The following is a 57,450-nucleotide window of genomic DNA, read 5'->3' as shown; positions in this document are numbered from 1 at the left end:
CAACATGGGGCTTTGACCAGCTAGGGGCTTCTGCCCAACATGGGGCTTTGACCAACTAGGAGCTTCTGCCTAACATGGGGTTTTGCACAGCCAGGGGCTTCTGCACAAAATGGGGCTTTGTCTAGAAGGAGGGTTTTGCCCAGCCAAAGGCTTCTGTGAGACTTGAGGCTATTTGCAACCAGGGGTTTTGGCCTAACATTTTTCAATACATGTTGTGGCCAGCAAGGGGCTTCTAGTCAACATACAGCCTGTCTCTCATTGTGGGCCTTTGCTAAACCAAGGACTCTGTCTTTGGGGCTGCAACTGAACACATTTTTTTTTCTTTCGGTATCAACATTAATTTAGCACACTGATGATTCTGAAACCATTAAAATAAATAAAATGCTCAACTTAGGAAGAAATTCTTCAGTGAAAGTTATTGACATTCACTCATTTTAAAGAAAGGTGCCAATAATTTTGGAGATGACGTCAGTTCAGTGATGATGGTGGTCATGCGATTTCTAAACTCCATGATGGTCTGGTTACTTTGGTTGTGATGTCCTTGGGGTGTCGTAGCAGTCATGTAACTGCCCTGTTCGGTGGGAGGAGCAGGAGGTCATTGAGTCTGATGACAGTGTTGGCGAAGTCCACCAGGTCCACGAAGTCTGACGTGATGATGTTCACACCGTTCACACCTGGTTTCTGTGCCTCCACCCACGCCATGATGACTGGCAGGTTCCTGCACGTGACAGGAAACAGAACTCATCAGCCGTATGATGTAATGCGCATGCGCTTTATTTCCAAATGCTAAATATCATTCGTAAGAAGGTCCATGCCAAGGAACTGCACATTGAGAGACATTAACTGAAGTGTTTGTGGAGTTCATTTAAAAAGGAGAGACTTGCTAACAGTAAAACATTACACTGAGTGAATACGCTAAGGTCATACAGTTAATAGTAGATTATTATTATTAAATGTAGCTAGTGTTAGCTGCCTTGTTCTGTGCTTTCACTTCATTCATGCTAGTTATTATAATATTAGCACAGCGTGCTAGCTTAGACATCAGAATGAACAACAGACTGGAAAACCAGCCAAGATGACACCACTGAAGGTCTGTTAGAACACTTTATAGCAGAACAAGACACAACTTTGCTACTGAACTATCAAAGTTGCCAATGGTGTAAATCTACAAAGTTTTAAAGCTGTTAAATTAAACTTACTAGGCTATAATCTCATTAAAGGGTACCTGTAGTGAATTTTAATTACTAGCTATTTCAAAAGATCACGTATGATACCAGCCAGTGGTTCCGTCATGTAACGTTCATCATAAGCTCTTGTCAAGTATGCGCGAATTTTAAGTCACTGCTCCGCCAGTCAGGCATGGTCAGTGACATGTTGCCTCTTTCATAGGCTGTTCCAGCACTGGTAGTGACGGACAGTTATTAGTTTGTCCGATTGTCTGGGCTGCAGTGGACTGGTCACTGACCCCGTGTTGCAAACACCAATCTAAGATAACACATTATCAACTGATCTCCTCATAAGAAATAGAGGAAATATTACACTTACTCAAGCTGATCTTTGGCTGGATTGAGTTGAAGTAAAAAATAAAATAAAATAAATAAAACTCAAAACAAAAAAGGCATTGTTCATCATCAGTGTCACAGTTCTCAAGATTGAACCGAATCGCTGTTGTGAATCATAAAATGAATCATGAATTGAATTGCTGTCCTGAATCATTTAAAGTGCATAAAATCCACTTGCCATCTCGCAACAAGTTTTACCTCCAAATAGCCCAAACTATGTCAGACAGATTTTATCCTGTTTATAGTGGGCGTTCCCACCGCAAAAGAGAAACCAATCGAAACCGAAAGAGTGAAAGTGATTATCATGCCGTTACCATCCCTGTGTCCGAAATTGCTCACTTGTTCACTACTCCCTACTCACTATATAGGGAATTACTATATAGAGGACTATATAGTGAACTCATTGGTAAAATGAAAGAACCCTTTTGGACACTAGTCCATCACGCTGGTATTTACGTTATTACTGTCGCACAATTAAAACATGCCAGATCAATTGGCTGGTGGGTTTTCAAAATAATAAATACCTGCATGTATTTTTGTGATAAATTCATATTATACTGAGCATATTTCCCACATTAATAAATACAAAGTACTTTGTGTCTGCGACATCTTTCAGTTTTTTTAAATCAAGGCTGAATACTTTCTTCTTTGCCGCTGCCTTTTATTAAATCAAATTTCAGACTTTTAATTTGATTTCTTTCAGCGTGACCACAATGCATGATGGGATATATTGCTTGGTTAGTGACCATCGGTTGTACACTACTTTTCATGGTGGGTTCTTTGAGTGCACTATATAGGGTGTAATAATCCTCACTATCGTTTCGGACAGCACTACAAAATGGCGTCTACACTATATAGTGCCCTATATAGTGAGTAGCGAGCAATTTCGGACACAGGGCATGTGAATAGTCTTTTATGAATGTATAAGTGGGCACTCAGCCCTCCAACTCCGGTGTGACCGAGTAAGGTGACAAGTTTTATGTTTCATCTAATTTAGGTAATTTAAAAACTGTAATATTGTTTGGCAGTGGGCACATAGGAAAGTGTAAAGTATAAAGTTTGTGTCAATATGTTTATCATGCTTGTATAATGATAAACCCGCGAAGATATTTATCTCAATACATGACCTACTCATTCTAAACCTGTTGAGCTTCGCCGGTGAAGCTTTCGACCCCAAAGTACAACCAAATCTACTTGCACATAAGTTCAAGTTCAAATCAACTTTATTATCAATAATGCCATATGTGCAGGACATACAGATAATTGAAATTTAGTTTCCCTCTTATCCGCGGTGCAAACAGTAATAAACATGAAATATAAAATATAGGTAAAAGATATAAACTTTAAAAAAAAGGGGGGGGGGTATATTTACACACACAAGCTAAAGCTATTCTAAGAAAAGACAGTGGCAATCCAGAAAGTATAAATATGGCAAATGTGGCAGTGTGAACAGAATTAACGGTATAAATTTAAGTGTGACGAATGACAATATAAACAGAATGAACAATGTAAATGGGAACAGCAGTCTGACAGTATAGTAGGGCAATATAGCATGATATAAACAGAATTATCAGTATAAATATAAATAAATAAATAAATAAATATGGCAGTATGAGCAGAATTTAGAGTGTAAGTATAAATATGGCAGATATGACAGTATAAACAGCATAGCAGTGAAGTCTATCAAAGATAAAAGATGTATAAAGTGTAAACAGTGTTGTAAACAGTTTTTATATAGTGCAATTAACTTTAAAAAATTTACTTGTAAACAGTATTGTAAACAGTTTTTACATAGTGCAATTGAATTTCGTTACAGTTCGTTAAAGTGGCTGGTGACATTTGGTTTGTGTATTAAGGGAAGGGGGTACTGGCCTGGGAGGGAGTTCAGCATCCTGATGGCTTGGTGATTGAAGCTGTCTCTCAGTCTGCTGGTTCTCGCCCGGAGTCTTCTCATTCTCCTCCCAGAAGGCAGGAGGCTGAAGAAGTGGTGGTTGGGATGGGTGGAGTCGCCCGCAATGCTGAGTGCTCTGTGGGCCAGGCATGTGTTGTAAATATCCTGAAGGGAGGGTAGGGGGACACCGATGATCTTCTCAGCTGCTCTCACTATGCGCTGCAGGGTCTTCTGGCAGGATGTAGTACAGCCGCCGTACCACACAGTGATGCAGCTGGTCAGGATGCTCTCGATGGTTCCGCGGTAGAAGGTGTGCATGATAGGGACTGGTGATCTAGCTCTTTTCAGTCTGCGGAGGAAGCAGAGGCACTGCTGAGCTTTCCTGGCCAGCGATGCGGTGTTGCTGCTCCAGGAGAGATCCTTGGTGAGGTACCAGGGCTCGAAATTCATATATTTTTTCACCAGCCAGCCGGACTAGTTACCTTCCAAAGTAACTAGCCAAACAGAAAATCAACTAGCCAAAATTTGTTCATGTATGAATTTTAATTCTGTCAAAAATAACACAAAAGAGAGTAGTTACCATTGTTCATGACTAATGCGCATTTATTTCAAGACCCAAGTATTTTGATACTGTTGTTAAATACATAAATGAGAACACCACAGTGCACCATAATATAATCCAAAAAAATGCCAGATGACTGACCCCTTACTAGTTCTTTTAGGAACCAATTCGTCCGCTTCCATTTTTAATTTGTCGCTGAAATTGACAGAGCTTACACGGTAGCCTATGCAACACCAGCGATTGCACAAACTGACTCAGTGCTGTAAACCAAAACTAGAAAATCTTTCCACAAGTTCCTTTCAGCACCGAGATGTCACCCGGGATTGGTCGGTGAGTGCGTGACATTATTGTTTTTTTTTTTTTCCCTTAGGCAGCCTCTCACGTTACTGCCTGAGGGACAGGGAGAAAACCACCGGAAAATGTTTTAAACAAATGCAACAAACACGAAACAAACGCAAGTCAGCGGATGACCATAAAATACTCGATAGTTACAATATAAAAAATTTATGTATCTCACACAGAATTTTCGGAGATATATCGAGTATATTCGATATATCACACAGCCCTAGTCTGAATCTTCGCTTCATATATATTTTTTATTTTCAACTAGCCAGCCGGGCTGCCTAGTGACAGGAATTACCCGCCAAATGACAAATTAAGTCGCCTTGGGCCACCGGACCACTGCGAATTTCAAGCCCTAGGTACACACCCAGGAACTTGGTGCTGCTCACTCTCTCCACAGCGGCACCGTTGATGGTCAGTGGAGGATGCTGGGTGGAGGCTCTCCAGAAGTCAACAACCATCTCCTTCGTCTTCTCCACATTAAGAGAGAGATTGTTGTCTCTGCACCACGCGGCCAGTTGGCTCACCTCGTCCCTGTAGTATGACTCATCATTGTTGTTAATGAGTCCCACCACAGTCGTGTCATCCGCAAACTTGATGAAGAGGATTGCTGTTGTGTGTTGGTGTGCAGTCGTGGGTCAGCAGGGTGAAGAGAAGGGGGCTGAGCACACATCCTTGGGGGGCCCCGTGTTCAGTATGATGGTGCTGGATGTGTTGCTGCTGACCCGGACTGCCTGTGGTCTTCTGGTCAGGAAGTCCAGCAACCAGTTGCAGAGGGAGGTGTTAAGTCCTAGACAGTCCAGTTTCTGTATCAGCTGCTGCGGGATGATTGTGTTAAATGCTGAACTAAAGTCCAAGAACAGCATCCGCATGTAAGAGTCCTTAGTGTCCAGGTGAGTGAGAGCTGAGTGGAGAGCGGTGGAGATTGCATCATCAGTGGACCGATTGGCCCAATATGCAAATTGGTATGGGTCCATGGAGGGAGGGAGGATGGATTTGATGTCCTGCATGACTAACCGCTCGAAGCACTTCATAATGATGGGGGTCAGTGCCACAGGGCGGTAGTCGTTGAAGCAGGATGGAGAGGCCTTCTTTGGAACAGGGATGATGGTGGTGCTCTTGAAGCAGGTAGGGACAACAGCTTGGCTCAGGGAGGTGTTGAAGATGTCTGTGAGGACATCTGTGAGCTCCTCTGCACAGTCCTTTAGCACACGACCTGGAATGTTGTCAGGTCCTACAGCTTTGCGGGTGTTGATCCTGGAGAGGGATCTCCTCACACTGGCTGGAGACAGGGACAGCACCTGGTCATCCGGAAGGGGTGGTGTCTTCTGTGCAGGCATGCTGTTGTCGGCTTCAAACCGTCCAAAGAAGTTGTTTAGACTGTTCAGCAGAGTGATGTCCTTGTCAGAGGTCTGTGGTTGAGGTTTATAGTCCGTGATGGTCTGTATCCCCTGCCACAGGCTCCTTGTGTCTCTGCTGTCAGTGAAATGATGGGCTATCCTGCTGCTGTACTGCCTCTTTGCTAGTTGGCTCTTGCTGATCTCAGACCAGCCTCATCACCTGCTCTGAAAGCAGCGTTCCAGGCTTTCAGTAACTGATAGACTTCCCCCGTCAGCCATGGTTTCTGGTTGGCCCATACTGTGATGGTCTTAATGTCCATGACATCATCAATGCATTTACTAATGTTGGCTGTAACAGTGTCTGAATACTCCTGGATGTTGAGCTGGTGGTTGTAAGTGGCTGCCTGCTTAAACATGTCCCAGTCTGTGATGTTAAAGCAGTCCTGAAGTGCTGAGGAAGCACCCTCTGGCCACACCCGTACCTGCTTCTGGACCAGTCTAGTGACTTTGACCTTCGGCCTATATGCTGGCATTAGCATAACAGTGATGTGGTCTGAAGCACCGAGATGAGGGAGGGATGAGGCCTTGTATGCTCTTCTCAGTGTTGTGTAAACCAGGTCCAGTGTGTTGTTTCCCCGAGTTGCAAAGTCAATGTGCTGATGTAACTGAGGAAACACTGCTTTGAGATTTGCGTGGTTGAAATCTCCAGCTACTATGAGAAGTCCCTCTGGATGGGCTGTCTGTTGGTCACTGATGGTGCAGTACAGTTCACGCAGTGCCTTGTCCCTATCGTTGTTGTTGCAGCTGGGAGGAATGTAAACTGCAACAAGCAGGATGGCAGAAAACTCCCTCAGTAGATAGAAGGGCCGGCACTTGATGATCATAAACTCCACAAGGGGTGAAGAGTGTCTGCAAACTACCACAGCGTCCTGACACCAAGCATCCCTGATGTAAACACAGATCCCGCCGCTGTGGGTCTTACCTCCTTCAATGAGGGCTCTGTCTGCACGGTAACATGTTAGCCGGTCGAGCTGGATGGCGGAGTCCAGTATGCTGTCATTGAACCATGTTTCCATGAACACAAAAACACAGCCCTCTCTCACAGCCTGCTGGGTTGCTCTCAAAAGTTGTATATAGTCCAGTTTGTTATCCAAGGAGCATACATTGGCGAGTACGATGGACGGTATAGCCGGCTTGTGTGGATTAGCCATTAGCCTGGCCCGGATACCCCCGCGCTTTCCCCGCTTCTGCTTCCTCTCGCATCACCTACGGCGCTTCCTCTGTGGGTATGCAGCAGTAGTGGGGGTCGATGTCAAAGCGGGCCGCCGGAGTAGGCCGAGGTCATGTAGCTCCTTAGCGTGTGCCGGGTTTAACTTACAGAAAAAAGTGTTGCCAATGTCAAAAAGAGTCCCATGGCTGTATGTGTGCCTAGGGACGGACAAACACGACAAAAACATACAATCACTCGAGCACACCAACGAAGACAAACATGTAAACACCACATTATCGGGACAGAGAGAGGCCGCTGCGTCCACACGCGCTGCCATCTTGTATAATAATGCCATGAAATAATAGATATGTGCCATAAAATAAAGATCTATTACAAGTATTAGATCTATATTTATTCAATGTGTTATGAAGTTATTTGGCTGGGAACTGGAAATCTTGACCCACAGAACACTGCTTGTTTACTCGCACCCGATAACCCAGAATCAAGCACTGTATGCTATTTCCGGCCGGCAATGGCTGCTCCCCGTGGTTCTGCCCCCACGGGTAATTCACGGAATAAAATTGTCCACAAAAGTACTTTTACGGTGTTTTTTTTTTTTTGACTGAATGTGCGTGTCTTTTGTCTATAAGTAATACATAAAGCACGATTAATGTTGTAAGTATGACCAGTACCGCTACACTTTAAGAGCTTCAGGTCCATGTTGGAAAGCACATGCATGTTCATGAGGCCTGAGTATCATTTCTAACCCGACCCTAAACTGTCAATGACCTCATCAACCACGCAGAGATATTAAGATCAACTGAACATGTAAAAATGACCGACCACTGTTCCTGAAAAGAATTTGTGGAGCTGTAACTAAAAATGTATGTTAAGCTCCTTTCCCGTTCACTAGTATGGGAATGGGCAGGGTTTAAAAAAAATGTACTGCAGCCAGCCACTAGAGGGCCTCGGAGACATTTTGGCTTTAGTTTTGACTTTCTGTTATGATGTCTCCACATATATATATATATATATATATATATATAGTACAGGAGTGGTATGTGGTGTAGTGGTTAGCGCTGTTGCCTCACAGCAAGAAGGTCCGGGTTCGAGCCCCGTGGCCGACAAGGGCCTTTCTGTGCGGAGTTTGCATGTTCTCCCCGTGTCCGCGTGGGTTTCCTCCGGGTGCTCCGGTTTCCCCCACAGTCCAAAGACATGCAGGTTAGGTTAACTGGTGACTCTAAAGTGAATGTGAGTGTGAATGGAACTAGGACGTTTCTGACACTGCGCAGGCGCCGACATGGCTGCTACAAGTTTTTTAGCTCTCCCAATTTTTATCTATTTTAGCCTATATACCATAAATTTGAGTTCCCAAAATACCAAAAACATTATGATAACGTTAGGGAGCTCAAGTGGCCAGATTTGTACTAGCTCTGAAGTCTTTCTGTGCCTTAAATATCAAGTCTGTCTCGCTACGAGAACTTGACAGAGTCAAGTAAAGCGACCTATTGTGAAATGGACAAGGCGTGGAGTGACTTCTCTGGCCGTACCAGAAAATAGCATCGTTCTGGATATCACTATCTGCTGCTACATTGAGCCGAATCCAGGACCTGAACATACTGAACGGAGAACATCTGAAACTTCGCCTTTTACACGGCAGCCATCTTGTAACTTGACTTACTGGCTACACTACTCTAGGGGCTCATTACTTCATCTTCATCATCATTCGAAGTTGGACACTGACCCTCGCATCCTTTGCGATTTGAAAACCTTAGGGCTTTTGCAATATCGGGGAAAACGAGGAAGCGGCAAAAGCACTGCTAGGAATATTCCTAGTTTAATCACCTATAATCGCTCCGAGACGAACAACCGTGGAGTTAGGAATATCTCATCTCATCTCATTATCTCTAGCCGCTTTATCCTTCTACAGGGTCGCAGGCAAGCTGGAGCCTATCCCAGCTGACTATGGGCGAAAGGCGGGGTACACCCTGGACAAGTCGCCAGGTCATCACAGGGCTGAGTCAGGAATATCAACAACCTTATTGTTCCCAGTCGAACTCCTATTACACCTCCAAGGAGAATGATGTGCCTAGCCGCCAGTAAGTTTGCTGTCCCTAAATGTATGTTCCTGAATATCTGTAGTCTGGTAAAGTCAAAGAAGGGGATCCGTGCTAATGTTGCACTAGAGGCGGATTTGTTAGCGAACTATATTGACATCTGTGTCGTGTCTGAATCACACTTGAAAAAAGCTGCCCCGGACTCCCTCGTCGCTATATCGAACTACACCATTCACCGAAGAGATTGAAACTGGTTTGGCACTGACAAAAGAGAGAAAGGCGGTATTGCTGTCTACACAAGGAACAACATCAAGGTTAAGAGAGTGACGCGATCTGAGCTCTATGAGTCTGTAAGTTTAGAAATAGAATTGCCGTCTGGTCATCAAATGCTATTGTGCGGAGTTTATAATCTGCCAAAGCCCAAATACTCCCAGGACGATCTTATAGACAACATCATTGACACTGTAGATGACTTTCTCAAGTTACATCCTGATGGACTAGTTGTATGTGGTGGTGATATAAATTGGTTGGACCTAGATAAATTATCAACTTTGTCTGGTCTCAAAGTTCTGGTTGATTTCCCTACGAGAGGCGATGCGATCCTGGACAACTGTCTAACGAACAATGAATCTCTTTTCTCCAAGTGTTATCCCTTTGTTGCGCAAATGAAAACAGATCACAAGGGTTTCATACTTCCAGCGGGCGTTAAGCTTAAACCCTTGAGGATAAAACGAACAATGCGCGATTATCGGGAGCATCGAAAAATCGCATTCCATCGTAAGCTCTTAGAGCTTGATTGGTATTCTCTAACAAACAATGATGATTTCAAAACAGCAGTGGAATCCGTCCATTCTACCATCACAAACTTAATGGATGAATGCTTCCCCGCCAAAACTGTGTGTATGTCCTCGAGAGATCCCCCCTGGATGAGCCCGTTACTAAAATTTATTTTAAAGAAAAAGGCAAGATCGCAAAGAAATGGAGGAAGGGACTTGGAAAAATGGTCTAGGAAGGCTGCACAATTAATTGCAGAAAATCGCCGCGCTCTGGTCTCAGGCCCCCTTGGATCATGGGCTTGGTGGAGAAAGGTTGATTGTCTTAGCAGTAGAAAGGAAAACAACCACAGCTCAAGTCTAGATCAAGAGTTTGTAAGGGGACTGAATGACTACTTTGGAGAGCTCTGTTCAGATCAGAACTACATCACCCCGATTCCAGCTGAAACGGGTGATGCCTCGATCCCACAGCTTTCAACAAGGCAGGTTTTCCAGGCTCTGTCTAAGATAAAGCGCACAGCCACTGGCCCTGATGGCATCCCCTATTGGATGTGGCGGGATCATGCGGCAATATTTACACCTGTAGTTGAAGCGCTCTGGAACTCATCCCTTAGTCTGCACTCATGGCCCAAGATATGGAAAGAGGCGGATATTAGCCCTATTCCCAAGGTCGATATCCCAGAGGTAAAGGCGGACTTTAGAGGTATAAATGTTACACCTGCAATTGCTAGGTCTTTTGAAAGAACTGTTTACGAGGCTTTTAACAAGAAACATGTGGAGGAATTTTTAAGTGATTCTCAGTTTGCCTACCGTGAAGGTGGCAGTTGTGTAAATGCATTATTGAAGTTGCAACATGTAAGCTTAAAAGCCCTAGATAAGAGGGAAAATGCAGTGGTTAAGCTATTTACTATGGACTTTTCTAAGGTATTCGATAATGTGAGACATGACCTATTGGTTGAAAAACTTAAGCTTTGTCCGCTTAATCCTCACATGATTAATTGGTATATTAGCTTTTTAGCTAATAGGAAACAACGGGTTACCTATAATAATATAATATGCGAGTGGAAATCGGTAAATAAAGGCACAACACAAGGAAGTGTGAGTGGGCCTTCTCATCTCATCTCATTATCTCTAGCCGCTTTATCCTTCTACAGGGTCACAGGCAAGCTGGAGCCTATCCCAGCTGACTATGGGCGAAAGGCGGGGTACACCCTGGACAAGTCGCCAGGTCATCACAGGGCTGACACATAGACACAGACAACCATTCACACTCACATTCACACCTACGGTCAATTTAGAGTCACCAGTTAACCTAACCTGCATGTCTTTGGACTGTGGGGGAAACCGGAGCACCCGGAGGAAACCCACACGGACACGGGGAGAACATGCAAACTCCGCACAGAAAGGCCCTCGCCGGCCCCGGGGCTCGAACCCAGGACCTTCTTGCTGTGAGGCGACAGCGCTAACCACTACACCACCGTGCCGCCGTGAGTGGGCCTTATTTATTTAATTTATTTTTAAATGATTTAGATATAGAGCACCCGGCAATCACTTTAATTAAGTATGCGGACGATACCACAATTGTAGTAGAGGTCCCAAGAGACCAATCAGATAAATCGAATTTAGCTTTGGAACAGTTTTTTAATTGGACCGTAAATAATGGAATGAGCTGTAATACAACCAAATGCAAAGAGCTGGTTTTAAGGAAAAAAGGCAACAATAGAGATCATGCAGTCACGTGACCGGAAAGTACACAACCGCCATCGTGTCGGTCAAAAACACCGCTGAATACTGCTGCACTCGTGTACAGAATGGATCAATTTCAACCGACGGACTACACGGCTCATTTTTCTAATGAACAGATAACTAGATATATGTCTAAAATAAACGATCTACAGATTTGTGACCCTTATGGCTTTCCGGACGGAGTTTTCACGACCGGATTTTGAACTGCCAGCGGAATACCCGGACGTCTATAATTACCTCATTAACTTTCCCTCGCTGTTCAGTGGTGAAGCACTGCGTGCTTATAAATCTCTGGACAGTTATCTTTACAGAAATTCAGGATTTGTCAGCGACTCAGATGTGGCATCTTGTAAACAAGAAAATGATCCTCACTGGATGGGTAAATCACCTTAAGTATTGAGTATAGCACTGACCAGCCGATTATAGAATAAGGTAATTCCAAATCGTCCGTGTTGTTTACATGGATGTGGCGTTGGAGAGGTAGAGGCTTGGCAGTGGAGGTTTGAGTAGCTGTTTTCTGAGCTTAGTCAACAGGCCGGCTCTGCCTGTAGCCTCGCTTTTGCTTCAGCTCCCGGCGCCGCCTCCTTCGCTTTGCTTCCAATAACAATTCACGGAGACCCCGCTGGTCTCGCCATCTGGTCTCGTCCGGAATGTTTTTTTTTTTCTCGTCCGGAATGTTGTGCATGCGATGGAAATCGCTACAAACCGTCATTTTCTGCTGGAAACCAATGTCCAGTAACTCCATACGGTTGTAGTGGATATTGAAGTCCGGTACAGACGAACAACACGCAAAAATACACACAAAAAACATAAAAACCGTGCACAGGTAGGGAGAGCTTGTAGCCGCAGCCGTTGTAGTAGAATTGTATATAGTAGGGTTTTCCAGAAGTAAAAGCAGAAGTAGAACTAGAAGTAGAAGGCGGAATATGGCGTTTGACCGACACGATGGCGTCTGTCACAATCTGGATCGGCTGTGACGTCACATGCAAGATCTCTATAGTGTCTATCCAGCCATTAGCAACATAAAGCGGCATCAGAGTATAAAGCTTTTGGGTGTAACTTTTCAGGAAAATTCTAATTTTAGTGTACACATTGGGTCTAAGTTAAGTGAGGCTAATAAATGCCTGTATGTGATTAGAAGTCTCCGTAAAGAGGGTTACACTCAAGAGGAAGTGGACCATCTTTTTAAGGCCATTGTTATGCCTAAGATTATCTATGGCCTGCCTGTCTACGGAGCTAGTCCATCGGATCTTAATGTAGTACAGCAATTTTTGAGAAGGTGTTTCAAGAGGCGCTACACATCGATACCTTATAACATACATGAATTACTGCAACATCATGATCAGCGCCTCTTTGATAAGATAAGTGTAAATACGCATCCTCTTCATGGATTTCTTACACCTTACTCTATATATTCAACACAGCGCCTCCGCAGTAAACATATTGTAAGACCTATCACCAACACAGAACATTTTAAGAACTGCTATTTTAATAGGCTTATTTTTAGATATAACTTGGGAGTATGATATATGTAAATAGCCACTTGTATATTTTTTGCCTAGCGCAGACGTTTTTTGTCCTATTAATTTTTAACTGTTATTTGTAACGCTTGAAATGTATTTTTTATCTTGCGAATAAAGACACAATCAATCAATCAATGGTTGTCTGTGTCTATGTGTCAGCCCTGTGATGACCTGGCGACTTGTCCAGGGTGTACCCTGCCTTTCGCCCGTAGTCAGCTGGGATAGGCTCCAGCTTGCCTGCGACCCAGGATAAAGCGGCTACAGATAATGAGATGAGGAGTGGTATGTGGGAGAACTTGCACAGAATAAGGAGGTTAAACGTGATTAGTCTTGCACAAGAACATCAGATTGAAGCTACAAGCAGAAAGAAAAAGTTTTCCCTCCTCATGCAGAACAAAACAAGGAAGTTAGAAATGTGAGTGCAGTTTATCCTGGAATAATCTTGGAATAACAAACATTCCTGCTTCCTTGCGCACAGGCACAAATCCACATCATCTGACCGGGTCATCCACTTCTCTCTCTCTCTCTGCTGCCAATCCTATTCACCCCCAGAAGCTTTTCCACATATCGTAATATAAATAATTTTGAAGAGTATACAGATTTTTTGGACTATTTTGTGCATCTCAGTGACACCTAGCGGTTACTTTAAAAACTGCACCTTACAACACTGACATTTCTTCCAGCTAACAGCTTTTAATGTGGCCATATATAGGTTTCATGGGTTGCCATATGACATACTAACATAGCACAACATTAACATAACATTCTCACCTGCAAAAAACATGCCCTGGTTGCAAAAAAGATCCCACAATGTCTAGAAACATTTTTTATCAATGCACTTGATGCATTCTTTTCACAGTTAAACACTCAAGCAAAAATAAGATCTCGAGCAGCGGCTACAATTATCAACAGTCCATAATTATTGACACCTTTTCAGATTTACCAATAAAAAAAAAAACAATTCTACAAAGGTGAGTTTCAGTTCCAACAGTTATTATTGGTTAATTAATCAACCGGAAGACCCGCCTCACCATTTGATCTTAGAATAGAATATACTTTATTGTCATGTCCTACATGACAATTGTCTTTGGTCTCACTGACAAAAATGATATAAAACACATATAGAGGAAAAAGAAAAAAATCTTGTCGTCTGATGACACAGCTCGTTATCGGAGATTGAAATTTTTTTAGCACGATCAGCAATTTTTCGGAGAACCCGGACATTCTCATCGCAGGTAAGCATGGTGGAAAGATCATGGGCATGTTTTTACTGATCAAATTCACCGATATTTCATGATCTCCTTGTTGAAACCTACTTTGTTTCTTACTCTTTCATTTGACAGTCGCCATTTTGTATCTAAACGCGCGTTTGAGAAGTCACATGAGGTGTCGATAATAGTGATCACTTTCACCGGTGTCTACCATTATTGACACCCTGTGGAATTAAGGAACATTTACAACTGTTATGGATTGATCTTTGTGTAACATTGTTGAAGTAGATGAAGTACTTTAAAAAATAAAAGTGCTGTGATTTATAATAATTTTTTTCTGATTCATAATAGAATGGAATGTTTATAGAGTATTTGGATTCCTATTGCAATAAATAGAATTAGACCAGAATTAAATTCCAAGCATATAAAAAATTACACGCTTGAAATATTCAGATTTTTCTATTACATCCAGAATTTTTTTTTTTGCAGTTTGTTATATTCTATGTGTATATATGTAATATATATGTATTACAATATCAGGAGACATTTTATATTTTGGTTCGAGGAATGACATGCAACCTTTGATCTGGATTTTCATGTGGTTACAATCTCAATTGCCTTCTGAAATTTATTGGTAAACTACAAAACTTGAAATTAATACAAACAATGATGAATGATTAACGAAATGTGATCTGTGAAAATACTTAGAAAGTGGGTAGAAAGTGGAACAGAAAGATTTTCTGACACAGGTTAACCATTATCAGCTCATACTTACAAACATTAGAATTACTTCCTCATTTACGTAAACACCGACATCGATATATTCATATAAAAGATATTTTGTACTAAATATAAGTCTATGGAAAACAAATTTTAAATAAAAAAACATGTTTTGTTAACTTAATACCACATACCAAATATTTAAAAAAAAATCATCTGGATGTCGATAATTGTGGAACAGTGTCACGTGATCTGATACGCTAAGTAATCAGGAATCAATTTTTTTTTTCCAGTGGACGTTTGAGTAATTATTCATGCACAATTTACGTATTGAAAGTCTTTTCTACTTTTGCAACGGCCAAAAGATCATTAAGGTATCGATAATTGTAGCCGTCGCTCTAATACACAGATTATCATTAAAAAAAATGTATATCACCTCCTATCTTCTTCACCTTCAAGCTTCTTCCCATCACAGTGTCCCCATTTTACAGAAATCACAAAAGTTGACACATTCTTTAGTTATATGGACCCTTTTCACATGACGTCACGACAAACGCGGCCGCCATTTTGGACGTGTACTACCAGTAGTTTACCACAGCCAACATTGAGGAACGGCAGCAAAGAAAGTGTTTATTTTCAGCAAGATTTCCATCATGCCACTATATTGTTGTGCACCTGGATGTAGTAACCATCAACAAACAAGGCAAGGGTTATCATTTTATCGGATCCCGGTAGATGCTGACCGACGGAGAAGATGGATAGCGGCATACCAACGCTTGTGTAGTGACCACTTTGTTGGAGGTAAGACGAATAAAATTAGCCAGAAAAGGCATTACATTGCTGTTAACATTCTGTGGCGGCGAGTGTGTAACCAAATAGGCTAAAATAACCCATTGTAACCTCTGTTCTTCTGTAGTAGCTATTAGCTAACAGCATTAGCTAGTGTTGTGTTCCTTTGCTGTTGGTAGACTGTAGGACAGATCAGAGGCAGTGTCCTACAAACAGCGCTTAATTTGAGGAGAGCAAGCCGGAGCGCGCTCCGGAACCTCGGGCGTTGGCTCCGGCAGCTATTTACACTGGATCCGGTGATCCGACACCTCTTTTGACTATGTAACAAAAAAAAAGTAAATAATAATAATTAAATAAAAAAATGCAAGTTTATTTAGTGTTAATGTCTGATTTTGATATCTGTCTTGTTGGTGATTTCTCTCATGAAACGACATCCACAAAATATCTGCAGATGAACTTAATTTGCAGTGTTATTACAAAACATGCCCAGAAGCGCAGCGCCGCGCCCCTCTCCCCTCTCCTCTCCTCTTTTTTCCCGCTCCGGAGCCGCTCATCCTCTGCGCTCTGGGACCTCCCACTTTACAAATTAAGCACTGCCTACAAATAAGTGTTCAAAATAAGAGGAACATGTATTTGTCTCTTAAATCCAGGCCGTTCCCTGTAATCTGTCACAACGGTTGGAGAAAGTAATGGCAACTAGTGAGTGCACAAACCGTAGAAGGTAAACTGTACAAGCGCCAGGGCAGTGTGATGGTATGTCTACTTTTAGATTGTGTTAGCTTATCAATGAACACACTCGTCACTCGACGAGTTTCACGTCTTTACGACGGATACTTAAATGTGTGTTAGGTATTATTGTTGCAGTCTAAGCAGTCATTGTAGCAGCTAGATGAGCGAGAACCGAAAGGGTCTGTGCCATAAACCGTTATTTCTGTACGGCATTGCTAATGTGCCGTTACTGTTGTTATTTCTCCCTCTGCTCGCCCTGTAAATGCCCTACGTCGCTGGATAGCGAAGGTATTTTCTGCATCTCGCTCCTTTTTCTTGTATGTTCTCCGTTTGTCGCCTTCCTCGCATTCAAACCAATTCGAGCCGAAGTCCGCTACATGTCCAAAATGGTGGTCGCGTTTATGAAGGTCACGTGACTGAAAAGGGTCTATAGAAGCACAAATACTTGTGTAAAATAAATACTCTGGTAAAAGTAAGTACTGATTTAACTTCTTGACTTAAGTAAAATGCAAATGTACAGGCTGTCAAAGTAAAAAGTAAAAAGTAGCCCTTTGAAGGACATTTCTACTTGCTGTTTCTGTGCAAAGCTACTGAACTTCATGTATATAATATAATATAATATAATATAATATAATATAATATAATATAATATAATATAATATAATATAATTGTGGCAGCGGGGGCATGGTCAAGCGTCGGTCTGTGAATGGAGGGCGGAGTCAGGGAAGGTAAGTGGTGGAATCACTGCACCTGATGGGAATTAACCTATGTTTGTGTGTCTTCCCCAGTGACCGCACCCTATAAGAGGAGAGGGAGAGTGGAGGAAGGGAGCTTCTCCCCAATCTGGATGCTTGTGTCCGTGCATATAGTTTAAAGCTGAAAAGCTAATAAAAGAGTCTTTTGAGAACTGTGAGGGAAATTTAATGGACGAACATTATTATTCTCTGTGTTTCTGTATGTTGAGCTAAAGTGGCTTAGTTACTGAGAAGAGATGTTTTTCCACATGCTGTAATCGCTTTTCTGTGGCCTTGATGATAAGCAGGGTGCCTGAGTTCTCCATAACTACGCATCTGCCTGCGCATACCAGAGCACGCCAGGTGCACGCTTTAACAAAGTTTCAGAGAAAATCTTGAGCCAATCACGTGAAGATGCAAGCAGTAAGCGAATGCCTTTAGAGTATAATAGATAACAGCCAGTAAAACACAACTCAGAGTGCGCGTACTCTTGGCATCATCAGAAGTGGTGTCTTCTTCTATTCTTCTCTTTCCTTTCCTATTTTATATATCTGTGATATGATCTACTATAATAAATAACTGAAAAGACGACTGCTAAGCGTTTGTGGCAGTTCGTGTAAAGGGGTGGAGCACAGAAGGAAGGCAGGACAGAACTGAGCATACAAAACTCTCTTTATTCAGCTTTTCAGCTGTAAATACGCACACACAGACACACGCACACACATTAGCTGTCTGGTTATCGAGAGAGCCCCTCTGTTCTCACTCTCTCTCCTTAAGAAGGGCGCGGTCCCTGGGAAGACACACAAACATCAATTAACAACAGGTGAAATGATTCTGCCACTTAACTTCCCCGACTCCGCCCTCCTGTCACAGACCGATGCTAGACCACGCCCCCGCTGCCACAGCGTTCTGAAGTGTTTATTAGAAATTTCCATTACAATTTGGCGTCCCTGGGTGGGCCCTATGCATCTGATCCTCAGACGACAGAACACTCCCAAGGCTACGGTGCGGAGCTGAGAACTCAGACGAGAGACCAGGGCATCAGGGCTCACCGAACCAGTAAGTGATAACTTTGCATTCTTGTGTAAAGAAATTAGTGGAAACAGTATTTAAAGAATGATACGAGAAATGGACAGGGATTTGTCCTAGTATTTAAAGAATGATATAAGAGACGGACAGAGATTTGTCCTAGTCAAGGAAGACTGATATAAGAGATGGACAGAAGTTTGTCCGAGCCCAGGAGGACTGCTAAGCTGTGGTACCATCAATATGTTTGCAGACAACAGATAAAACACAATTTTGAGACAATAAACCGCAAGTAGTTTATTGGGTTGTGTAAGAGAATTATCCGCCTAAGTGACAACTGGGTAATCGCTCGCCTACTTGAGGAGGGGAAGTACAGGTGCGTGTTTTGACAGATTCACGTTCAGTGATTCGTAGGAATTGAATCTTGCTCCCTTTGTTCTGTGTGAACAACTGGCCCGTCGGGGGAACGGGATAGAGAGGTTCGATCGCGAAAACGCAAAGACACACCGGTGTGCACGCAAAATATTGATGAATTAACAGAGTACTGTCCTCCTCCAAATTCTGAAACAGAGAAATAGATTTTGTACACATGCGCAAGTTGTCTTTGAGGTTGTTGTGCTAAATGATACCTACTTTAGTTTAAGGCAAATGTCAGATAAATTGTTTACTAATAAGAACACACCTAAAGGATTATTGTGTTGCATTTTTGGACATAGTCCAACTTGTTCTTCTTGTGATCCTGAAAAAAACCTCAGCCATTGTTGTCATAACCTATTGATATAACAGTGTACAATGAGGAACAGAAATGGTAAGTTAGGGAAAGAAAAGAAAAAGCAAGTAAGTGTGAGGCTACACATGCTATAATAAGAACTGGGTGTTCCTATGACAGCCCAAACATCCAGTTTATGAAAACCTCGTATGGTGAGGATTATTTGGCACAGTTTGACATATGGATAAAGGACTTAGAATTCCCTGAAAAGGGCAGTTTTAGTCCCAGGCAGATAGAACGGTTAGAAGAAAAGTTGAAACGGAAGGAAAAAGAAGAGTCTGCAGATAATGTTAAGTTCTTAGGGGACTGGAGGGCGTTTTCTGCATGGAAAGAAGAAACACTTAAGAGAGAGTACAAAAGAGAGAAACGACAGGCAGGGCTCTCACCATCTTCTCAGTGTTTGAAATTTCAGATGGACCCTGACCTGGAGTCTGCCCCACCACCCCGACACACACTGCCTCCTCAGCAAGGCGGAGCATCACTCCCACATGTGCTTCACCCACAGAAAGGGGGAGAAGTCGAGACAAAAAAAACTGAGCCTCTGGAATCTCTCCCAGCCTACCAGCTGCCTCCAGCATCAGCGCCTCCCCTCGCTTCTCCATCACACACGAGATCCAGTCTTGCATATGGCGATGGAAAAGACACCCTCCTGGACCTGACCACATGCTCACCAGTGGGTCCACAAGGCTGTAACCTAAAGTCTGAAGTTCTTCATCTTCCAATGGTGGAAGTGGCTGGAGCTGACAGCGTGCTTCTAGTCCACAGACCCTGGACAACAGGTGACATGAAGGAAAGCATGGCTTCTCTTCCCAATGTGAGAGAGGTAGGAGGAAAGAGATTTGGTAATGAGCTGTTGATATTTTGCAGAGAATTCCGACCAACCACCCATGAACTTCGCCGCCTACTCATGATCAAGATGGGTATAGATAGGAACAGAGTTTCCAAAGAGTGGCCGGAAGCTGACCAGTGAATGACTACACCAGACTGGAGCGTGGCTGGCAATGGTGAGTATAGAGATACCATCACTGCTCTCTGTGCTCGTCTGGACAGTGCTTTTCCCTTGAACATAGACATTACTAAGATCAGTATGTGTAAGCAAGAAGATGGTGAAGTGGTGTCAGCGTTTCTCGCCCGTCTCACCGCCGCGCATGAGAAAAAAAACATAGTGGCCTGACCAGGCCCATGACCCTGGCTGCAGTGGAGGGCATTCCTGAGCCTCACCAAGATCGAGCAGTACGCTGTGCATGCAGAAAAGCTGCTGAAAGAGAAGGAGAAGACAAAGTCGGCACAAAGAGACCAAGACCTACATGCCGCCACTCTCACTCTTTTTTCCAGACTGTTCAGCCTGGACAAAGAGGAAGAGGTCGAGGTAGGGGCCGAGACAGGACGACCTGGAGTGGCTCATCCTGGATAAAAGGCACAACCTGCTACAACTGCAATCAGAAGGGACACATTGCTCGAGATTGTCTCCACAGTAGCAGCCAGAGGCCCTGTGAGGAGTACAGCAAAGCAGACTGATGGGCAGACTCCGGGAACGGGCCCCACACAGAGAACAGGGGAGGTAACACACACACACACCTGATGATACACATAGACAGGAGCATTCACATAATGTTAAACACATTAGTAGCAGCACCTGCATGCAACAGCAAGACTACACAGAAATGCCCGATACACCAGTCCAAATAGATACACCTGAAGTTGCATTAAGTTTGTTAAAATACACAACTACTCCCTTCTCTAAACTCCCTTGTATGCCCCTCACTGTATGTGGGCATGTGTTAACCTTTTTAGTAGATTCTGGAGCAGGACACTCGGTGATGCAACATGGGGTACTTCCAGTAGACCCACTGCTCAGCTCAAATTCTATTCAGACAATGGGCATCTCAGGACGACCTGCAACTGAAACTTTCTCAATCAACCTCCCGTGTGAAAGCGAGGGAGAAAAAGTTATGTCCCACTCATTTCTCATCTCACATACATGTCCAGTAAATTTGTTAGCACGTGATTTAATGTGCAAATTAGGAGTAAATCTCATGTCCACTCCAGATGGACTAACTATTGAAGTAAGTGAAATGTGCAGTGTGCAGTATGGGTTTGGAAGCCCTCTGTATGTGTATGTCTGGTGGCTCTGCTCAGATCAACTCACACAAACTCCCAAACACCTTGCACAGCTCGCATACTTGAACACCTCATCAGTTGACACAGATTATATGAAAGAGGAAGATTTGCATTGTACAGCACATGTTCACCAAGGGCAAGATGTGGAGTTTGAAAAGACTTGGTTTGCAGACCCCCATGTACGTGAAAGATTGACCCTCAAAACTACATATTGGTCTAAACATTATTGCGCTGTGCAGGTCCATTTTACTCGTTGTCCAAACAGCTGCATCATTGTTCATTGCAGTGTTCTCAAAACATGTTATACGCAGCCTCGTGTCAGAGGACTCTGAGGTCGGCTGCTGCCAACATGATTTTTTTGACATAATTAATTCTATACCCCATGTCTCATTAGCAAAGCCACAAGCCGATCATTGGAAAGACATGGGGAAATGGGTCAAGAAGTGCACAGTCAATAACAATGAATGGTCCCAAACAGAGGACCCTAGTGTGTTGTTTTGCCAAAAGCTTGGGGTCTACAAACAGTCATGCTATGTGTGTGTGTGTTAAGCGCAGCGTAATATTAGCCATTGATGACCGGGATCCTGGGGACCCCAGCCATAGTGGCCTGTTTGTCTCTGCTTCCACAGGCATAACTCCAGCAGAGGTACACCCCAAATTGGCGGGAGTTCCAAATTCCGTTTGGGTGAAGGGTAAACATGATGTAGGCCTAATAAAGAATGCTGAACCAGTGGTGATCACCCCCAAATCAGATTTCAGTCCTAAACAGACCCAGTACCCACTCAAACCAGAAGCAATCGCAGGTATAAAACCGGTCTTTGATTCATTGCTGAAGGCAGATGTAATTGTCCCTTACCAGGACTCTCCAGTGCGCACTCCTATTTTCCCAGTTAAGAAGGCAAGAAAACCGTCCCAGCCCGATGAGTGGAGGTTTGTCCAAGATCTGCAAGCAGTCAATGCTGCGGCTGTTCCACACGCGCCTGATGTCCCTAAAGAGTGCTCTGCAGACCACACCCACTCTGGGACTGCCTGACCCCAATAAACCATTTGTTCAAAGTGTAGATGAAAAGAAGGGTTTTTATGACCTCTGTTCTTTTGCAGAAACATGGGGATAGATTGAGAACTGTAGCCTACTTCTGCAGCAGGGTGGATCCAGTGGCGGCTGGACTTCCTGTTTGCCTGCGTGCAGTTGCTGCAGCTGAAAAGGCGGTAACTGCCTCCAGAAATATTGTGGGGTATTCTAACCTCACCCTTTTGGTCCCACATGCTGTCTCCCTGCTTCTGTTGGAGAAAAGACGTCACATTTGTCAGCACAGAGATGGTTGAAGTATAACACGGTCATACTTGATATGCCTAACATCATTGTGAAACGTTGTACTGTTCTGAATCCTGCCTCTCTTCTCCCTACAGAGGATGATGGAGAGCCACATGACTGTGTTGCTCTCACTAACGATTTTTGTTCCCCCAGGGCAGACTTAAAGTGTGGCCCTTTGGAAAATCCAGACATGGTCCTCTATGTGGATGGTTCAGCCTCCCGAGACTCAGAGACGGGAAAGAACAAAGTAGGTTTTGCCGTAGTTTCAGATCACAAGGTCCTCAAGGCCTCAAACCTGTCGGTGCAGGCAGCAGAGCTCTGGGCCCTCATTGAGGCATGCAAATTGTCTACAGGGCAATCTGTCAATATTTTTACAGACAGCAGGTACACATTTGGCATTGTGCATGATTTTGGCACCATTTGGAGAAACAGAAATTTTCTCACTAGCACAGGATCTCCCATTGCACATCATAAACTGGTCTCTGAGTTGTTGGATGCTATTCTACTCCCTAGAGCCATTGCTGTGTGTAAGTGTGCTGCCCATACTAACAATACTGATCTTGTGTCTCAAGGGAATGCCAGGGCGGATGCGGCAGCTAACTGTGCAGCCTCAGCTTCCAATTCACCCTCTAACCTTGCTTTTCCTCAGGTTTCTACCCCGTTTACAGCTAGCGGACCTTCAGAGTACTGCCACCCAGGACAAGAGACGAGTCTGGAAACAGGCAGGCTGTATCTTTGCAAACTTGGTCTGGGTTTGTCCCTCGGGCCGTCCCTGTCTACCAAATACATGTTCCCTTTCTATGCAAAATTGGCACATGGGCTCACCCATGTGTCAAAAGGGGGGATGGTAGCAGAAGTAACAAAGAGATGGTTCACAAAGGGGTTTTCAAATTATACTGCGAAATTTTGCAAGCAATGCTTGATATGTGCACAACATAATGCAGGTCAAGGTATCAGACTAACTCAAGCAGCACACCCAATACCAGACAAACCATTTGATCACCTCCAAATGGACTTCATTGAACTGACACCTAGTGAAGGGAAAAGGTATTGCCTGGTAATAGTTGACATGTTTTCAAAATGGGTTGAAGTATTTCCCACAGCTAAACAAGACTCAGAGGCAGTAGTCAAAGCACTCCTGAGAGATATAATTCCGAGGTGGGGTATACCGAGCAAAATCTCAAGTGACAATGAAACACCCTTTGTTAATGCAGCCCTAAAGAAAATAGGAGCATTCCTAGGGATAGACCTGAAACAACATTGTGCCTACCATCCTGCCAGTGCGGGAGCAGTAGAGAGGGAAAATGGGTCCCTTAAAAATAAACTAAGCAAAGCTTGTGCAGAAACAGGGCTAGGATGGACAAAGGTCCTCCCTGTAGTACTCACACAAATGAGGATGCAAACTAGACCTAATCATGGGTTAAGCCCATTTTGAAATTCTGTTTGGACGAGTACCCAACACGGGGATAGGGCCAGTTCAAGGAACACTGCCGGACACCACACTGTGTGATGATGCAATGTTGAATTACTGTGCAACGTTGTCCTCTGCTTTGAAATTTATCCACAAACAGGTAAAAGAAGCACTTCCCAAACCCGCTGAGGGATCTACAACCAGGGGATTGGATAGTGGTGAAGGACTTCCGATGAACCAAGTGGAACAAGCCACGGTGGAATGGCCCATTCCAGGTCCTGCTCATGACCCCAACGGCAGTGAAGGTCACGGGCAGAGTGATGTGGATCCACGCTAGCCACTGCAGGAGGGTTCCTGAACCGGCTGAGCAGGAGGAAGAGGAAGGCCTAAGTGACCAGACACTGACTAAAGCTCGTGAGGAAGAAAGGCATCACTGCATGGAACAGTGCAAGTATCACATCAATCACGTACACACCCTCAATAGGGAAGAGCATTTCAGTGTCTAGCCGATAGACAAGTCTTAGGGTTTTGAGTTTCCTCCAAGTCCCAGTGAGGTGGGATGAGGGCTGATAGGGCGTGCCCGCCCTCTGAGCACCAATACACGTCAAGAAGGGCAAGGGTTAACTCTGTAACATTACTGAGGCACTGAACAAGATGCGCAAGGTTGATGAACAATTATGAGCAGACGAACATGGAGGAGACAAAGACAGCTGGTGGCATTGGTTCAGTGGATGGAAGACTCTGATTCTATCCACCATACTGGTCCTGGGCTTAGTGATTGTGATGCTATGTTTGCTCCCTGTTTTCTGTCAATGTTGTATGTCTGTGTTTCAGAGGCAGCTGACAGATATCGGTTACCAGATGGTGAAAATAGACTCAGACGACTTGCCTGACTGGCCTCCAAACCCATACGAAGACCACAACCCACCGTTCAATGACATCAGCACAGTTGACATGAAATTAGCCCTAACTTAAAGCATTTTCATTTGTGGTTGTTTCCTGTTCTATTGTTTCCTGATCTATGTATATAGCTTGCTAGCGTTAACTTAAGATGTCTATGTCTTATAAAAACAGCTTTAGCATTATCCCTGTACACTCAATGACATGTTAAGTCGAATCTCTCTGAGAACTCTTATCACTGAAACTGTGTACAGTTCTTTTCCTTTTAACAATTATTATCCTGTAGGATAAAAAGGGGGGAGAATGTGAGGGAAATTTAATGGACGAACATTATTATTCTCTGTGTTTCTGTATGTTGAGCTAAAGTGGCTTAGTTACTGAGAAGAGCTGTTTTTCCACATGCTGTAATCGCTTTTCTGTGGCCTTGGTGATAAGCAGGGTGCCTGAGTTCTCCATAACTACGCATTCGCCTGCACATACCAGAGCACGCCAGGTGCACGCTTTAACAAAGCTTCATAGAAAATCTTGAGCCAATCACGTGAAGATGCAAGCAGTAAGCGAATGCCTTTAGAGCATAATAGATAACAGCCACTAAAACACAACTCGGAGTGCGCGTACTCTCGGCATCATCAGAAGTGTTGTCTTCTTCTATTCTTCTCTTTCCTTTCCTATTTTATATATCTGTGATATGATCTACTATAATAAATAACTGAAAAGATGACTGCTAAGCGTTCTGAAGTGTTTATTAGAAATTTCCATTACAGAACTCAGTTCTGGCCTGCCGTGCTTCTGTGCTCCACCCACCTAGAACACGTGTTACAGTGGTGCCACAACCCGGGAACGGAGTGCAGGAGAGAACAGCCCCATGGAGTCCTCCCCCTTCAAGGACCTGATCCATGCCCTCGCCACGGCTCAACAGAGCCAGCACCAGGCACTGGTCACCCTCCGGAAAGAACAGGAGCAAAGGTTCGAGGCCCTGGTGCTGGCGCAGCAGGAAGATCGCCAGGCGTTCTGGCACCTACTTGCGTTGGTGGGGTCCACCACCTCCACCGCTGTGGGCCCTCCCCACCTCACCCTAACGAAGATGGGCCCGCACGACGACCCCGATGCCTTCCTCGCTCTCTTTGAGCAGGCAGCAGAGGCGTGGGGTTGGCCGGTGGAACAGCGCACGGTGCGCCTCCTCCCCCTGCTCACGGGCAAGGCGCAGCTGGCCGTGCTACAGCTCCCCGCCGACAGCCGGCTGGTCTACGTGGACCTCCGCAGGGCCGTCCTCCAGCGAGTGGGTCGCACTCCGGCACAGCAGCGGCAGCGCTTCCGCGCGCTGTGCCTGGAGGTCGGCCGGCCGTTCGCGTTTGGCCAGCAACTCCGGGACGCCTGCCGCCGGTGGCTGAGGGCCGACAACCGTGATGCCGAGGAAATCATTGATCTGGTGGCGCTGGAGCAGTTCGTCGCTCGACTTCCGGAAGGAACCGTGGAGTGGGTCCAATGCCATCGCCCGGTGTCGCTGGAACAGGCCATTGAGCTGGTGGAGGACCATATGACGGCCGTTCCAATGGCAGGACAGTGTGTCCCCCCCCCTCTCTCCCTCTCTCTCTCCCCTTCTGTTCCTCGCCCTCGCCCCATTCCCCCACTGCGGAGGCGGGGGCCGGCTCCCCCCCAGCCGGCCCGCTGCACCCGCAGTGTCCTACCGTTTCCTACTTCCATGTCTGCGTCTTCCCCCCCTCAGGTGAGTGATATCCGGAACACCGGTGCAGAGAGAGAGCCTGGGCCGGTGTGCTGGCGCTGCGGGGAGCCGGGGCACCTCCAGCATCAGTGCTCGGCGATGGAGGTGGGTGTGGTGGTCCAGATCCCCGACGTGCCAGGAACCGCCCTTGATCGGGCCGGAGCATATCACATACCGGTGAGTATCCAAGGGGATACGTATCAGGCTTTGGTGGACTCCGGCTGTAATTAGACCTCAATCCACCAAAGCCTGGTGCAAGACGAGGCATTGAGAAGAGCACAGTTGGTGAAGGTGTTGTGTGTGCACGGGGATGTTCACAACTACCCTTTAGTGTCGGTCCACATTCTGTTTCGAGGGGAGAAATTTAGAGTACAGGCGGCGGTTAATCCTCACCTTACCCATTCTATAATTTTGGGGACTGATTGACCGGGATTTCGGGATTTAATGACGCACTTAGTGAAGAGTGGGTCCTGACGTAGTTCAGCGGGGGGAGGTTCCGGTGTGGCATTGGCGGGAGCAGCTGTCACAGAGCCGTCTACATCATCACTGCATCAGAGTGAGGAGCAGCAGGCTCCTCCTCCCTCTCTCGGGGAATCCCTCGCGGATTTCCCGTTAGAGCAATCGTGAGACGAGTCTCTGCGGCATGCATTTGACCAAGTGAGAGTAATCGATGGTCAAATGCTCCAGCCAAATGCCACCCTGTCCTTCCCCTATTTTTCCATTATTAAGTATAGGTTATACCGAGTGACACAGGACACTCAGACTAAGGAACAAATAACCCAACTTTTGATCCCAAAGAGCCGCCGGGAATTGGTATTCCAGGCGGCTCACTTTAATCCCATGGCTGGACACTTAGGGCAGGATAAGACACGAGCCCGAATAATGGCCCGGTTCTATTGGCCAGGGATTCGTGGCAATGTCTATAGGTGGTGTACGGCATGCCGCGAATGTCAGTTAGTAAATCCAGCGGCCATCCCAAAAGCGCCTTTGCGCCCTCTACCATTAATCGAGACCCTGTTCGAAAACATTGGGATGGGTCTTGTCGAGCCATTAGATTGATACCCTTGTGTTGACCGCTTTATTTTAGTTCTGGTGGACTATGCAATGCGATATCCGGAAGCAGTGCCGCTTCACAATATCTCCACACGTAGTATTGCAGAAGCACTCTTCCACGTCATCTCCCGAGTCGGAATCCTCAAAGACTACGTTTATGTCACGCACACTGCACGAACTGTATGGGTTATTGGGACTCAAGCCGATCCGCACCAACGTTTATCACCCATAAACGGACGGCTTAGTCGAACGGTTTAATCACACCCTCAAAAACATAATAAAAAAATTTGTAAGCGAGGACACATGTAACTGGGATAAATGGCTCGAGACCCTGCTTTTCGCAGTGCAAGAGGTCCCACAAGCCTCCACAGGGTTCTCCCCGTTCGAATTATTATATGGGCATAAGCCGCGTGGCATCCTAGATGTGCTGCGGGAAAATTTGGAGGAGCGACCTTCCCCAAGCAAAAATGAAATTCAATACGTTATTGACCTGCACGCAAAACTCCACACACTCACACACCTAACCCAGGAGAATTTGTGGCAGGCTCAAGAACATCAAGTCTGCCTGTACAACAGGGGCACGCGCCTTAGGGAATTCACACAGGGAGACAAAGTACTCGTGTTATTGTCCACGTCGAGCTCTAAATTAATCACCAGGTGGAAAGGACCCTTTGAGGTCACACGGCGAGTCGGGGATGTCAACTATGAGGTGAGGTGTATTGGTGGGACTTGGCGATTCATTTCCGCCAGTTCGTTCATGTCGGTCAGTTCAGCAAAGAAATTCGTTCGTTCAGTTCGTTCACTCGTTCATTTTGATGATGTCACACCAAAGCGGCACAACAATGGCTGTCGTCCGAAGTTTAGTTCATCTTGAGTGAACGAGAGGCGGCAGAGGTGCCATCCACAATAGATTTTCATACATTACAATGTGCTTGAGAAAAAGATGGAAGAAAAACATTATCCTAGCATTATCTGAAAAAGACTACATAAACAAAGCTCTGAAAGTTAATTAAATGTAGATGAGAATAAAGCTGTTTTTATATTTATTATATTTATTTTAGTAGAGCCATGGTCTGCCGGCTATGTAGTTGTTCTCTCAAACCCATTAAGTAAAAAAAAAATTGCTTATTTAACAGCAACACTCATTTCAGAGAATAAACAACTTTACAAGTCATCGTATTCAGCGAACAGTAGCCTGTGATGTCTCTCTGCTGCATTCATGATCATTCATTGTTTGGCCTGGTCATGGACATGGAAACGGTTGTTATGCATGAACATTCGATTGACGTCACGTCTAGCGAGACCTTTTCCAGCTGTTCGAGCAAGATGCGCCCAGCCCAGTATGGCAGCAGGCAGGCTGGCTGTTCGTTCATTCGCGAACTGCTGAGCTCGTTCACTGTGAACTGAAATGTATTGCTGAGTGAGAGCTCTAAATTGTAAACTAAAGACCTGGCATGTGTCAACGCTCTGATAATAGGGCTCAGATAGCCCTTAAAGAAGTAAAGTGGCGCTGCTCTGCACAGATCAAAATGCAAGTTGGACGCCCTTCTGCTACTGAACAGATCCTGCTGATTCGCCAACGACCGAGATTCAGCGACCGCCCTGCTGCCAGTGAGCAGAGACTGCTGATTCGCGAACGACCGAGAACGAGAGGCAGCGCGAACTAGTTCTAGTCGTTCACTTCGAAGACTCGTTCAAAAAGAACGGTTCGTTCGTGAACGACACACCACTAGTGAGGTGAACGGACAGGGGTGGGGCGTTACAGGTATACCACCTCAATCTGTTAAAACATTGGAGCGAGGAGGTCCCCGTAGTGCTGGTGTCGGTGGTTCCAGAGAAGGCGGAGCTAGAGCCGGAGGTTTAAAAGGGAAAATAGGCATCACCCACCACTCCGGTCCCCTGTGGAGACCACCTCTCCCCGACCCAGCTCACGGAGGTCACCCAGTTGCAAACAGAATTTTCTGACGTGTTCTCGCTCCTGCCCGGCCACACCCACCTCATAGAACACCACATTGAGACGCCCCCAGGGGTGGTAGTGCGCAGCCGCCCTTACAGACTGCCCGAACACAAGAAAAAGGTGGTTCGGGAAGAACTCGAGGCCATGCTCGAAATGGGCATCATCGAGGAGTCCCACAGTGACTGGAGCAGTCCGGTGGTCTTGGTTCCCAAGGCCGATGGGTCGGTCCGGTTCTGTGTGGACTATAGAAAAGTCAACGCGGTGTCTAAATTTGACGCGTACCCAATGCCTCGTATTGATGAGTTGCTCAATCGACTAGGCACGGCTCGTTTTTATTCGACACTGGATTTGAAAAAGGGATATTGGCAGATCCCCTTGACTCCACTATCCTGAGAGAAAACGGCCTTTTCCACACCGTTTGGCTTACACCAGTTCGTCACACTTCCGTTTGGGCTGTTTGGGGCACCCGCTACATTCCAGCGGCTTATGGATAGGGTCCTCCGCCCCCACGCCACCTATGCGGCCACATACCTAGATGACATTATTATTTATAGTAATGACTGGCCACGGCACCTAAAACACCTGAGGGCCATCCTGGGGTCGCTGAGGCGAGCGGGGCTCACAGCCATCCCGAAGAAGTGTGCGATTGGGCGGGTGGACGTATGGTATCTGGGCTTCCACTTGGGCAATGGGCAGGTGCGTCCCCAAATCAATAAGACAGCAGCGATTGCACAGCAGCGATTGCGGCCTGCCCGAGGCCCAAGACCAAAAAGGGGGTGAGGCAGTTCCTGGGGCTGGCTGGCTACTATCGTAGGTTTATACCTAATTATTCGGACGTCACCAGCCCGCTGACTGATCTCACTAAAAAGGGGGCACCAGATCCGGTCCAGTGGACAGAGCAATGCCAGCGGGCTTTTTCTGAGGTAAAGGCTGCACTGTGTGGGGGGCCACTTTTACACTCCCCTGACTTTTCTCTCCCCTTTGCTTTACAGACGGACGCATCGGACAGAGGGCTGGGGGCTGTTCTGTCCCAGGAGGTCTGTCCAGTGCTGTACATCAGCCGCAAGCTGTCGGTGCGCGAGGGCAGATACAGCACCATAGATAAGGAATGCCTCGCCATCAAGTGGGCGGTCCTTGCCCTCCGCTACTATCTGTTGGGGCGCCCTTTCACCCTCTGGTCGGACCACGTGCCCCTGCAGTGGCTCCACCGCATGAAGGATGCCAATGCGTGGATCACCCGTTGGTATCTGGCACTCCAGCCATTTAAGTTCGAGGTGGTCCACAGGCTGGGGGCGCAGATGGTTGTGGCGGACTTCCTCTCCCATCAAGGGGAGGGGGGAGTCGGCTGCAGGCCGGCTGGCTGCCCGGCCTGAGTCGGGCGGTGGGGGTATGTGGCAGCGGGGGCATGGTCAAGCGTCGGTCTGTGAATGGAGGGCGGAGTCAGGGAAGGTAAGTGGTGGAATCACTGCACCTGACGGGAATTAACCTGTGTTTGTGTGTCTTCCCCAGTGACCGTGCCGGCGCGCCCTATAAGAGGAGAGGGAGAGCGGAGGAAGGGATGACTTTCTATGGATTTGCCTGCCAAGTTGCCATCGCCTTGTCTATGGCTAATGCTAACACACAGCTAGTTAACTTGGACACTGTTAGTTAGCATGTAAAAACTGAGTTACGCTAACATGAGTAATGTTAACTTATCTGAAGTCCTTTCAGAAATATGTTTTAGCATAATCTTGTCAAATAAACAGAATGTCAAAATCTTTCTTTTATAGTAGTGTTAGCTAACCAATATGATTTTGAGTTTGAAAAGAGTTTGCTAGCATGTCAGGTGGAGTTTCACTGACTAGCTAGCTTAACGTTAAACCACCATGATGCACAGCATGCGTTCATTTTGTGAATTCACATTTCTGTCTTTGGTAATGGTGTTAGGTTTTGTAAGCGTTGTGGCAATAATACAATGCTGCGTTGACAGAAAATGTACTTTTAATACTTAAGTATTTTTAAAAGCAAATACTTCAGTACTTTAACTTTAGTAAAAGTTTGACTGGACAACTTTCACTTGTATCGGAGTAACATTTGACCAGTGGGATCTGTACTTTGACTTAAGTAATGAAGTTGGGTACTTTGTCCATCTCTGGAAAGTACAGATATTTGTGTTTAAAATGTAGAGCGTAAAAATAAAAAGTTGTCAGAAAAATAAATACTCAAGTAAAGTATACATACCTGAAAACTCCACAAAAGTATTTTTACTTTTTTTTTATGTCTCATCTCTGGCATCTTATCTCATCCACTAATTCTTGATATATATGTTTTCCTGGTCATAAAATGGCTGAACATAGGACTTTTATTTTTATGGCTAATTCTCTCAACAGGGGGGTGACTCAGTGAGCATCCGCAGGTTTGTCTTAAAATATGCAACTCCATGAGATCATATATTTAATTTCCCGTTTTTATTTTAATCTGTTCCTCATCAGATATGAACTGCTATGTAGAAAGAACAGTTAATATGTTAGTAATCTTAATTTTTCTCCATATCATTCATGCTGCAAACCTTTGCAGTTGAGTGTGAAGCAGCTGGGATGAGAATCAGCACCTCCAAGTCCGAGGCCATGGTTTTCGACCGGAAAAGGGTGGTTTGCCCTCTCCAGGTTGGTGGAGAAGTCCTGCCTCAAGTGGAGGAGTTTAAGTATCTCGGGATCTTGTTCACGAGTGAGGGAAGGATGGAACGTGAGATCGACAGGCGGATCGGTGCAGCCTCCGCAGTGATGCGGTCGCTTTACCGGTCCATCATGGTGAAGAAGGAGCTGAGCCAAAAGGCGAAGCTCTCGATTTATCAGTCAATCTACGTTCCGACTCTCACCTATGGTCATGAGCTTTAGGTAATGACCGAAAGAACAAGATCGCGGATACAAGCGGCCGAAATCAGTTTCCTTCGCAGGGTGGCTGGGCGCGCCCTTAGAGATAGGGTGAGAAGCACAGTCACTCAGGAGGAGCTCGGAGTAGAGCCGCTGCTCCTCCACATCGAGAGGAATCAGCTGAGGTGGCTCGGGCATCTCTTTCGGATGCCTCCTGGACGCCTCCCTGGGGAGGTGTTCCAGGCATGTCCCCCCGGGAGGAGGCCCTGGGGAAGACCCAGGACACGCTGGAGGGACTATGTCTCTCGACTGGCCTGGGAACGCCTCGCTGTTCTTCCTGAGGAGCTGGCCGAGGTGTCTGGGGAGAGGGAAGTTTGGGCTTCCATGCTCAGACTGCTGCCTCCGCGACCCGGCCCCGGATAAGTGGATGAAAATGAGATGAGAAGAGAATGACATCATTCATGCTTTTTATCCATTTATAGTTACATTTAAAGTTGTGGAACTTCTGTGAAAAATTTCAAGTTAGTTCCTGTTCCTTCATCAGCCTTCTTTTTTCTGTTTCCTGAAACACAACTTGTCATATTACTGAGAAATCACAAAGCGCTGTCCTAAACTGCCCCGTCCTGAAGATCTGAGTTACAGCTTTATCATTGTCTGTTCCAACGTGCTGGAAATGGAGACTCCTTCCATCAAGTCAATATTAAATAAACACCTCCTTACAGAAAACTTCACCATAGAAACATTGACGTAGTTTTTTGGATAATGCATCAGTATTAGTGCATCAGTATAAACCTGCCATTTACAGCTGATGTTATAGAAAATAAATCCACACATTCTGAGCAATTAGAATCAATATTCCTTAACCCATCAACTTACTTCTCGACGAGGTAGCTGCGCAGCCCCTGGACCAGACCTTTGATGATGGTTTTGATTCGAGGTGTGAGGACGGCTTGAGACACATGGAAGCTACCAGATTTGGCTCTCTCACCCAGGGTGGTCTCCAGGAACTGGATGAGTTTGGTGGTGTTGGTGGTGTTGGCCCATGGCGCTGGGATTTTACTGCCAGGCCACATCAGCGGGCAGCTCTCAGCAGATGGGTGATGATAAAACACTAGGACCTATGAGTTTAAATAAAAAATAAATGAGCAAAATATGAACTTAATACATACTCTCTCTCTCTCTCTCTCTCTCTCTCTCTCTCTCTCTCACACACACACACACACACACACAGGCCACTTTATTAGGAGCACAGAACACCCATCCACCTGCTGTTTGATGCAGTTTTCTAATCAGCCGATTCCTTGACAGCAGCACGATGCATAAAATCATGCAGATACAAATCAAGAGCTTCAGTTAATGTTCACAATGTTCAAACATCAGAATGGGAAGCATTGTGATCTCAAAGTGTGACTTTCTTTCACTGTGGCATGGGTGTGGTTTGAGCCAGATGAAATACAGGTTTGAGTATTTCAGAAACTGTTGCTCTCCTTCCTGGGGTTTTCACACACAACAGTCTCTAGAGTTCACACAGAATGGTGTGAAATGAGTGAGTGACAGTTCTGTGGGTGGAAACAAATGCTTTATTGATAAGAGAGCTCAGAGGAAAATGGACAGATTGGTTTGAGATTTTTTGCCAGAACGGATATAGTAACTCATATAATCACTCTTGATAACCGTGGTGAGCAGAAAACCATCTCAGCATACAGCAGCAGAAGAACACCTTGGGTTCCACTTCTGCAGCCAAGAACGGGAATCTTAGAATCAACAAGAAGTTCCTATTAAAGTGACCAGTGATACACTATATTGCCAAAAGTATTTGCTCACCTGCCTTGACTCACATATGAGCTTAAGTGACATCCCATTCCTAATCCATAGGGTTCAATATGACATTGGTCCACCCTTTGCAGCTAGAACAGCTTCACCTCTTCTGGGAAGGCTGTCCACAAGGTTTAGGAGTGTGTTTATGGGAATTTTTGACCATTCTTCCAGAAGCGCATTTGTGAGGTCACACACTGATGTTGGACGAGAAGGCCTGGCTCTCAGTCTCTGCTCTAATTCATCCCAAAGGTGTTCTATTGGGTTGAGGTCAGGACTCTGTGCAGGCCAGTCAAGTTCATCCACACCAGGCTCTGTCATCCACGTCTTTATGGACCTTGCTTTGTACACTGGTGCACAGTCATGTTGGAAGAGGAAGGGGCCAGCTCCAAACTGTAAAAACAGTCTGCATGCCTAGGTGCTTGATTTTATACACCTGTGGCCATGGAAGTGATTGGAACACCTGATTCCAATAATTTGGATGGGTGAGCAAATACTTTTGGCAATATCGTGTATATATAAACTAGGCCCCTTCATGACAGGAAGTAGGACTGTAATCTCTGAGATTAGGGTCAGTGCACAGTAAAACCTCCGACCTGACCTACTACGGTAGAGACATCTTTAATCATATTAAAGAAATTTGTTTAAATATGCAAACGAGAGCGTGTCCTTCTGCCATACCGAATATCTAACTGCTTAAATCTTATTAATTAGCTTGCATTAGTCATATGACCTCAGTATGAGTCAGGATTTACACCCTCATTCAATTGATTCAACTCATTAAATTCAAAGCAACAATGCTTAAAATCTCAGAGTACCTGGTACTTCTTCTCCCACAGGTAGTCCAGCGTGATGTCCTCCACCACACTGATCTTGCAGAGCTTTGATCCAAAAACCTCCTTGAGCATGTTAATGAGATAGCGATGGTGCTCATAGTCCATGGCGTAGTGATGGTTGAAGTCCAGGAAGATGACCTCTTTGCGGTGTGCGTTCAGGAAGGCATTGATGTCACTGAGTCCGTCTCGCACTCTGAGCCCAAAGAGGCCGTGGATGAAGTAGACCTCATGGTCTGTTTCTCCGGGTTTAGATGAGACTCGGAGGTCAAAGTAGCGAATGCCGCCTTCCAGCTGCTCCCTGAAGGTCAGGTTCTGAGTCATGGACCATTTCTTCATCAATTTTTTGGCCAGCAGACGGAACACAAATGCTAGGTGCTTGACGAATGCCTTCTGATCGGGCCCGACTGGAGCTTGTTCATCCACCCAGAAACTAAATGAGTCATGAGAACCTAAAGTGGAGAGCAGAACTGAAAAGCTCATTCTAGCATAGCACTAGATCGATTTGTGATGGATAGTGCCCCCTAGTAACTGTAAAATAGAGCACAATTACAATGAAGATGGACTAAGCATAGAATATGTTTCCTGCTTACGTGAATAATTATTATTGCTAGCTTTGGGTTCTGAATTTAAAGTTGGAATTTTCAGCCAGTACAAAGGTGTAGCATGCATCCAGGAAGTCTTAAGTTCTCATCTCATCTCATTATCTCTAGCCGCTTTATCCTGTTCTACAGGGTCACAGGCAAGCTGGAGCCTATCCCAGCTGACTACAGGCGAAAGGCGGGGTACACCCTGGACAAGTCGCCAGGTCATCACAGGGCTGACACATAGACACAGATAACCATTCACACTCACATTCACACCTACGGTCAATTTAGAGTCACCAGTTAACCTAACCTGCATGTCTTTGGACTGTGGGGGAAACCGGAGCACCCGGAGGAAACCCACGCGGACACGGGGAGAACATGCAAACTCCACACAGAAAGGCCCTCACCGGCCGCGGGGCTTGAACCCAGACCTTCTTGCTGTGAGGCGACAGCGCTAACCACTACACCACCGTGCCGCCAGTCTTAAGTTCTGTTAGTCAGAAAAGTTAGTCAGAGATGCGCTAATCACTAATAGTCAAGTCAAGTTTATTTGTATAGTGCTTTTAACAATAAACATTGTCGCAAAGCAGCTTTACAGAATTTGAACGACTTAAAACATGAGCTAATTTTATCCCTAATCTATCCCCAATGAGCAAGCCTGTGGCGACAGTGGCAAGGAAAAACTCCCTCAGACGACATGAGGAAGAAACCTCGAGAGGAACCAGACTCAAAAGGGAACCCATCCTCATTTGGGCAACAACAGACAGCATGACTATAACATTAACAGTTTTAACATGAAGTCAGTTTCGTTGATGTTGTAACTCTTCATTGATAATATTTGCCAGAAACACAAATATATCCTAATGCTAGCTAATGTTAGAGAATTATGCGACAGTTTTTATCCAGCAAGCATAACAGTAATCTATGGAATGCTTTCCCATCCTTGTGAATTCTTCAACATGATGTAAATGAGTATCTGGTTCCACAAAGGGCGGGGCTATATTTTCCAAACATTTTCCTGAAATGAAAACTTTAACAATATTGTGCATCAGTTTTTGTAAAGCATTGTAAATGTTGTGACACACAGTCAAAAGTCCTTCCCATACCATGCAGCACTAGCCCTCGGCCTCTCACCTATACAGCAAGGGACCGGTCCTCTGGGAACCGCAAGAGTTTGACTCCCCACTCACATCTGTATTGCAGCATGCCTTGCCAGACAGCAGTAGGTACCATTTTTATGATGGCTTTTGGTACGACCCAACTGTGAGTAGAACTCATGATCTCCCAATCGAGAGGCAGACACACTAACCACTAGGCCAACTCACGGTTGTGATACATAGTGTAAGTCAATTAATTCCAGGATCAGAGCGGATCCTTTCTTAAAATTTTTCTCTCACTTTTTTATTTTTCCTTTTCTTCCTGTATGCTCAATCGACTCAACTAATTCCTACATTTAAATAAACATTAAACAGATCAGATCTATCAGATGAAAAGATCACATTTATTAATATTCCTCAATTATGTAAATTACTAATGATCATTTTTCTCTCAGTATTCGTGTTATGTGATTGTTACATGCATAGAAGCACTTTTATGAAAACCTTAAGCTTTATCCGGGAAGAAATATAATAAAGTTTAAAATGAATTTTAAAAAATGAATAGACACACTATTAAAGGAATGAAGAATTAACCGAGGAGGAAAAATATTTTCAAAATTTCCTGCTCTGCCTGAGGGATCATTTAAGTTTTTGTGTAAATCAAAAAATATTCCCAGAATAAAACAAAGCTGTAACTCAGTCACAAGGAAATGGATCTCATCCACAACTATATCTTTAAAAGAATCCAATAGTGCTACATCACTGAGACTTGTTTTAATGAAGGAAATCCTTCAGCTCTAAAAGGAGTCCTTTGTGATGGTGATGATAATTAGGTGAATTACAGACCCACCAGGCACGGCGAGGTATTTGAGAGGCATGGAGGTGAGTGAAGGGCACAGGGAACCCATCCAGTCTGCATTGCTGGCGTCACCCGTCGGCCTCGTCTTCATCACACTGCTGCGTGACGTCACTATAACATGTTAAAATTCATACCGGCTAATCTGATCTTGATGAAACCTGCGAAAGTGTTGAAAGGTTCACCCTGAGTGCAACTCAAACGGAGGGAGTGTTTCTCAGAGTGCTAATCAGATTAGTGCTAATCACTCTCTTATCCTCCCTGTTTTCCTCACTAAGGGAGATCGAGATTAGCCCCACCCCTTGCCTGGTGATAGCCAATAAGAAGCAGGTATTTAAAAATCTGTGCAATGATTTAGTACATTTCTGTATAGTCAAAAACAGCCAATTAATGAAACATTAATGAACCTAATTAATAATTAGTCAAGTCAAGTCAACTTTACTGTCAAATATGCTGTACATGCTCAACATACAGCACAGATGAAATTTCAGTCCTAAACAGTATAAACACTCTAGATAAGAACTAAACATAGACTAAACACTCATATATATATATATATATATATATATATATATATATATATATATATATATATATATATACACACACACATATAAATTGGAGCAAATAAACAGTCAAGGGCACTTGAGGTATAGCAGGTAAACATGAAATAAGCACTATAAACAATAAACTAATAGCTGTTAAGGTGAGGTCGTGCAGAATAGTGCAAATGAGCGAGGTAAAGTGAAATGTGCAGTCCCTGAGTTCAGTGTGCGAATGAACGTTGAGAGTATGTGTGTGGGTGTGTGTGTTGGGGAGGGGGAACTGTGAGGGTGACATGTCAGATGCTGAAGGGGGACAGGGGGGTGTGCGGGTAGAATCTGTGGCAGGGGGCAGAGGGGGGAGGAGGGGCAGAACAGGGAGGGAGTTGAGCCTCCTGACTGCCTGGTGAAAGAAACTGTCCTTGAGCCTGCTAGTTTTGGCCCGGAGACTCCACAGTCTCCTCCCCGATGGCAGCAGGCTGAAGAGGCTGTGAGATGGGTGGGTGGGGTCACCTGCAATCCTGATGGCTTTGCGGGTGAGGTGGGAGTTATAGATTTCCATAAGAGAAGGGAGAGAGACACCAATGATCCTCTCAGCTGCTCTCACGATGTGCTGCAGAGTCTTGCAGCAGGACACGGTGCAGGCGCCGTACCACACAGTGATGCAGCTGGTCAGGATGTTCTCGATGGTGCCTCTGTAGAATGTGTGCATGATGGGGGCCGGGACTCTTGCTCTCCTCAGTGTGCGGAAGAAGTACAGATGCTGTTGGGCTTTTTTGGCCAGTGATGCGGTGTTGTTGCTCCAGGACAGGTCTTCAGAGATGTGCACACCCAAAAACTTGGTGCTGCTCGCCCTCTCCACTGCAGCACCATCGATAGTTAGTGGCGCATGCTAGGTGTGCACTCTCTTGAAGTCCACAACAATCTCCTTCATCTTCTCCACATTCAGGCGGAGATTGTTGTCCTTGCACCACATGGCCAAGCGGCTCACCTCACTCCTGTAGATTGTCTCATCGCCATTGTTGATGAGACCCACCACAGTCGTGTCATCCACAAACTTAATGAAGAGATTAGAGCTGGATGTTGGTGTGCAGTCGTGGGTCAGCAGAGTGAAGAAGAGGGGGCTCAGCACACAACCTTGTGGGGCCCCCGTGTTCAATGTGATGGTGCTGGAGGAGTTGCTGCTGACCCATACAGCCTGTGGTCTCCCTGTCAGGAAGTCCAGCAGCCAGTTGCACAGGGAAGTGTTGAGTCCCAGCTGGTCCAGTTTATGAATGAGCTGGTGAGGAATGATTGTGTTGAATGCTGAGCTAAAGTCTATGAACAGCATTCTGACATACGAGTCTTTTGTCTCCAGGTGAGTGAGGGCTGAGTGGAGGGCAGTGGAGATGGCATCATCGGTCGAATGGTTGGACTGATATGCAAACTGGAAAGGATCCAGGGCGGGGGGGAGGGCAGACTTGATATGCCGCATGACTAGCCGCTCAAAGCACTTCATGAGGATGGGAGTGAGTGCGACCGGGCGGTAGTCATTGAAGCAAGAGGGAGACGGCTTCTTCGGGACTGGGATGATGGTGGTGGCTTTGAGGCATGTGGGGACAACAGCCTGGCTCAACGAGATGTTGAAGATGTCTGTAAAGACATCTGTGAGCTCCTCGGCACAGTCTCTCAGGACACGACCAGGAATGTTATCAGGACCCGGGGCTTTCCGTGCATTTGTTGTCCTGAGAGCTCTCCTCATGCTGTTTGGGGACAGCGTCAACACCTGGTCACCAGGAGGTGGTGGGCTCTTCTGTGCCGTGGTGCTGTTGTCTGCCTCAAAGCTAGTGGCATAGCCAGGATTTTTTACATGGGGTGGCCAAAGGGGGGGCAAGGATATACAGGGAGTGGCCATGCTGTGACTAAATACGGGGGGGGGGTCCGGGGGTCTTCCCCCGGGAAATTTTGAATTAGCTAGATTTGATTTCCTGTATTCTGATGTATCTGGTGGCATATCTGGTGCCTAACTCATGAACAAAACCCATGTGAGCCAAGAGGTCAGAAATTAATGTATTAATTTATTTATGTAACATAAAGCATCTGCAAAACAAAGAAACCATCCAACTTGTTTACTCTAGTTAAGCATCAGGATTTTAACGATCACTACTAAAATGCAAAAGTAAAAACTAAAAGATCACCTGTCCCAGGCACCTGGATATTAGTCAGGCTTGAATAAAGAGTGCTTTGCTCAGGAAAAGGAAAATACTTGTATACTTAACTCATACATACAACATATGTAAACACAACATGTTGTGATATTGTCCATTGTAAGTACTGTACAAACTAAATGTGTTGAGTTACAAAATGTGTTTGTGTGTGTGTGTGCGCGTGTGAGTGAAAGTGTTATACTGATGTAACACATGACATAGATGAGGTGTAGTGCATGAGTGGTGTGTGTGAGGGGGGGGAAGTATGTGCACTGCATGTAGATATAGATGAGCTGTAGTATACGAATTGTGTGTGTGTGTGTGTGTGTGTGTGTGTGTGTGTGTGTGTGTGTGTGTAGATATGTTACATGTAAATACAAAAATGAAGTGCATAAGTTGTGTGTGTGCAGAGAGAGAGTGTATGTTCAGAGTGCATGAGTGTTATGTGTGTTATACGTGAATATAGAAATGTAGTGCATGGGTGGTGTGTGGGTGAGTGTGTGTTCAGAGTGCATGAGTGGTGTGTGTGTGTGTTGAGAGTGCACGAGTGTTGTGTATACCAGTGAGTGTGTTACATGTAAATATAGAAATGTAGTGCATCATGCATGAGTGGTGTGTGTGTGTAAGAGAGGGTGTGTGTTGAGAGTGCATGAGTTGCTAGGGCGTAATTTTGGGTAGGGATGCTAGGGACGTGTCCCTACCAATATTCAGCCGCTACTGTGTAATCACGATCAATAAAACCGATGTCCTAACCTGAGCAATGATTATATGGCACACAAAGGGTTAAATGTATGACACTGCTAATAACCCCCCCTCTAACGTAGATATACATTCTCTGATTAGCTACCTGTTTCTCGCTAACTTACATGGTTGGCTATCCCAGCTGTCACTCCATCTGCTGTAAAAGCAGCACACTTCCCACAGCAGCCGTGACTACCCGCCCATCAACCCCCCGTATCTCACACGTACACACCTGACCTACCCCACGCACCCCCCATTCTCCGTCAGCCTACAAATTGAGCTGGACTTCGATGTCCATGCATGCTTGCCCTACGACTCACATGCTGACTTGAGTATCATGGATGATGGCCCCCCTCCCAAGAAACGAGACATTCGTTCATTCTTCTTCAAAGTCAAGAATGTAAGTGCAGGGTTTCCGTTGAGCTTTAAAAACTCAACAAAATCCTTTTGATGTATGGAAACCCTTCATAAAAGTATTGCTGCGGCTCCTTAGGCAGGTTTAGCAATGTGACAGGACGCATCAGAGCTAGGCTACTGCATAGCTGCAGAGAAAAGGAATGCTGGAGCAATGTAACTTGGTGTTAGATAATATCCTCGATGAATGAATGTTAAATTTATAGACCTAATGGTTTTACAGAATGTAAGTAGTCAGATGTAGGCTACTGCATGGCCATGCAGATGTGCGACTTGCATTTCAGAATCAACAGCGTGACAGCCGCTGAGTCTGCTGCGTTCACTGTTTTACAGAGACATCTTTCTACTACTACTAGGCTAGGCTAGATACAACAAATCCATGGTCCTTTACTGCCACCTACAGATGAATATTGGTAACTGCAGCATGAACATAAAAGAAGTCACAAGCACATCTGCAGTGAAAATCATAACACACGTTACGAACACAGAAACAGGCAACAAAAAGACATAATATGGAAAATGGAGGGGCAACAAAAAGACAAAAAAAATGGGGGGTATACTACAAATGCAATACTAATGTAATCATAATCATGCTGTAGGTATCATGCCGCCATTCTGTGTCTAAGGACTACAACTACCAGTCCTCTTCCGCGTGACCTACGTCATGCGTGGGCGGGATCATCTACGTCAGTCCGCCATGCGCGCATAAGTCCAAGCGGAAGCTCTGCCATTTTGTCTCTCGTGTCTGGGTTTCAAGGAATCTAGACGCACAAAAGAGATGCTCTCCACCAAAAAGACGTCTTTTTCTTTCTTTCTTGCAAGATCCATCACTCAGCGCGATTTTCTTTCTTACCCTTGGCCAGGGTAAACTCCAGAGTCGCGCGATCTTTAAACTCAACCTGAGTTACAACCGGTTTACTCGTATTAGAAGTGACGTCATGACTGCAGCCCAGGCAGTTAAAAGTTAAGAAGCGATTGAATCCTTTTTAACTCAAAAGTGCTGTGCATCTTATTCTGATCAGAGACTTTTCCTCATGAACGCTGAAGTTCGGACCAAGAGTCCTCTGCTTTCCACGGGAACCACCCAAGTGCTCCGCCGGACCTAAGAAGACTCTGCACTTTCTACACGGGCGGCTCACGTGCTTCATGAACAGCGAACCTCTGCAATGGCGAACATCTTCTTCATATCTTGCTAAAGGCAGGATTAAGTAAGATTTTGGCATTTGGGCATAATTAAGATAGTCTTAGGAATTTGCTTTTATTGAAATAGTGTGGGGGCGGCACGGTGGTGTAGTGGTTAGCGCTGTCGCCTCACAGCAAGAAGGTCCTGGGTTCGAGCCCCGGGGCCGGCAAGGGCCTTTCTGTGTGGAGTTTGCATGTTCTCCCCGTGTCCGCGTGGGTTTCCTCCGGGTGCTCCGGTTTCCCCCACAGTCCAAAGACATGCAGGTTAGGTTAACTGGTGACTCTAAATTGACCGTAGGTGTGAATGTGAGTGTGAATGGTTGTCTGTGTCTATGTGTCAGCCCTGTGATGACCTGGCGACTTGTCCAGGGTGTACCCCGCCTTTCGCCCGTAGTCAGCTGGGATAGGCTCCAGCTTGCCTGCGACCCTGTAGAAGGATAAGGCGGCTAGAGATAATGAGATGAGATGAAATAGTGTGAATTTAGACCCAGGTTTATCTGTTACACTGTTAGACACGCAGCGTGTTGATTTATTTTGGCTCTATGTTCTCTCAATTGTTTAATAGATAGGCTGTGCATGCTCCTCTCTGACTAACACTTTAATTTCCTTATCATACATTTTGACCTTATCAAGGTTTCAGTGAGTTTGGTAATGTTATGAGTGTGGAATCTTTTTGTTACTGAGAAAACACGTGCTCAACAGGCCTGACCAGGCCTGATACACTTTAGACAGCTTCCCTTTGTCTCTAGGCCTACCTTGTGCTCAGTATGCCTCACTAGGCCTAACAAACACACTTTAGCTAGGCCATGGGGCCTTTCACAAACACACACTAGCAACACAAGGCTAATCTAGGCCTCCACCACGTGTAGTTAGCTACACGAGGCTAAACACATGGTCAAGTCCTCCCCCCCCACACACAAGCACACATTAGCAACAGAGCTAATCCTTTGTTCTATTTAGATAACATTCCTTTGTTTTAGCTAGCAACAAGCTAGGCCATACACACACACACACACACACACACACAATATCATATTTATATATATTGATTTATTATTTTTACCTTTGTATAATAAATTCATTTATTAAACAAACTGTGTTTATTTGTGTGAACAATATCTGAAGTCCCCAATCTCTCGAAGAATTCAAAAAGGTGCATACAAGTTATGTAATATGGTAAGTGATCGTAATAATTTGGAAATATACCATAATTTAGCTGTTTGATAATTTATTATTAAGCACCAGGATTAATGGTATGATTCACTAAATGATTCACTAAATGATTCATTGAACGATTCACTAAATGATTCATTGAACGATTCACTATATGATTCACTGAATGATTCACTGAATGATTCACTTCAAATGAGACTGATTCTATGGTATGATTCAATTCAAATGAGTCAAAGTAAACGATTCAATGGGATTGATTCATTTTAATTATTAACCTTCAAATTTAATGAGACTGATTTAACGAGATTGATCACTTAATTTCAATAATTAACTGATTGCACCCACAATGCTATAATAGGCAATCACTAAATTATATATCCAAATATCGTTTTAACTAAATTTGAGCTTAATTACAGAATAGAAAATGCCACCAGTAGCACCTATTTATGAGTGTCTTAATAAGGCAGTCAGTGAATTTTGAGACACCCCCCCCCCATGTCAAACAATACAGATATTGAATTAAAAAAAAAAAAACAATATTTAATGCTAAAAATGCTTAAAGTTTTTAATTCTTATTTTCATGTATTTCTGTGGAAGAGACAGAATGACTGCTTCAACACAAATTAGGAATTGTGTGGTGTAAAAGTAATAAATCATCAGATTCTAACAATGTTGGGTTAGGTGCCTTGCTCAAGGGCACTTCAGCCATGGATGGAGCTGTAGGGAGAGGTAAGGGTGGGATTTGAACCTGCAACCCTGGGATCCAAAAACCAACTCTCTAACCATTAAACCACAGCTGCCCTCATTAACCTATAAGATCTGCATGACATGAAATTATGATTGCTAATGGAAAAAAAACACCTTTCGGAAGCTCTGCCTTGGATCACTTTTGTGTCCCCACCAATGTCAAAATCAAAGTTACTCCCTTGATGAGTTGTATCTTATAGTGAGTGAGAGAAAGACAGTGGAATTATGTGGTTAAAAAAATGTATTTCATATTTTAGATTCTTGATGTGTACTCCCACCAGTAACACACATCTCACACACATTAATATAAACATCACACAACATCTCTATATTTTCTCTATATCTATCTCGTATCTATCTATGTGTGCACACAGCACAAATCCCACTGTAGCCGGATATCTATAAAGACGCATATTTATCTATACGGTTGCATTTACATGTAAACGAAGGTTTCAGTCACTGAAAACGGATACTTTCGAAAACCCCGGGCAGAGTGGAGATTTCTGGAAACTCGGGAGATTTCTGGAAACTCTGAATTGTCTGAGGACAGAATTGCAACTGTATGTCTACAAAGTGAGAAAACTTGAAGAGAGTATAAGAGATGAATAACTTGCATCCCAAATTAATCGCACGTTCACGTAGTTCGTAGTTTGTTGTGTTATCGGACTAGAGCATGACTATCTGATACCACCTGCTGCTTGAACGCGCGAAATGTTTGTGTGCTACAGTAATATGCATCCCCGCAGAAACCAAATAGGTGGAACAAAAATCCAGCGGGCGGAACTAACATTTCGTGGGACATATCGGTTTTATAAATTTCATTGTCCGGCCATGGGGTGGCCAGGGTGGGGCCAAGGTGTGCCCAGGGGTGGCCACGGCCCCCCTGGCCACCCCTTAGCTCCACCCCTGCTCAAAGTGAGTGAAGAAGTCGTTCAACTGATTCAGCAGAGAGGTGGAGTTATCACAGGTCTGCAGCGAGGGCTTGTAGTCTGTGATGGTCTGAATCCCCCGCTACAGGTTCCTGGTGTCTCTGCTGTCGTTGAAGTAGTCAGCAATGTTCCTGGAATACTGTCTCTTGGCCACCCTGATGCTTCGTGACAGGTTGGCCCTAGCTGTCCTCAGGCCCACCTCGTCCCCAGCTCTGAAGGCGGCATTCCGAGCCCTCAGGAGCCTGTGGACTTCCCCTGTCAGCCATGGCTTCTGAGTGGCCCGAATAGAGATGGTTCTGGTGACTGTAACATCGTCCATGTGTAATAGTTAAAAAAAAAGTGCTGTTAAAAATGCTAAAATGCTTTAAAAACAGTAAGCAAAAGAATGTTTTAATTCATGAAAAGTACATGGTTAAAAACAAAACATTGCAAGTAATTATAAAGGTTAAAAAAAGCTGATTAAGGTGAAATTCATTGTGATCTACTGATCGAGTGATCTGTTATCTGCTACTCTGGTCTTCTAGACTAGCAAGCATAGAGTGAGCTGCAAGGGATAATCTGTGTTTAAAACGTAATTAATTCCTTATGTTATTTTGGAAAAGCTCTGATTAATGTTTTATATTGTTTCCTAAAGTGCCACTTCTTCTAAAAGTTATTTCTTGAAAGCTAATCCTCAAATCACTCTGGTGTTCGGTTTTTGATTGCTTATGTCTGAGCTCAGACGGTAGAGGGGAAAACGGTGTTTTCACTCGTCCATTACAACACTGGACGTGACTGAAGCAACATCGTGTCTGTGTTTCTCATTTATTATTCCCCTTTACAGGTAAGAAAAGTGAACATAATTGGTTTTGTGACATGTTTCTATGTTTACTGTCTTAAGAGATAAGTAGGACGCAAGATACTGGAGTTTGCAGTAACTTTGAGAGCTAATAAGTTTTGTTTTACTTGAATGTTACACTCGCCATAGCTTCCTTGCTAGCTGCGTTGTGTGGCGCGATGACATTGTTTCAGGGGTGAAGTTGTACCTTTTGTGTGGAATGTTCGACATTTAATGAGAATACTTGATGATAAATGTTTAGCACTGTTATTCTTTTTATCTGTATGGGTAAAAGAGTGATGATAATAGCTTCAATTTTGCAAGATACAAGTTTGGTTATGACTACTATACATGACAGATGTGGTATATTTTCATTTATATTTGAACTGAAGCAGATGAAAACGTGAGTTTATATTACCATACAGTTGCTGTCCATTTAAATGTACAGTTTGACAATTCTGATTTAAACCATTGCAAAGATATTTTATGTTTCCAGTACAATACTTTATTTTTTTCTAACTGAGCAATCTTTTGAGATAACAGTTGTTATAACAGTTGCTGATTTGACAGCAATGTAATGTTGAGAAAATTGTGTATTTGTGAAAAAGTTCATTACAACACTGGACGTGACTGAAGCAACATCGTGTCTGTGTTTCTCATTTATTACTCCCCTTTACAGGGGTGTAACATTTTCTGGAGGCACCGCTGGGATTGAGTGAGTGAGGTTTGACTTCTGTCAGCAACGGACATCCCCAGTTTTCATTCGGTTCCCTTCAACTTACCCAGGCAGGCAGCACCCCATGGCTTATACTGTGGTGGTTTGAATGTCTACAACAAAGAGCACAAGCAATCTGAGGTGAACTTCAAGTACCAGGAGCGCTATTGCTATTGTTTAGCACACAAACTACAACTGCTACAGAACACTGAGTTATTGCCACAAGGACAATGGAGTCAATTGGGATAGAGGCATTGCAGTTGGAAATACTTGAACTTTTGTGTACACTGCCAGCAGACAATCTGAAAAGGTTATGTGCCTTCCTTGCTATTGCTGGAGAAAAATCTGAGCATGTGGCAGGAAAGAACAGGGCATCATTAATCACAATGATAAGTAATCACCTGCAAAGGGATGAGTTACAGGAACTTGAAGATGGGGGAATATCAGAGCTCCTCCTCGTAAAAGACAAGGTAACAGCTCCATGCTGAGGTAGCTATGATTGAGCACTCAGCTAAACTTCAAGCAACACCAAATGAAGAGAAAAATGGACAAGACAAGGCTCAGGTCACCACAGTCATCTATACAACGCCAGTCTCAGGTCCAGGTCCAGGTCAGACCCCTCCCCTCTGGCACAAAGAATTTAAAATATCAGGACAAATTGGAGAACCAGGACAAAAAGACCGCCTTACATTTTCCAGCTTAGCACAGCAGATTGAGCATGGCCTCCTTAAGGGCTTTCCTGAGACTGAGATTGTTGATGCCGTCATAAGAGCCATTGTTCCAGGAATGCAGTTACGCAGTTACTTAGAGGGGAAAAGTGGCCTCAAACTACCAAAACTCAGAAGGATACTCCGTTGTCATTATCAAGAAAAGAGCGTCACAGAATTATATAAACAGCTGTCATCTGAAGTTCAGGGCATAAAGGAGACACCTCAAAACTTACTCATCCGTGCTCTAGATCTAAGGCAGAAGATTCTGTTTGCCTCACAAGAGTCAGAGTCAGGCCTAAGATATGATCCAGTGCTAGTACAGAACATGTTTCTTCACTCAGTGATGACTGGCCTGCAGAATGATAATATCAAACGAGATCTCCAGCCATATCTGGAACAAGCTGGTGTTTCTGATGAACTCCTGTTTGAAAAATTGAATACAGCATGTGCTTATGAAAGTGAGAGGCAAGACAAAAGGAAAATGACAACACCACGGTGACCTGTAGCTGTTCACTCTGCTCAGTCTGACCACACTCCTGCTGAAAAGAAGGAGAAAACGAACCAGCCGGGTCACGGTAAGAATCAAACTGATATTCTCTCAGAACTGCAGGAGATGAAAGCTAACATGTCTCTCTTAAAGGATCTTAAAGCTGAAGTGGCTTCCATCAAAGAGTCTATGCAGCAGCCCTCTTACCCACCCAGGCAGTACCCAGACCCAGCGTTACCACCAGACTGCACTCCTTACCATCTAGCACCAGTCCATCACGGCCCACCACAGAGACACTGGTCTGCTCCAGCCCATGCAGCAGAACACGGCTATCTTCAATTCAACCAAAGGTTTGCCAACCAACGCCCTCTCCCCACACCTGCACCACACCGTAGAAGGAGATGTTATGCTTGCGAGCAGGAAAATGTCAAAGACTGCATTCACTGCTTCAGATGCAGCAGTAATGAACACTTTGCAGCCGCTTGCAGAATGGGCAGGTCAAGTCAATCCAGAGGTAGCACTTTAAGTGGGCAAGGGTTACCCCAGCGGGGCAGGGAGTGACCGCTTCATCAACAGTGCCCCAACTTTGTGTACACTGTGGTGCACATGGAAGTAATGTGAGGCTGAGACAATGTGCATCATGTAAAGGTGTGTTATACTGTTCCAAAGCATGTCAACATGAACACTGGGTCATCCACAGGAATCAATGTTTAACAACCTCATGTAATACAGTCCGAGCCACAGCACGAAAGAGAAAACAAATCAAAGTTGCTCCTCTAGTTGGAAAGAAATATCTTATTGACTGCCATATCCAAGACCATCAGGTTAGAGCCTTATGGGACTCCAGCTCACAAGTGACTGTAGTGAGTGAACACTGGAAAACAGAGCACTTACCACATGTAACATTGAGGGACATTTCTGAAATCATTGATGCTAATGACACTTTAAACCTCATTGCTGCTAATGGGGAAGACATGCCATACGTCGGATGGATAGAGGTGACATTTAGATTAGCTGCAGATGGAGTCCTCACAACAGAGGTCATTGTTCCCACCCTGGTGATCAAAGGTGCCAGTCTTGCACGACCTATTATTGGCTCAAATGTTATTGGACTGATTGTTGATACTGAGCTACAGCAGAACAGCGCCACTGATAAACACCAGCTAATTAAAACTGTTCAAGCAGCTTTTCCTGGCTTTGAAATGGATCATGCTAAGGGTTTTGTAGAGCAAGTTACTGCTGAACAGCGATCACATGAATATGTAGTCAAGACGACCAGAGAGCGAGTGCATGTCCCCAAACACATATCTGTAAAAGTAGACTGCCGTGTTCTGACAGCACCTTTACACGATGAGACAACACTGATTTTTGAGCCGAATGTTGATCCACAGTGGCCAGAGGGCCTTGAATTCACTGATACTCTTGTGACACTGAAAAAAGGGGCAAAACCATTCATAATTGTGGATGTGCAAAATCCAACAGACCATGACATGGTGCTCACTGGCAGGACTGTTGTTGGGACAGTGCAGCAAGTTCATGCAGTTTATCCACCGACAATCTTCGGATGATCCTGCGCCTCTCCTCCAATAACAGTGAGTAATGTGGGAGTAAAGAAAGAACAAACCTCTTGTGTGGATGGGATCCCCCAGTCGATGTGAGCCATCTCAGCCCATCTGAAAGAGAAATGGTTCAACAAATGTTAAGAGAAGAGTCAGGCTCTTTCTGTACTTCTGATGACAACATTGGCTGTATTGAGAATCTGAGGCTCTCCATCTCACTGAAAGACACTGAGCCTGTGGCCAAAACTTACATCTGTGTGTCAAAACCACTCTATCAAGAGATGAAGAACTACTTACATGACCTCATCGCACAAGGTTGGGTGCGCAAATCGAACTCACCCTATGCGTCCCCAGTTGTGTGCGTTTGAAAAAAGGATGGAAGCTTACGTCTGTGTATAGAATACCGTGAGTTAAATCACAAAACTGTACCAGACCGTCAGCCCATTCCCAGGGTGCAGGACATTATGGACGGCCTGGGTGGCCACTCCTGGTTTTTGCTGTTGGACCAGGGGAAAGCCTACCACCAGGGGTTCATGTCAGAAAAGAGTCAGCCCCTCACTGCTTTCGTAACCCCCTGGGGCTTATATGAATGGATCCGAATTCCCTTTGGCCTGATGAATGCACTGGCTGCCTTCCATCGATGCATGGAGGAGTGTCTGGAGGGGATTCGAGATCAGATTTGTATTCCATATCTTGACAATATACCTGTGCTAGACCCCGAAGCCGTTTGTTTTCAGGATAATGGCTGGCTGATGAAATTATTGGCTGGCTAGCTGACTCAGCCAAAACCTTAATGGCTGCTGCAGCCACCAAAATGTTTATGGCTACAAATGGCTGATACTGTTTCTTCACACCTATGGTCTACATTCAATTGATTATAAGATGCAGTGTACTGGTTACACAGATACATAGGCTATTTCCACAACACAGTTTGGTTAAAAAACTGATTGTACTACAACAAATGGTGTATTTATGATAGCATTTATTGATTATAAGTTATTTATTTATTACATTTATTTATTATAAGTACTTAGATGTATTATTATTATCTCTCTCTCTCTCTCTCTCTCTCTCTCTCTCTCTCTCACACACACACACACACGGGTCATTTAACGTGAAATCATATTTACCACAGGTCCCCTGGTCTCTTACTTCATTGTAAATATAAATCTAGCAAGATTGTAGTTCAATGCTAATAATAAGCTAATCTGGATTGTTTGAGGAAGGCATCTAGCTATCTACTCTCACTAGCAATGACCAGTGAAGGACTGGCAGCTATCTTACTACGATGAAAGTAGAGTGGTGGAGTACTTTTTTTTTATCAAATCTCGAAGTATGTGAAACAAACAAACAAAAAAAAAATACCTTTACACTTTCCCTCAGCAGCGGCAAAGAATGCAGCCATCTCGTCGATATCGGAGTCGATTGATGCTCTGGGTGGGTTCCCGGGTTCCCCAGTGTATCATGGTAATGGAGTGAGGGGCGGGAAGCCAGACAGGTAGTCACAACGGCAAGCTTGTGGTGGCTCTCTGTGCTGTGATATCAGTTCTAAATCTCTACAGTGTATGCCTATACGTCTCTATTGTGTTACTACTAGTGTGTACAGTTGATCATGTTTGTGTCACTTTTCTTGTAGCTCATGATGTGGATAAACCCATTATTTGATGTACACAATTCTTAGTGGCTCAGCCAAATTTTATTAGATAGTGGCTCAAATTGGCTTACAAAATTATTGGCTGGCGGCGGCTCAAATTCTAAATGGCGGTTTTAGCGGCGCCTGGCGGCGGCTTCGGGGTCTAACCTGTGCTCAGTCAATCATTTGGAAGTCATGTTGAAAATGTCAGAACTGTGCTGCAGCGATTGAGAGAGTATGGCATAAAGTTGAAGCCGGCCAAATGCGAGATGTTTCGACGAGAGGTTCGCTATCTTGGGCGGGTTGTTTCATCAGAGGGCAGTAAAATTGACCCTGCAGACACCATAGCTGTCAGAGCCCTAAAAGACAAGCAACCAACCACTGTAGGAGAATTAAGAGCCATCTTGGGTCTCCTCAGTTATTATCGCCAGTACATTCGGAATTTCTCTCAAATAGCTGCCCCTCTCTACGACCTCTTGAGAGCCCCCCCCCGATGTACAAAACAGTGACAAACATGGAACAAGAATGAGACAGATGAAAAGGAAAAACAATGGAGCGCCATCTAACCAGCCCATTACATGGACAGAAAAACATCAGCACTTGCTTGAGGAACTCTTGGATCATCTAGTGGAGCCACCAATACTTGCCTTTCCTGACTTCAGCAAACCTTTTGTCCTGCACACTGACGCTTCCAACCTGGGCCTGGGGGCAGTTTTATATCAAGAGCAGGCAGGAAAAATGCGAGTAATAGCATACGCGTCCCGGACCCTCACTGTATCCGAGAAGAACTATCATCTACATTCCGGAAAATTGGAGTTCCTTGCCCTTAAATGGGCCATGTGTGAAAAATTCAGGGACTATTTGATTGGCTCATCATGCACTGTGTATATGGATAACAATCCACTCACTTATGTTTTGTCCACGGCAAAGCTAAATGCAACTGGAAGCCGGTGGGTTGCTGAATTAGTGGATTTTCAACTCACTATACGATACTGGCCAGGAAGGGAAAACATTGATGCCGACAGTCTCTCGAGGATGCCAGTAGACATCGACACTATGTTGAAAAACCGCACTGAGGAATTGTCATCTCATTCAGTACAAGCAGTAGTACAGTCAGTTGAGGACCTAAGTCCTAATCCAGCATGGTCCATGGCTCTGTCTGCTCAGTGCAAAGACATCAAAAATTCAGAATACCAGCCTCTCTTGCTTGCAGAGATTTGTCAGGCCAGGAAGGAAGATAAAAATATTGGCCCAGTGATTGAGTGTCGTCAGTTAAAGGTGGAGTATGAGATTTTTTTCAGGAGTATTTTTTACCATATTGCTTGAAAAGCTCCTCACACCCATGCTGCAAGCAGTACAATAGAAGGTTTGACCCCAAAACGAAATATTTTAATCCAGTCTACAGTGTAAAATAAAGGAAAAACGCCATCCAATCATATCGAGGTACCACCTCAAAATGATTGGATACTGACACGTCAATCAGACTGAAGCCCGCGAGCAGCCCGTCCCTTCTGTGTGTGCGTGAGAGAGCGAGCAGAGTGTCACACAGAAAGCACAGGATTTTCTCAGTGCGCTCCCTCCAAACAACGGGGATTTACATGAAAACGGAAGGAGATATTCACAAAATTCTTTCACAGTGAGTGCCACAAGGATCTCCTGAACACACTGATGTAATTTTTTTTGTCTGTAGTTTAAAAAATGAGGTCACTAGAGCGAGTTAAAAACAAGTGACTTTTCTGCCAAGTTTATAATGGCAGTCTATGTGGATGCGCGGCTGTGCTCTCTTCACTTTCAGGCTTCTCATTCAAAAACTGCAAGTCCTATCGTGTAGGTAGACACACTGTGTGAATCAGGACAAGTGTGGCTACTAATTTTGAGAAAATTGTGTGTGGAGTGAAAATTGGGGCTGAAAACACAGTTTAAATGAGAAAGTTTGAGCTATTTTTCCAAGCTCTCTACACTCTGCTCCACTGGTGTGTAACGCAATAGACACCCATTATAAAGGCTGATTTTCTCAGGCTTTATAAGGGGGAGGAGGGGTGGAGACACGGGGGGTGGGAGCATGGCGAGGGCGGGCGTGGTTCTTTTCAAAATATGGCTTGCGGGAACCGTTATTCCAAAATCTCATGCCCCACCTTTAAATGAAAGACCTGATAACAAACAGTTAAAATCATTCAGTGCACAAAGTAAAAGGCTGATATGTGAATGGGAAAAACTCACCTTAGATGATGATGGCATCTTGTATCGAAAAACTACCATGCGAACACAGCTTGTTCTACCAGAAAAGTACAAGGCAATTGTTTTGAAGGAATTACATGATGATATGGGGCACCAAGGAGTTGACCGAACCACCTCACTGGTAAGAGAACGCTTCTTTTGGCCTCATATGCAACAGGATATTGAACATTATGTGACTCGAAGCTGTTCATGTTTGAAACAAAAGAAGCCCAGCCGAGGGCTTAGAGCACCCCTAACCAACATTGTCACAACCCAGCCCTTTGAATTAGTCTCCATTGATTTTCTACATCTTGATAACTGTGCTGGCGGGTATGAGTACATATTGGTTATCATTGATCATTTTTCAAGATTTGCCCAAGCTTACGCTACAACCTTTAAGTCGGCGAAAACGGTAACAGACAAACTTTTCAATGATTACGCATTGAAATTTGGATTCCCTCAATGCATCCATCATGATCAGGGAGGTGAATTTCAAAACCAGCTCCTTGCACAACTGAAGCAGACCTCGGGAGTGCTTGGGTCGCGAACAACGCCATACCCCCCCGAAGGAAACTGCCAAGTTGAGCACTTCAATCGGACACTCATACAGATGCTTAGGATACTGACAGAAAAAGAGAAATCAAACTGGAAGGACTCATTGAACAAGTTGATTTTTGCATACAACTGTACAAGATGCGAAGTCACTGGCTTTTCTCCCTTTTATTTCCTATTTGGGAGGACCCCAAGACTGCCTGTCGACATACTCTTCTGCCTGACACCAGAAACGGGTACGCCTGACCACAGAGAGTACATGCCAAAGTGGCGAGAAGGGATGCAAGAAGCATATGAAATAACAAAGAACAGTGCAAGAAAGTCAGCTGAACGAGGCAAAAGAAACCATGATCGCAAAGTGAGGAGCTCAGAGTTGGAACCAGGAGATCGCGTTCTGGTTAGAAACTTGACACCAAGAGGAGGTGCTGGCAAACTACACAGCCATTGGGAAGAAACTATCCACAAGGTTGTTCGACGAGTAAACAAGAATGCTCTAGTTTACGAGGTTGTACCGGAACAAGGAAAGGGGAGAGATAGCAGGATATTACATTGCAGTCTCTTGCTTCCGTGTGACCATCTGCCTTTGGAAGTTCCCCTTAAAGTTGCCAGACCACAGCGGAAAAAGTTAAATCAGACAAATGAAGGAAAAACCAATACTCAGCAAGAGGATGATGGTGATAAGGACTCAGAGGATGACTGGTTCTATTACCTACCTCAACAGCCTCCCCAGGATGCACATCCACAGGCATGTAATGAAGAGGAAAAGACTGGCCAGGCAGCAGGCTCTGAACCGACAGGAGCACATCACAAGGGAGGGAAGGAACAGGAAAGACTGATGCAGCTAAGGGAGAATCCAGGCGGGATTGAGCTGCTGGACAGGGATGAGGCTCCAGGGGAACTGAAAATTCTTGGAGACAACCCTGTACTGCCACCTCTATCAACCCCACCACATGACAATCACAGTGAAAGTGAACAAGTACGAGAGTGGTCAAGGAGAGAACGGCGACCACCAAAGTTGTTCACCTATAATGAGCGTGGTAATTCAGTTTGCTACAGTATGGGACCTCTGGCCAGATCCATGTATAGGTTTAAACCTATGCAACAATACAGACCCCATCAACCAGGGACCATGTGGCCAGATTCTTTCCAGTACCCCATATACCAACCTGTGCTCCTGCACGGATAACCACAGACGTTGACTGTTACACACATACGCGCACTCTCATGGACTTTTGCAAAAGCTGAGTGCCACCACATACATTCATGGACTGTGCAGAAGCCGAGTGCTCTCACACACACACACACACACACACACACACACACACACACACACACACACACACACACACACACACACATCCCATACGCTCATGGACTTTTGAGAAAGCAGAGTGTCAAAACACACAAAAACACTCATAATGGACTGTTGAAGCAGCCTGGTCTGTCATACACATCACATATTGCACACACTTAAGGACTTTTGGTAGGCCAGGTGTCTACATATGAACTGTTAGAATATCTTGATTGTATGCTATGCACCTGCCTTAATCATTTTATGTCGAGGACGACATCTTTGTTGAGGGAGAGTATGTAATAGTTAAAAAAAGTGCTGTTAAAAATGCTAAAATGCTTTAAAAACAGTAAGCAAAAGAATGTTTTAATCCATGAAAAGTACATGGTTAAAAACAAAACATTACAAGTAATTATAAAGGTTAAAAAAGCTGATTAACGTGAAACTCATTGTGATCTACTGATCTGTTATCTGCTACTCTGGTCTTCTAGACTAACGGTGTTTTCACACCTGGTCCACTTTAAAGGAACCAGACTCAGTCCTCTTTAAGTGGACCAAAAAGTGGACCAACAGAAAAAGAACTCAGTTCTTTTTGTGTTCACACTGTGAATTTATTACAAAGAGGACTGGGTTCTCTTTCTGGTCCAGTTAAGCTTTGATGGGGCCTCAGTCCTTTTTCTGTTCACACCAGGTCCTCTAGAGCCCTCAGACCCCCAGTGCATGGAATTCTGGGTAATTTTCTCTTGAATCAAAATGTCTGCTGCCATGCTTGCCCTGCTGTATTCTTTGATCAAAATTGAGGTATTTCACCTGACGTCACAGGGTCACGTGACGCCCCGGTGTCCGCCATCTTGAACGGCAAGCTACATACTAACACTGCAGACAGAGAGGGAGAACCAGCTTGAAAAAAAACATGTTACAGACACCTAGAATCGATTAATTTGTCAGTAAGCGCTCTATAAATAACCATGGTGTTTGCTTGTTGTGCTGTGGGCTGCCACAACAGACAGGGACAGCGTGCAGGACACTCCTTTTACCGGTTTCCTACTGACCCAGACAAGGGGGCCAAATGGATTGCAGCTGTGAAGAGACGAATGAGCCCCTAAAATAAATCATTTAATTTTTCCTGTTTTCTCTGTTTACCCTGTTCGAACTATGCTGATATTTTCGGGGGGTCCCTTTTTTTACCTTGGGGGGGGGCTTGCGCTTGTCTCAGAGCGCGGATCTTTTTTTTTTTATATTGAAAGTATCAAGTCATTACAAAACAAGTAGATAAAGTGACATCAGACATAAAACGCAATAACAGAGGCTAGAAAGAAACGGGACAGAAATAAACAGGGAAATTATGTAAAAAGAAAGAAAGAGGAAAAAAAAAGAAAATAAGAGCGCAGATCTCCAAACACATGAGAAGCCTATCTTACGCACATATCATGCGGACTCCACACCTCTACATACGCATCGCGTCTGAAGTCATAACTCATCAGGGGAAATCGTGTCCACATTGGCATGTTAAAAAAACAACCTCGTGTCAACAATGATACCACACGCAAAGAAAAAAAAAACAGTCAGGCTACTCAACAACCAACCTAGCAGCAGCATTCATTGTCAAGTAAACACAACACTTCGGATATGCAAATGCTTCCCGTTACGCACGATTGCTATGTCAATAAACATCATTTTGCCAATATTTTAGAGACCCCCCAACATTTCCCAAATCATGTTTTCAAGGGATCTCATGTCTGTTTCAGGGGATCTCGGATCCCCCAAGTAACAAGAAAGTGTTGTGAACATAGCCTACCTTGTACCGTTTCAAACTGCTGGGGTCATCCTTCATCAAATTGTTGACTTCTGTCGACAACCTTGGCTCCATACCAAGGCTGGGTAGTGTTCGTGATAAAAGACAGATCCAATTTAACACGAATCACAGCTTACTTTCTTGTTAAAACGCGCAAAGGTCTCCACCATCTCATACCGGCTTGCACTGAAGGACTTAAGCGCGCCGTCCAAAATGGCGGCATCACGTGACTTGGTCACATAGGTGAAATACCTC

At 44.7% G+C, this 57,450-nt stretch overlaps 1 protein-coding gene across 1 annotated transcript; it reads right to left on the bottom strand.

The window, feature by feature from the left end:
* Positions 1-558: 558 nt before the first annotated feature.
* plcxd2 (phosphatidylinositol-specific phospholipase C, X domain containing 2) lies at positions 559-37,599 on the bottom strand. The gene is made up of 4 exons (XM_060900820.1): positions 37,500-37,599; positions 34,951-35,417; positions 33,194-33,435; positions 559-718 (listed from the first exon to the last, which is right to left on the bottom strand). The coding sequence occupies exons 1-4, from the start codon at positions 37,597-37,599 to the stop codon at positions 559-561; spliced, it is 969 nt and encodes a 322-aa protein (XP_060756803.1).
* Positions 37,600-57,450: the final 19,851 nt, after the last annotated feature.

The sequence above is a fragment of the Neoarius graeffei genome, chromosome 19 (assembly GCF_027579695.1).
Source record: "Neoarius graeffei isolate fNeoGra1 chromosome 19, fNeoGra1.pri, whole genome shotgun sequence".
Lineage (NCBI taxonomy): Eukaryota > Metazoa > Chordata > Actinopteri > Siluriformes > Ariidae > Neoarius > Neoarius graeffei.
This window is presented reverse-complemented; position numbering and strand designations above follow the sequence as displayed.

Bases quoted from the DNA above. Each gene is read 5' to 3' on its own strand.
- plcxd2 (XM_060900820.1), bottom strand. From the start codon at position 37,599: ATGAAGACGAGGCCGACGGGTGACGCCAGCAATGCAGACTGGATGGGT. The intron at 35,418-37,499 runs GTGGGTCTGTAA...TCTCCACTTTAG, and splicing joins CAAATACCTCGCCGTGCCTG to GTTCTCATGACTCATTTAGT. The intron at 719-33,193 runs GTAAGTTGATGG...TGTCACGTGCAG, and splicing joins CGCAGCTACCTCGTCGAGAA to GAACCTGCCAGTCATCATGG.